We start from the raw sequence: 72089 nt of genomic DNA, 5'->3' as shown, positions 1-72089 counted from the left end.
CTTTTAGAGATTTATTTTGGATCTCATGACATTTTTCACGTTTTACATTGTATCTCTACAGCATGAGTCTCTAAACTCCATGATTGGGGGTGAGGAGCTTGCTGTGTCTCGATGAATTAATGCAATTACTTCTATTTTCTATTCAACACGCTTGTTTCTGTTATAAGATATTCACTCGTACCTAACCGTGAAGAATGTGATGATCCGTGACACTCATCATCATTCTCAACCTATGAACGCGTGCCTGACAACCACTTACGTTCTATCTGTAATAGCTTGAGTGTATATCTCTTGGGCTCCTGGTTTAGGAGTTTGATTGCCTCTCCTGACAACAGAGCGTTCAAATCCCTTAATCCAGAGTCTTCGTGGTAAAAGCTAGAATCAATTGGCAGCATCCCTGAGATTCAGAATGTCTAAACCTTGTATGTGGTATTCTGAGTAGGATCCGGGAAGGGATGACTGTGACGAGCTTCAAACTCACAAGTATTGGGCGTAGTGACAGACGCAAAAGGATCAATGGATCTTATTCCAACACAAGTGAGAACTGACAGATGATTAGCCATGTACATGGACCCTTTTCACTGAGAGGACGGATAGTAGCCATTGACAACGGTGATCCACCAACATACAGCTTGCTATGGAAGGAGCCTTGCGTGTGTGAAGAAGAAGATGGGAGGAAAGCAGAGATCCAGAAGATGAAGCATCTCCAAAACCTCAATCTGTTCTCAATTACTGCATAACAAGTATTTATTTGATGCTCTTTTACTTTTTACTATTGAAATTAAGAATTATCATTGATATCCTGACTAAGAATTACAAGATAACCATAGCTTGCTTCAAGCCGGCAATCTCCGTGGGATCGACCCTTACTCACGTAAGGTATTACTTGGATGACCCAGTGCATTTGCTGGTTAGTGGTACGAGTTGTGAAAAGTGTGATTTACAATTCGTGCACCAAGTTTTTGGCGCCGTTGCTAGGGATTGTTCAAGTTTGGACAACTGACGATTTATTTTGTTGCTTAGATTAGGAAAAATTTATCTTTTTTGTTTAAAGTCACTAAAATTGCGTCTTCTATTATTGTTTTTGGTTGAAACTTTTTTCTCAGAATCCTTATTTTCTTTTTCATTTTTTTTCGAAAAATTTTATAAACTAATAATTGAGTTTTTCTGTTTGAGTTTAATTTCATATTTTAAGTTTGGTTGCCTTTGTGTTTCTGTTTCTTAAAAGTTTTTCAAAAGTTGTTCTTAGCGTTCATCGTGATATTCAAAGTTTTCCTGTTTGTTTCCTTTGTTTTGATCTAAAAATTTAAGTTTGGTGTCATTTTTACTGTTTTTCTCTTTTTTCATTAAATTCAAAAATGTCTTTTCTCTTTATTTTAATTAATTTTTGAATTTTCCTTTAAAAATTCATATTTTTATTTTAAAACTTTCTATTCTATCTTATCTTAGTTTTGAAATTTCAAAATTCAAAATCTTTTTCAAAAATCATATCCAAAGTTTTTCAAATCTTCTTAATTAAGTAATTATTTTCGTTTTCAAATCTATTTTTCTCTTAGTTTTCAAAATTTACATTTTAATTTCTAATTATTTTATTTTATCTTATTATTTTTATTTATTCTTAATAATTCGGTTTGTCTCTACTTAAATAAAATAAAAACAAAAATATATCTTGTTTGCAATTCATATCAATTCCATTTTATCCATCATGGACCTAAATAGAAATGAACAGTCCAGAAGGACTCTGGGGTCATATGCTAACTCCATTACTGCTGCATATGGGAGTAGCATCTGTATACCTCCCATCAAAGCAAGCAGTTTTGAGCTAAATCCTCAGCTCATTGTCATGGTGCAGCAAAATTGCCAGTATTTCGATCTTCCACAGGAAGAACCTACTGAGTTTCTGGCGTAGTTCTTGCAAATTACTGACACAGTGCACGACAGGGAGGTAGATCAGGATGTATACATGCTGTTACTGTTTCCGTTTGCTGTAAAAGATCAAGCTAAGAGGTGGTTAAATAACCAACCCACAGCAAGCATAAGAACATGGAAACAGTTATCAGACAAATTCCTGAATCAATATTTTCCTCTAAAAAGGATGACACAGCTAAGACTGGACATCCAAGGCTTTAAACAAAAGGATGATGAATCCCTTTATAACGCCTGGGAGAGGTACAGAGGGATGCTAAGGAAATGCCCCTCTGAAATGTTTTTAGAGTGGGTGCAATTAGACATCTTCTACTATGAGCTTACAGAAAAAGCTCAGATATCTCTAGACCACTCAGCTGGTGGATCTATACACATGAGAAAGACTATTGAAGAAGCTCAAGAGCTTATTGATATAGTTGCTAGAAATTAGCATCTATACATAAATAATGAGTCCTCCATGAAAGAAGAAGCTAAGGCAGTATCAACTGACTTTAGTCCTCAGGAACAAGTTGCTGAACTCAATCAGCAACTATCTTCTATAACAAGGCAGTTAGCAAAATTTAAGGAGATGCTACAAGAAACCAAAATTGCTAACAAGGATATGGAATCACAATTGAATCAGACAAAACAGCAGTTATCAAAACAGATAAAAGAGGAGTGCCAAGAAGTTCAATTAAGAAGTGGAAAAATGTTAAATACCTCAACTCAAAGCAGCAGAAAGCCAAGAAAAGAACAGCTGACAGAGGATGAGCAACCTGCTACCCAAAATTCCTCTGAGGATAGTAAGAGCCCAGAGAGGAACAAGTCTGGCGTTCAAACGCCAGAAAAGGGTGAAAAATTAGCGTGAAACGCCCAATCCATGTCCAGATCTAGCGTTCAAACGCCAGAAAAGGATAGGAATCTGGCATTCAAACACCAGTGAGGGATCAGACACCTGCAACTGCTGATAATAACTCCCTCAAGAAGGCCTCTCAACCTGCCTCTGTAGGAAATAAACCTGCAGCAACTAAGGTTGAAGAATACAAAGCCAAAATGCCTTATCCTCAGAAACTCTGCCAAGCGGAACAGGATAAACAATTTGCCCACTTTGTAGACTACCTCAGGACTCTTAAAATAAATATTCCGTTTGCAGAGGCACTTGAGCAAATACCCTCTTATGCTAAGTTTATGAAAGAAATCTTAAGTCATAAGAAGGATTAGAGAAAAACAGAAAAAGTTTTTCTCATTGAAGAATGCAGTGTAGTCATCCTAACAAGCTTACCAGAAAAGCTTAAGGATCCGGGAAGCTTTATGATACCATGCACATTGGAGGGAACTTGTACCAAGACAGCTCTATGTGATCTTGGGGCAAGTATCAATCTAATCCCTGCATCCACTATCAGAAAGCTTGGCTTGACTGAAGAGGTCAAACTAACCCGAATATATCTTCAACTTGCTGATGGCTCCATTAAATATCCATCAGGCATAATTGAGGACATGATTGTCAAGGTTGGGTCATTTGCCTTTCCCACTGACTTTGTAGTGCTGGAAATGGAGGAGCACAAGAGTGCAACCCTCATTCTAGGAAGACCTTTCCTAGCAACTGGACGAACCCTTATTGATGTCCAAAAAGGGGAAGTAACCTTGAGAGTCAATGAGGATGAGTTCAGGCTGAATGCTGTTGAGGCAATGAAGCATCCAGACACATCAAAAGACTGCATACGTGTTGATATTATTGACTCCCTGGTAGAGGAGATCAACATGGCTGAGAGTCTCGAATCAGAGCTAAAGGACATCTTTAAAGATGTTCAGCCTGATCTGGAGGAATCAGAGGAAATAAAAGAACATCTGAAAATCCCTCAGAAAGAGGAGAAACCTCCTAAACTCGAGCTTAAACCACTACCACCATCCCTGAAATATGCATTTTTGGGAGAAGGTGACACTTTTCCGGTGATCATAAGCTCTGCTTTAAATCCACAGGAAGAGAAAGCACTACTTCAAGTGCTAAGGACACACAAGACAGCTCTTGGGTGGTCCATAAGTGATCTTAAGGGCATAAGTCCAGCTAGATGCATGCACAAGATCCTATTGGAGGATGATGCTAAGCCAGTGGTTCAATCACAGAGGCAGCTGAATCCAGCCATGAAGGAGGTGGTGCAGAAGGAGGTCACTAAGTTACTAGAGGCTGGGATCATTTATCCTATTTCTGATAACCCCTGGGTGAGCCCTGTCCAAGTTGTCCCCAAGAAGGGAGGCATGACAGTGGTTCATAACGAAAAGAATGAACTGGTTCCTACAAGAACAATTACAGGGTGGCGTATGTGTATTGATTACATAAGGCTCAATACAGCCACCAGGAAGGATCACTTTCCTTTACCATTCATAGACCAGATGCTAGAGAGACTAGCAGGTCATGAATATTACTGCTTTTTGGATGGCTATTCAGGTTACAACCAAATTGCAGTAGATCATCAAGACCAAGAGAAAACATTATTCACATGCCCTTCTGGAGTGTTTGCCTACAGAAGGATGCGTTTTAGTCGGTGCAATGCACCTGCAACCTTTCAGAGGTGCATGCTCTCTATCTTCTCTGATATGGTAGAGAAATTTTTGGAAGTCTTCATGGATGACTTTTCAGTATTTGGAGACTCATTCAGCTCCTGCCTTGACCATTTAACACTTGTTCTGAAAAGATGCCAAGAGACCAACGTAGTCTTAAACTAGGAAAAATGTCACTTTATGGTGATTGAAGGAATTGTCCTTGGGCATAAAATTTCAAATAAGGGAATAGAGGTGGATCAAGCTAAAGTGGAAGTAATTAAAAAATTACCACCACCTGCCAATGTTAAGGCAATCAGAAGCTTTCTGGGGCATGCAGGATTCTATAGGAGGTTTATAAAGGATTTTTCAAAAATTGCAAAACCTTTGAGCAATCTGCTAGCTGCTGACACGCCATTTGTGTTTGACACAGAATGTCTGCAGGCGTTTGAAACTCTAAAAGCTAAGCTTGTCATTGCACCAGTTATTTCTGCACCAGACTGGACGTTACCATTCGAGCTAATGTGTGATACCAGTGACCATGCCATTGGTGCAGTACTAGGACAGAGGCATAACAAGCTTCTGCATGTCATTTATTATGCTAGCCATGTTTTAAATGATGCACAGAAAAATTACACAACCACAGAAAAAGAGCTGCTTGTAGTGGTTTATGCCATTGACAAGTTTAGATCATAGTTAGTAGGATCAAAAGTGATTGTGTACACTGACCATGCTGCTCTTAAATATCTACTTAGAAAGCAGGATTCAAAACCCAGGCTCATAAGATGGGTGTTGCTTCTGCAAAAGTTTGATATAGAAGTAAGAGACAAAAAGGACAGAGAACCAAGTGGCTGATCATCTGTCCCGGATAGAACCAGTAGAAGGGGCATCCCCCCCCCCCTCTATTGAGATCTCTGAAACCTTTCTGGATGAGCAATTGTTTGCCATTCAGGAAACACCATAGTTTGCAGACATTACAAACTATAAAGCTGTAAGATTCATACCCAAAGAGTACAGTAGGCAGCAAACAAAAAAATTAATTACTGATACAAAGTACTACTTGTGGGATGAACCATATCTCTTTAAGAGATGTGCAGACGGAATAATTCGTAGGTGTGTGCCCAAGGAAGAGGCACAGAAGATCTTATGGCATTGCCATGGATCACAATATGGAGGCCATTTCGGAGGTGAGCGAACAGCCACCAAGGTTCTCCAATGTGGCTTCTACTGGCCTACTCTCTATAGAGACTCCCGAGAGTTCGTACGTAACTGTGATAGTTGCCAGAGAGATGGTAATCTGCCTCATGGTTACGCCATGCCTCAACAAGGGATCTTAGAGATTGAGTTGTTTGATGTATGGGGTATTGACTTCATGGGGCCTTTCCCACCATCATACTCAAACACGTATATTCTGGTGGCAGTAGACTATGTATCTAAATGGGTAGAGGCAATTGCAACACCCACTAACTATACTAAGACAGTGCTGAAGTTCCTCCAGAAACATATCTTCAGCAGGTTCGGTGTCCCTAGAGTATTAATCAGTGATGGGGGCACTCACTTCTGCAATAAACAGCTTTACTCTGCTATGGTTCGATATGGAATTAGCCACAAAGTAGCAACTCCATATCATCCACAGACAAATGGGCAAGCTGAAGTCTCTAATAGAGAACTAAAAAAAATCCTGGAATGGACTGTAATTACCCGTAGAAGATTGGGCAAGAAGTCTGGATGATGCTCTGTGGGCATACCGAACAGCATTCAAGACTCCCATAGGGACCTCTCCATACCATCTTGTGTATGGGAAAGCGTGCCATTTGCTAGTGGAACTGGAACACAAGGCCTACTGGGCAACCAGATTCCTAAATCTTGATGCCAAGTTAGCTGGAGAGAAAAGATTGCTCCAGTTGAATGAGCTAAAGGAATTCAGACTCAATGCTTTTGAAAATGCAAAAATTTACAAGGAGAAAGCAAAAAGGTGGCATGACAAGAAACTGTCACCCAGAGTCTTTGAGTCAGGACAGAAAGTTCTGCTGTTCAACTCTAGGCTCAGATTGTTCCCAAGGAAATTGAAATCTCGGTGGAAGGGACCATATGTGATTACGAGTGTGTCACCATATGGGTATGTAGAGTTTCAAGATATTGACTCTAATAAGAAGTTCATTGTTAATGGACAGAGAATCAAGCATTATCTTGAAGGCAATGTCGAGCAAGAATGCTCAAAGTTGAGGCTAGATTAAAAGCTCAGCAAGGTCCAGCTAAAGACAATAAAGAAGCGCTTGCTGGGAGGCAACCCAGCCATTAGCAAAGCTTATTTGTTATTTAAATAATAATTATACAAGTTTAATATAAATAATCTTCAAGGTAAAGTATCAATTGCATAAGTTTACAGAGCTACAGAAGGATTCAGAGCACAAAACAGGGAAAAGGAGCTCACTGGCAAGAAAACGCTAGTAAGAGGTATATTTGGGCGTTAAACGCCCACAAGAAGCTCCTACTGGGCGTTTAACGCCAGTAAAGATACCTTTTGGGGCGTTAAACGCCAGAATGGGTGCCATTCTGGGCGTTTAACGCCAAACTTGCAGCATCCTGGGCGTTCAGAAAAATGCCCAGTGACAAAAGATTTCTGGCGTTTAACGCCAGCCAGAAGCTACAGCTGGGCGTTAAATACCCAAAAGAAGCTACAGATGGGCGTTAAACGCCCAAAACAAGCAGCAGTTGGGAGTTTAACGCCAAGATGGTGGAGGAGAGGAAGTTTTGTTTTCCAACTCAATTTTTTTCAAATTTTCATGATTTCATCCATAATTTCTTGCATAAACATGTTACAAATTATCATCTTTCAATTTCAATTTCAAAAAAAAAAAATATATCTTTCTTCATTCTTCTTCAAATTCTTTTCAAATCTTTTTCAAATCATCATACTATCTTTTCAAAAATTAGATTTATCTTTTTCAAATCTCTCTCTTATCTTTTCAATTTTAAAACCACATCTTTTGCATATCATAATTATTGTTTTACAAATCATATCTTCTAGCATATATTTTTCAAAATTTTCAAACCCACCCCCTCCTCTTTAAATTCACATTCAGCCACCCCCTCTCCTCCACAATTCGAATTTGTCTCTCCTTCTATTCCTCTCCTTTCCTTTCTTTTGCTTGAGGACAAGCAACCCTCTAAGTTTGGTGTGCTTTTCGTGATCACTGAGCTAAGATTCACTAAGATCATGGCTCCTAAAGGAAAACAAACCACTTCAAGAGGCAAGAAAGAGAATATTCCAAAACCACTTTGGAATCAAGAGAGGTTCTTAACCAAAGAACATGCAGACCATTACTACAAAATAATGGGTCTAAGATCAGTGATCCCAGAAGTTAAATTCGATCTGAAAGAAGACGAATATCCGGAGATCCAAGAGCAGATTCGAAACAGAGGCTGGAAAATTCTGGCTAATCTTGAGACAAAGGTGGGTAGAAACATGGTTCAGGAATTCTACGCAAATCTGTGGCAAACAGATAAGCAGAGATTAACTGGAGCCGCCTTCTATACCTTTCGAACCTTGGTCAGAGGGAAGATTATGTACTTCCACCAAGACAAAATAAGAGAGGTCTTCAAGCTGCCTCAACTACAAGATGATCCAGAATCCTTTAATAGGAGAATGGTGAGATTTGATAAGCGCTTAGACCAAGTTCTAGAGGACATATGCATCCCTGGAACCAAGTGGATAACCAATGCAAAGGGTGTCCCAAATCAACTCAAAAGAGGAGATCTCAAACCAATTGCTAGGGGCTGGCTGGACTTCATTGGGGGTTCTATACTGCCCACCAGCAACCGCTCTAAAGTCACTGTCAAAAGAGCAGTGATGATCCACTGCATTATGCTGGGAAACGAAGTGGAGATTCATCATCTAATTTCTTGTGAGCTCTACACAATTGCAAACAAGAACTCCACTAACGCCAAATTAGCTTACCCAAACTTAATCTCGCTACTATGCAAAGATGCTGGGGTAAAAATGGGAGTGGATGAGTATATCTCAGTCGAGCAACCAATCACCAAAAAGTTAATGGAGGGACAACAAGTGCAGGATAACTCCATGAAAAGGAGGGCACAGGAGTTCCTCCCAGAAATCCCTCAAATTGACTACTGGACCCGCCTAGAAGCATCTGTCACCAAGTTGCAAGAAGCTATGGATCAACTGAAAGAAGAACAGCAAGTTCAAAATAGCATGCTTTGTAAACTGTTGAAGGAACAAGAGGAGTAGGGGTGTGAGCTACAAGAGCTGAAGCGCCAGAAGCTGTCTCTTGAAGGGCCAAGCACTCCACAGACTAAAGGAGCATCCATCTTCCAAAATAAAGGTTGTTGAGTCCTAATCTTAGTCTTAACTCTGTGATCATTTTTACTATTAGAAATCTACCTTAGAAGTTATATGAGTAGTAGTAATTAGTATCTTTATTTTTATTCTTATTCCCCAAATAAGTTATAATTTATCTTTTTTTTTATCATCATCAAACATGAATAAAATAGCAGATTTTTAGAATAAGAAAGCAATTTTATTTTCGAGTTTTTAATAAGAAAAATTCAAACTATTTATATGTGGTGGCAATACTTTTTATTTTCTGAATGAATACTTGAACAGTGCATAGGTCTTTTGAATTTGTTGTTTATGAATGTTAAAATTGTTGGCTCTTGAAGAATGATGAAAAAGAGAAATGTTATTGATAATCTGAAAAATCATGAAATTGATTCTTGAAGCAAGAAAAAGCAGTGAAAAAAAAAAGCCAGTAACCCTTTAAACCAAAAGGCAAGGGTAATAACAAAGGGGATCCAAGGCTTTGAGCATTAATGGATAGGAGAGTCCAAAGGAATAAAATCATGGCCTAAGCGGCTAAACCAAGCTGTCCCTAACCATGTGCTTGTGGCGTGAAGGTGTCAAGTGAAAAGCTTGAGACTGAGCGGTTAAAGTCGTGATCTAAAGCAAAAAGAGTGTGCTTAAGAACCCTGGACACCTCTAATTGGGGATTTTAGCAAAGCTAAGTCACAATCTAAAAAGGTTCACCCAGTTATGTATCTGTGGCATTTATGTATCCGGTGGTAATACTGGAAAACAAAGTGCTTAGGGCCACGGCCAAGACTCATAAAGTAGCTGTGTTCAAGAATCAACATACTAAACTAGGAGAATCAATAACACTATCTGAATTCTGAGTTCTAATATATGTCAATCATTCTGAACTTCAAAGGATAAATGGAGGTGCCAAAACTATTCGAAAGCAAAAAGCTACTAGCCCCGCTCATCTAATGAGAATTTGAGCTTCATATAAAACTTTGAGATGTTATTGCCTCTTGATTTTCTTTCTATCCTATTTTATTTATCTAGTTGCTTGAGGACAAGCAACAGTTTAAGTCTGGTGTTGTGATGAGCGGATATTTTATATGCTTTTTGGGGGTATTTTCATATAGTTTTTAGTAGGATCTAACTACTTTTTAGTATGTTTTTGTTAGTTTTTATGCAAAAATCATATTTCTGGACTTTACTATGAGTTTGTGTGTTTTTCTATGATTTCAGGTATTTTCTGGCTGAAATTGAGGGACTTGAGCAAAAATATGATTCAGAGGCTGAAAAAGGACTGCATATACTATTGGATTCTGACCTCCCTGCACTCGAAATGGATTTTCTGGAAGAAGCCCAATTGGCGCGCTCTCAATTGCATTGGAAAGTAGACATCCAGGGATTTCCAGCAATATATAATAGTCCATACTTTGCCCAAGTCTTTACCTTATTCTGGCGTTAAACGCCAGAAACAGGTTGCAAACCAGAGTTAAACGCCAGAAACAGGCTACAACCTGGCGTTTAACTCCAAAAAAAAGCTTCTACACATGGAAGCTTCAATGCTCAGCCCAAGCACACACCAAGTGGGCCCCGAAAGTGGATTTCTGCGCTATCTATCTTAGTCTACTTAATTTCTGTAAACCTAGGTCACTAGCATAGTATAAAAACTACTTTTAGAGATTTATTTTGGATCTCATGACATTTTTCACGTTTTACATTGTATCTCTACAGCATAAGTCTCTAAACTCCATGATTGGAGGTGAGAAACTCTGCTGTGTCTCGATAAATTAATGTAATTACTTCTATTTTCTATTCAACACGCTTGTTTCTATTCTAAGATATTAACTCGTACCTAACCGTGAAGAATGTGATGATCCGTGACACTCATCATCATTCTCAACCTATGAACGTGTGCCTGACAATCACTTACGTTCTATCTGTAATAGTTTGAGTGTATATCTCTTGGGCTCCTGTTTCAGGAGTTTGATTGCCTCTCCTGACAACAGAGCGTTCAAATCCCTTAATCCAGAGTCTTCGTGGTAAAAGCTAGAATCAATTGGCAGCATCCCTAAGATCCGGAATGTCTAAACCTTGTCTGTGGTATTCTGAGTAGGATCTGGGAAGGGATGACTGTGACGAGTTTCAAACTCACAAGTATTGGGCGTAGTGACAGACGCAAAAGGATCAATGGATCTTATTCCAACACAAGTAAGAACCGACAGATGATTAGCCATGTACATGGACCCTTTTCACTGAGAGGACGGATGGTAGCCATTGACAACGGTGATCCACCAACATACAGCTTGTTATGGAAGAAGCCTTGCGTGTGTGAAGAAGAAAATGGGAGGAAAGCAGAGATCCAGAAGACGAAGCATCTCCAAAACCTCAATCTGTTCTCCATTACTGCATAACAAGTATTTATTTAATGATCTTTTACTTTTTACTATTGAAATTAAGAATTATCATTGATATACAGACTAAGAATTACAAGATAACCATAGCTTGCTTCAAGCCAACAATTTTCGTGGGATCGACCCTTACTCACGTAAGGTATTACTTGAACGACCTAGTGCACTTGCTGATTAGTAGTACGAGTTGTGAAAAATGTGATTTACAATTCGTGCACCAGTACTCATGCTAAAGATCTATATCTAGATAGTAGTAAGGTAATACACAAAACGAAGTTTTTCCAGGTTGTCCTAAAGGGGTGCCACACATACACACATGCCATGCATGTCTGACAAAGTGACACTTCACAACTTTGTCATGAAAAATCTACCAGTCGGTGGGTAACAAAAAGTATTATCATTTTCAAAGCTTTATTGATTTGCCATTAACATTAACCTCCCTCTCTATTTCTATAAATACCACTCTTCTCTCTACGTTACAAGTTGTTCTTTGTGCAGCTACACGTGCTTTCAATAACTTAGTTTAGCTTTATACCATCTAACATACTCCTACCCCTTCCTTGTAATATAAAACTTCTTCTTTGTAGCTGTTAGCCCTCTTCATCTCTTTTATTTTTAGGCCCCTCAGAACTACTGCAATTTCATTTCCCGTTTCCCATTGATAAAGCAAATGAGTGAGGAAGGAAAACAGGTTAGCCTTCTTTCTTGGCATTCTGGTTTCTTAGGCTATGTTTGAATCTTGAAAAAAGAATTGTGCTTTTTGTTTATATATACTTCTCTAGGTGGATAAAAAATCAAGCCAATTACGTTTATATATACTGCTTATTTGTCGTTTTAGCCATCAAATTAATCAATATGTATTTATTTCTAAATGTTTTTGTATTTCAACATTTATTTTATATGATAGTTAATTTAGTAGCTGATTTTTGGTATAAATGTAGAATGTATTTCTTTTTAATAGATTTTTGGACTAGTACTGACTGGTTTTTATTCTCTCTTTATTTGGCCTTGGGTAGGAACAACCACCTAAGGGTGAGTCTAAGCCAAAGGAAAACCCAGCAGAGGAGAAGAAAGAAGAGAAGCAAGAGGCGAAACCACCATCTCCATGTGTATTGTTTGTGGACTTGCATTGTATAGGATGTGTCAAGAAGATTGAGAGATATGTTATGAAAATGAAAGGTTAGTTAGCTCATCTTTCTGTCACTCTTTCTCTTTGCATTTGATTCCAGATACATACATACCATGCATATGCTTGTCCACTCCTCATGGTTTTCATGTGTTTATCTTCTAATAGGTGTTGAGGGAGTGGTGATTGATATGGCTAAAAATGAAGTGACCATAAAGGGAATAGTGGAGCCTCAAGCAATTTGCAACATAATTACTAAGAAAGCAAAGAGAAGAGCCAATGTTATATCTCCATTTCCTCTAGCAGAAGGAGAGGCAGCACCAGAAGTTGTTACTTCTCAGGTAAATTGTTATTTGTTAGTCCGTCTATTCTCTTTATCTGTCATAAAAATTTGATACATTGCTTCGAGGATATACCAAACTTTTATGTCAATAAATTAATAATTTGTAACTGGTTGCCGTTTCAGGTTAGTGCTCCAGTTTCTGTGGAACTTAATGTGAACATGCACTGTGAGGCCTGTGCTGAGCAGCTCAAGAAAAAGATACTCAAAATGAAAGGTATACCACTTATGTGTGTGCCTCTTCATTTCAATGCGTGGGATATCTTGTTTGTAGTACTTGTAAGTTGTAACTGAGAAAGGACAGATACATAGGAAGGAAAAGAAATTGATACTTGTTTGTTAGTGATTAAAATTTGGTGGAGCCAATGTAGTTCCGCTATTGGTGGAGCCACTTAAAGGCGAGAATATGAATCATCAATTTTGGATTTTTGATTGTCAATTCTTTCATACACTGCTTTTAGGCCAGAGTACCGAGTCAGCAATTATTTAGTACCCATGTTTCAATGTCTGGCCATTCCCAAAAAGATAAAGGATGAAATTTACATCACTACCTATCCATTCATAAGTGATCTAACCTTGTTGCTTCACTAGAATTTCTATGCCATAGCGGTGACAAGACTTTATCTGCATCTAAGTCACTCAGATGGAATATAATAAACTATTCATGGGATCCATGATCTACCTAACAAATTTCAATTTTGTACCCTTCTTTTCATGAACAATGTTATCTGTAATATGTGGCCTAACAAATTAATAATCATGCATTATATGTGATATACAATAATCGTTGTTGCATATCTTATTCAGTACTCATTAAATAAGTGGGTGAAATCATTCTCTTGTCTTGTGAATGAATATTGATTATGGTTATAAACATGTACTTGTCATTATTGAATAACTGTGTTTGTCTAAATAGGAGTTCAAAAGGCAGTGACAGAATTTAGCACTGGGAAGATTACAGTGACTGGGACAATGGACGCGAACAAGCTAGTGGATTATGTCTATAGATGCACCAAGAAGCAAGCCAAGATAGTTCCCCAGCCAGAACTTGAACCAGAGAAGAAGAAAGAAGAAAGTAAAGAAGCCGAAAAACCCGCAGAAGAAGAGGCTAAACTTGAAGAAGAGAAGCCAGCAGCAGAGGAAGCCAAGAAAGAAGAGAATGGTTGTGAAGACAAGAATAATAATAGTGATAATAAAGAAGCAGAAAAGGGGGGTGGTGGTGGTAATGAAGTGCAAGAAGAAGAAGAAGAATCCAAGAAAGGAGATGAGATTATTGACGTTGACGAGGAAGAAGGTATGAAGAAGATGATGCACTATTATCAGCCATTTTATGTCATTGAACGGATTCCACCCCCTCAACTCTTCAGTGATGAGAACCCAAATGCATGCTGCATTTCATAAACAAGAGAGCAATATATATACACACATAGTATAATTGGTTAAAACTTCAAACTCATTTTTGTAAGTACTAAGTACCACCCATTTGTATGAGGAATTTTAGTGTTGAGTTGGTTGATGGAAGGTGTCAAATGGAATAATATATCGTTCTCTTTTTTATGCTGTACAATATATTTATTATTACTAATTACATATAATAATATTGTACAAATGCTTCTTAGTTCTTTTCAGCTTGATTGATTAATGTATTTCCTAATCACTTGTATAGATAATTGATTAATGATCATGACTATGCAAAAATGGGAAGGATGTCACAGATAAGCATACAAAATTCTATAAGTTGCATGTCCCACTTCTGTTCATATAATTATATATATTCTATTAAGAGACAACACAAAAAAAAACGTGAACCTACCATAACAGAGGAATGGGATAATAGAGTTTGAACATCCATTTTCGCTCTATTTGTTTAATGAATTTCTCCGTAAACGGAAAAAGAATAGTAACATATATTCCTTCACGAAAATGAACGTGGCTTCACATAGTAGATAGAGGACCGACCCACTGAATATAAGGTTTGAATAATCTCTAAATGGTGTAGTCTAAGAAGAAGCAAATCTACGCATCTAATCAAATGTGACCCATATTCTAACGCGGTAGAGGTTTTGGCCATGGTTAAATTAAACCACGCCATGTGAATTGTCTCTAATTTGTCTCTGTCATCGAAATACATCATTTGGTTACACTTGTCATTAATTGGCTAATTGCCTTCCTTGCATTGGATTCTGGAAAATGGAAGACACTGTATGGTAAAAGCTACCTAAGTCGAGAAAAACAATCAAAATTAGAAATTATTCAGATCCCCACAGTCATAGAACTTTTTGGATGCGTCCAAAGCAAGAAAAGAAAAGGAATTGAATAAAGATGTAATTTGAGAGCTATGAGACACGCACTTACTATAAAATATAACAAAAAATTGTTATTCACGCCCAGAATCAGCTATCAAATCGACCACTTTGTATTTTTGTATAAATATAGGTATTATTTCATTTATCAATATATTGTGTTTTAATATATATTTTATGCGGATGGTTAATTTTTAGTGTACGTATAGCTGTTGAAAAAGTCTAAAACTCAGACAAGAATTTATCTCATAAAAGTATCAAAATAATTTTTTTACAACTTGTGCAATTAATTAGGTAACACTAAAAATACTCCAAGCAAATATGACAGAAATTAAACAATCAAACACCATAATTTTTATCGTGAAAAACTCTCAAAAAAGGGACAAAAAAAACCTATAGGACCTAGTCTAGTAAAATTTTTCACTATTAAAATAATGGGTACACAATCAGCCTTCCTAGTATTACTATAGAATTTTAAAAATCAACATAATACATTATCAAAACTGATGGAATCAACCATTGTTGTCAAACTCTCGAGTTAACTCGTAAACTTGTACAAGTTTAGGAGTTTAGATATGAAATCGAGTTGACTCGGTTAGACTCGGTCAAACTCGGACAAACTCGTGAGTTTAGGACCGAGTTAGCGAGTTTGTGTTTTTCTTCATTTTTGCTTAAAAAAGCGTCATTTTGAAACCAGAAAAATACTTTTTTTATTAGGGTTACAATAACACTTCCAAAGAATGAAAGAAAACTCACTCACAACTCACTCATTTGCATTGTTTCTCTCAAGTCTCACTTTCTCCATGTTCTGCCGCAGTTGCCGTTCCCCGTCGAGCTGCCGTTGTTCACCTATGTCTGCTACCTCTGCTCTGATTTGCGCCATTATCTTTGTGAAATTTACCTATGTTGCCCTCTGCTTTGTATTTCTTCACATCTCCACTATCCGCAACTCCATCGTGCTATCACCGTTCACGAGTTCGACTACTTCTCCTACAGTTCTATCTTTGCTCTAGTTTGCACCGTCGTGAAATCTATGACTATTTGTCGCCGTCGTTTCGTGCTGCTGCTGCACCCTCACCATCGCTGCCTGCTGCACCCTTGTCTACGATATGCTATTGCTGGAACTTTGTCCCTTCTTTTCTTCTATATCCTTTATATTTTTTGTATGCCTTTTTCTCTTTCTTTGAGCCTTTGCTTCTTGATTTAGTTTTTTTTTTTTTTTTTTTGCTTTTTAAATTCTATAGCTTTTAATTTTAGCCTATTGCTTATCGTTTATTTTAGATGGCCAGATGGTTCATCCATTCATGACTGATTTGTAATTAATTATTTTTATTAGAGTTAATTTGATTATTTGATATTGTTCAATGTTCAATTAAAGATTTAGTATTACAGATTTAGAACTTTTAATTTTATATGTTCTATGTTGTATTTGTATAAGAATAATTATAGAGGATTTGAATGTGTATTTTAAAGTATTTGTTATAATGTATGCTATTATTTTAATTTTATTATGTATGCTCCACGAGTTTACTTAGACTCGCGAGTTTGACAACGTTGAAAATTAACATAAACCTTCCATAAAGTGAGTATCTCAAATAAAAAAAGAGAGAAAGCAATATAACTAGCAAATTATATCCTAACGTTAATCTCTAAATTAGGAATAACATATTAAAATTTCCTAAGATTGGAACAAGTTTACCAATTCAATGAGTTCAAAATGCATTGTCCATTTTTCCCAATTTCTTTTTCTCCTCGTTGTGAAAGCTCTTTTCTCTCCTCTGTGTATTCCTTTTTCTTTGATTGGATGCTCTCTCTCTCTCTCTCTCTCTCTCTCTCTCTCTCTCTCTCTCTCTCTCTCTCTAAGTCCGCCTTCTCTTTTCAAGAATCAAACTTCACTGCAGGTAAACTCTTAGTCATCATATTTGAATCATTATCAGCAGTGTGGATCTTCTCAAGTACATATGACTTCATCTCAAACATTTGACATATCCAATGATACTTCACCTCTATATACTTCGATCTAGAATGAAACGTCGAATTCTTGCTGAGATAGATAGTAGTTTGACTGTCACAAAATAACACAAACTTTTCTTGATTGATGCCCAACTCTTGTAGAAATTTCTTCATCCATAAGATTTCCTTAGAAACTTCAACAACAACAATGTATTCTACCTTTGTAGTAGATAAAGCAACACATTTCTGAAATCAGAATTTTCGTGACACAGCTCCGCCTACAAAAGTCATCATATAACTAGAAGTAGATTTCTTGAATCAAGATCCCTAGCCATATCTGCATCTATGTAATCATCCAACACAGGTTGACCACTCCCAAAGCATAAACAAATTCTGGAAGTACCATTAAGGTATTTGAGAATCGACTTCACTACTTGTTAGTGTTCTTTGCCAGGATTAGAGAGAAACCTACTAACAACTCCAATAGCATGAGCAATATCTGACCTAGTGCAAACGATAGCATACATAAAACTGCCAACCGCAAATGCATATGGAATTTTCTTCATTTTTTCTTTTTCTTTCTCACTTGTAGGACATTATTAGAAATGACTAGCAAGTGGAATACTAACAGGTTTGGAATTACTCATGCTAAACCTCTCTAAAACTTTCTCAATGTACTTCTGCTGCGATTCTCATTTTTCTTGTCACGAGTAATACTCATGCTAAGAATTTTCTTTGCAGGATCCAAATGCTTCATAGAAAAGGATTTGTTCAAGTCTATCTTAAGACTTTCAATCTTGTTGGTGTCATGACCAACAATCAATATGTTATCAACATAAAACATGAGAATTATAAAGTCACCATCAGAGAATTTCTTGACATACATACAATGTTAAGAAGAAGTCTTACTATACTCATGACCTTTCATGAAGGAATCAAACTTCGTGTACCACAGGCCTAGCTCTTACTTTAGCCCCTATAAAACTCTTCTTTAACTTGCATATAAGATGTTTCTTTTTTTTAACCTCGAAACCCTCTTATTACTCAATATAAATTTCTTTATCTATGTCACCATAAAAGAATGTCGTCTTCACGTAAAAAAGTATGTATATAATTTTAAGAATTGTATTTGGTCTGTATGTACGTATTTATGTTTTTCAACCCAAAAAGTTTGTATTAAAAGATTTCACGTTTTAAGTTTTAAACAGGCTCTTATTTTAGTATTAAATATATTTAGAGTCGTCGTAATATCCAATCTATTAGAGTGGCACAATTAGAAGCGTAGCAGTAGTCTAACAGTGAAAATGTTATATATGATATTGCATACTAACATTTGGGCCTTTCTCTATATAGAAAGGGAGCCCAAACCCAACATTCAGAACGTTACATTTGTTCTGATTTGGTACTAACACATTTTATGTCTGTGATTTTTTTCTTTTCACATTTTTTAACTTTGGTTTATTGTTTGTTTCCGGGTTTTAAAAGAAAAGGGAAACACTGAGAAACATGATGTATGCAATCGATGATTAGATCATATAATTATCCTTTCACAATTGTCACCTACTACGAAGCTAATTAAGGTTATGAATCTTGTTTATTATAATTAACTGGCCAAGTTCCAAACTTAGTCTCAGTTAAGTTCAAATTAATTCTTTGAATAATAATAATATAAAAAAGAATAAAAGAACAACTCACATGGACATAGTTATAAAAATCGAATCAAATCGATTAGTTCGATCGAAAAATTGATAAATCGAATTTTTAATCGGTCCGATTCAATTTTTAGACCGTGTAAGGATAAAAATTGGTATAAATCGATCAAAACCGATAAAAATCGGTCCAACTGAACTGTTTGAGAAAAAATTCTAAAATTAATGTAAATGTGGTTTGAACATAGATCCTCTTTGTTACTGTATAATTCCCTTATCACTAAACTATGTTATTTTTTGATATTTTATATGCTAATTATTAATTATATAATAAAATTGCACAATAACTTTTTAGATATTATTTTAATTTTATATTCACTCATATTTAAATTAATTATATTTTTTATAATTCATAATTATTAATAAAAATATTATTAAACAGTATTAATAAAAAATATCAAATATTTTTATTAATTACAATATAATTACTTTTTTATGATATGATTATATGTTATTGATTAATATTATTTTTTAATAAATACATATAGTATATAACATATAATAAATATAAAAATACTTTAATATAAAAATAAATTAAATATTTTTATTATGAAAAAATATTAGAGTTTTATATACTTATTTAATAATAATCGGATTATAACTTGTTGATTATAATTTATTAAAACTTAATTATTTTTAAAATATTAGTAAAGATATATAGTTTAAATTTTAATTTTAGATTTTTGACTATTTTTTATTTTTTATTTACGTAAAATCGTTTCTACCAGTTCAATTAGTAATTTATTAGTTAAACTAATATATCAATAAACTAGTAATCTAACAAATTCAATCAGCAGTTTGATTTTGACAACTATGCGCATGGGACCCTAACTCCAAAACTATTCGATTCCCAATGAAAAAAGGGAAACATCAAAATATATTGAGAATTCTCTTTTGGTTAAACAACAGAGTTGCTGACACAGTTTTGCACCCATCATATATGCCACCGCCCACGCACCACCCATATTGACCCCATTCAAAGCACAATAACACTATCTTCCAAAGCCTAAACTTAGTTTCATGAAATGCTAAACACTATTTTTAAGGAATACTTATTAAAAGAATTTGTTAAATCAGTATCTCATGCATTCAGAGCTACATATGAATGCATGATCCATCTCCCAAACTTGATTGGAGACAAATCTTGTGAATGCGTTCGGATCGGGAGACAAATATATGTCTGTATGTTTCAGGACATAAATTTGATGCATTATCCATAATAGAGTCTATGTAAATTGTCTGTCTCTCTAATATTTTTCAGTTCAACTAAAAAATTAACTATTTTAACTAATTTAAATTCGTCGAGTGAAATGATTAGTTCATTTATTCGTTTAAGCAAGTGTGTAGACTTAAATTCTGCAGCAATTCATTGGTCAATACTTAAAATAGAATCCAGATCTCTTTTCAACTAATATTTATTAATTTTTTGAAATTATATTTTTGTCATAAATATATACGAGGAAAGGTGGATTATGGTCTGCAAAAGGTCACGGTATGAGGAATTTGCAACTAATCAATATGGTGTTGCTAGCAAGCCTGAGAAGATAACTAAGTAGTAACTATTATTAAATTCTGTCTTTGAATTCTATTCCATTTTGCATATAGCTTTTTTTTTTTTTCTTGGTTAAATCTAATGTTGTGTGTTCCTGAAGTTGGAAAGTGCATTGTACCATGTCTTCATGGGCCTCTAGATTAAGTAGTACTACTATTCATTTTACTCCCATTTCTAATTATTACTATCATGATTATGAATCCTAGCACTTTAGTAATTCCCTTACCGCTAGTGGCACTTAACAGTTACTCATTATCAATGATCCAAAAGCAATGCTAGCACACTTTAAGGCACTAATAAATAATCACCATTTGAAAGTTTGCAACTCTCGGTTCTGCCAAACTCATGGCATACTTCAAAAAGCACTTGGATGAAAACCTCAATCTCCCCACCCCCCCCCCCCCCCCAAAACAACAACAACAAAAAAAGTCAACGCATGGCAAGGATCTACCGAACTTGATCTTTAATTCTTCAAATCCACTCCATGGTATTCAACATATATCAACTATTTTGTCAATATAAAAAAAGACTTTTGTAGGTCATATTTTCATACACTGTCAATACTTATTTTATCATTCTTAACTTTTATTGTTGTCTTATTCTAACATTTAATACTCAACTTTTATATTTAGATAATACTTAAATTGTGTGCAAATAATACTACTAGCTAAGATTAGCTCACAAAATGATGACTTGTTTAAAAATTTAAATCAACTATCATCATGATGATCATGATTACCATTCACAAATTCTACACGGAATTAATTGAGTAAACGGAGCTTGGGAAATCCGTTGTTTGGTATAGTTATTATTTTATATCATCCCTAAAAATTTGCTAATTATTTGTGTCTAATCTCCACCTATACTTTCCAGCAAAAATTCAAATCCCTTCTCCTTGCCTAACCTCCTGTCATTTATTCGTGTGTAGATGTATATATTTATACACACACATGACATAAGTCTCTTAGCAGAAGTCGACACGCAATAACTACTTCACTTACGTATATAAACCCTGAAGAATATTCGACTCTGAGGGAAACAAAGGATGATAATGGTGGCGAGTATGACAGAGATTTTGGGAGAATATACGGCTGTGCTGACAAGGGTGACGGATCGCCTCCTTCCACGGCAGCAGCGTAGCATGAGCTTTAGTGGCGGTCTTAGGATCCTTCGATTTGCTTCCACAACTACCTCTACTTCGGAATCATCTTCTTTTCTGCTTTACTTTTGAGGAGTTTTGCTAAATACCAATATAGCATATCAGTTGTTGAAGCATATTGCTTAAAATTTTCTGTTTTCGTTCTCTTCTCTTTTCTTATTATTTTTTGGGATAGTAGCTCTTTGTGTTAGCAAATCATTATTGCAGAATTTTATTTTGATATGATAAGTAATAATTGATTGATATCATTCATTCATATAGGAGCAATTTTGTTTATTTTGATGAGAGGTATTGTCAATGTGTGACTAGCTCTTGTTAGAAGCTTAGCATTTTGGAAATCTATTTTCAACAAATAGCTTTTAGATCGTTACACAAAATATTGAGTATTTGCACAAGAAATACAACTACAAATACAATTCAGTTTCTCACCGTTTTCATTTTGGTGTCTACACAACAAAAGGAAAAACAAAGCAAAACACCTGTCTTAAATCAGACATAATAATTTGTTGGAAAGCTTCACAAGAATTAGACTAAATAACATGATTGAGATTACTTCTAGCTTCATATCTAGTCATTCAATCTGTAGCATTATTTGTTTTTCTACATATCCAATGAAATTGCACGTACTAGGATTTTGATAACAGCTCCTGAATCTTGTTAAATTAATAACTTTGGATTTACATCCACCAGGAGAATCATGCAAAAGATGAAAAATGTCCAAACAATCTTGATAGTAATCAGTGGCTAAGAGAAGGGGGGAGGGAGAGGGGGTTGAATCTTAACCCTTTTTTCTGCTGAGTAATACTTGCTGCCTTTTAGAATGCTCTAGGAGATTTTTCTGCGTTTTGTCTCATAACCATACACGAGACATTTTCTTTTTGTCTCATACCCAGTCAGGAGATATTTTTCAATTTTGTCTCCTTATCAACAGAAACTAAAATGGAGTAGAAGAGAAAGAGAGAATTACACCAAGAAGTATCCTGGTTCAGCTGCTAGGTGCAATGCAGCCTACATCTAGTCTCCATGACAACAGTGACGGAATTTCACTATAATCATCTGATTACAAATACCAATTCTCCCTAGGAACTACCCTTCCTATTTGGGACAAGTCCAGAATCTATTCCCAACACTGAACTTGACTTGGTCAGCTACCAAGCTTTCAACTGCTAAGTGCTAACCCAACTTGTAAGGGGATTCCCACAGAATCATGATACACAACACATAGATGTACAAAGGACCTCTAGGACACCTATGACTTTTTCTTTAATTTTGTACACTCTGCCTTTTTCCTCTCACTGGTTTTTTCTTACAAACCTCACTCTGTTTGTCTTTTTCACCATGAGACTCAAACAGACAAAACTAAAGAAAATAAAACAAAATATAACACATTGAAGGAGAAGAACTTATGTTAGCTTGGATAGCTATGAGAATTCTGTGCTTACTCTCCTTGTTTCAAGCCTTGGTTATTCACCCTTATTATAGAGGGGGAAGCTTCCAAAGTTGAAACCGGTTGAACCAAGCCACTTTCTTCTTCTTCAATCATCAAAACCGGTTTGGATAGAGAGAAGAGAGAGGGAACCGAAAGCAAAATCAACATGCAATTACCTCTCTCTCATCCCTTCTCATCAAACTTCATCAATCTGAGCCTTCCATCTTGACTTGGTCCCCAAGAAGGATTTCTAACCCTTGATGAACTCTTGATCATTGACAGCTCCATCTGTTCCATTTTTGCTTCTTCCTCCATATAGCTACAGTAGCTACCTTCTGTGATGGATGAACAAAAGTGGAAACGAGCTTCACCTCAGAGATCTTCTTCTCTGACCGAATTGGATTGCTTTTACTTTAGGCATGGAGATCTTGAAGCTTCTTCACCACATCTTGCCTTAAGTGAAAAATATCCTAGCCACGCCATACTGTAGATCTTCTTTTTGCAAGGGCCATCATCACCTTGGCCGCTTGCTTGTTCATAGCTTCTATTTCTTCTTTTGATAACTTGTTTCTACAATTTTCTTCCCTGACAAATAAAGTGACCGAAAGATAGAGAGAGAAGAGAGGGAAGAGAGAGAAGAGAGAAAAGCTTTCAATGGAAGTAAAGAAAGAAATTAAAATGAGTTAAATTTCCACTTTTTCATTCCCCTATGCATAGTAACGTGTGAACTCTTAATTGCCATCAAATCAATCTTGAACTTTCTCTTTCCTGTTACCAATGCAATTAAACCAAGTTAAATAAATTTGGATTCCATCAAAGAGGGAAGTGGGTAACCGAATCAAACATGCTCCACTCCATTCTTTTTTCTTTCAAATTCGGACCAACCAATTGTTGGGTCAAATAGAAGCATTGCTTTTGGGCTTGCTTAATAATTTCCTGGCCCAATTATCTTGCTAACCAATTAAATATTTCAGCCACATATCATATAGAATTTTTGTGCAAGGATGAATATTTCCTTAACATATTTGGGCTTTAAGTTGCTTATGCCCAATAATAAAAAATCTGCACACAATAGAAATTATTAAACAAATAATTTTGAAGCTAAGATCAAATGAATAATTTCTAATTAATATTTTTAACAATGTTTAATCATCATAATTTTGAAATTTTCCAAACTCAACAATCTTCTCCTTGATGACTAACATTATTAAAAATAAAATGAAAAAGGTTAAGGATTAAGAGAACTCCCTTGGAGATTTTGAATCATCCCCCTTTTCATTTGTCACATAGCTCTCCCTTAATATGTGCAATTTTTCGAGTGGAAGCATTACCTGTAACATGCTTAAAACAAGCTTAATATAATTCCAAAATAAAATTTAATGTATTCAACATATGGAATATTGAGAAAATGTTGAACAACTTGATTTTTTTAGCAGAAGTATAATGATAATCAAAACTTAATTTGTTATCTTTTAGATAACTTTCTGCTCACAAAAAATAAAATATGCCTGAGTACTTTCAGAGTACATTGTAGCAAATAACCAAGACTCATCATACTTTATAACATGTTTAAAACAAATAATTTCTGTTAAAAATTTCCTGCCAAATAATTCAATCAAGCAAAAATATCTAGCAGCATAAAGCTCATCCAACATATCAGATAAAAAAAATTGGCAGACAATAATCATCAGAAAACTGAAATCAAAGTATTATTAGATCAGTCCCTTTTTCTACTTTCCTCCCCCTTTTGTCATCAAGAGGGGAACCTGCAAGATAGTTAGAAAACCAGCATGATGAATAGACAGAATATTTGATTAACAAAACACATGAGTTTAAAGTAGCTGAGTACAGTTATCCATCAGTTCACAAGACACTAAAACAAAAGAACAATTAAAAGAATAGAGTTCAAAGGTGTGAGTAGCAAAGAGCACATCAAGCATCAGAAAGATTGATATCTGAGCCAAGGGAATCATCTTCTTCATCCGAATCAGCCATGTCTTTTTCCAGGCTTTTGAACAGCAAATTAATTCTTTCATTGTATTTGGTCCAGGCTTTTTCGTTCTCATAAGCTTGTTTCCTGGCCTCCTTGGAAGATTTGATCATCAGATTGAACATATGAGAGAACTCATTCAACACATCTTTGACAGATTCAGATATTTTGAAGGATTTAGGGGGATGATATTCACTTTCACTATCAGATTCCATTAAGCTTTTTCCTTTTTTCCCTTTCATTGACTCAGGAATCCCGCCTCCCTTTAAAGTAGAAACCCTGTTTTCTACAGGCTCATTGATTAGATCAACATGAAAATATTCAAAAATGCATGTCAGAAAAATGCCATAAGGTAAATTAGCCTTCTTGTCGCTGCGAACACAATCCCACATGTGTCGCACCATGAGATAAGCAAAAGAGATAGATGCAGAATTAAGAATGGCAAATAAAACTAAAGTATCACAGACTGTTACTCTTTGATAGGAACCGCTCTAAGGCATCAAAATGTGGTTGATGATGCGGTGAAGTAGCGCTCTCACAGGGCCGAGAGCCTTGTATGTTAGATTAGTTCCATCAAGAGCCGAAAAATTCTCACAAACCCGAGACAAAGCAGTCTGAAGAGAAATCCCCACCTGGGAGTCCCATTTGCCGGACATATATGCTCTTGCATCTTCATATTCATACCATAAGGCAACACTAATAGTCTCTCTGTTCAAGGTCAGATGCACCTTTTTTACATAAGAATGTATGGCTCCATCAATGTACATCATGTTCGCATAAAACTCGTGAACCAGATTTGGGTAGACCGGCTTACGAATCTTAAACAGAGGAGTCCATTTGAGTTTATCAAAGAGTGTAGAAAAATCAATATCCTTGTCAGACAGATTCTCCAGATTGACAATATATGAGGCACACAAATGGTGGTTCACTAAAACTTGAGAATGGAACTCAAATGCACCACATGATGTGAACCGAACAGGATCAAAGTGAGAATGATTCTTACTAAACTTATTTTTAAAGTCCAGTAAGTCCAAGTTTGGTGGCTCTCGAGTGTTATGGAGGATGTAGCGCTTCGGACGCTGAGAAGAAGCAGTTCGGCCAGAAGGATGGGGAGTTGAGGGCCGTGGAGGTGAGGGTGGTGGAGAGGACAGAGACGCATCTTCTTCTTCGGGCATAGGTCCCTTCTCTTTTCCAGTCTTCTTGCGTGAAGAGGTTCGTTGATGAATCACCTTCTTCCTCATAGTTGCGGTTGAGTGTGAAGATGGGGAGGAGGATAAAGCAGAGTGTATACGAATATGGGTGTAAGTTTGGAGAGTAGAGGAGGATGGAAGATTTTTGGAAGAAAGGGTTCGATTGCTTCTTCTAGTAGCCAACTTCTTTTTCATGATGAAGAGATGAAGAGTGAGAAGATGAAGAGATGGCCGATTAGATTGGAAAGTGGGAAGGGGTTAAACCCGTATTAAATGCTGAGTGGAGAGAGGATTATTTAAAAAATGAGCATTAATGAGGCGGTTATCAATCAAGGAAGATAAAAAGATAACTGAAAGATCTTTTCCTTGAAACATGGGAGAGAATAAGGGAGAAAATTTTGATTTGACATGAACTCCCCCAATAAAGACATGATGTGATAGCCTCTCAAAAATTATTTTAATGACAATATGATAAAAAAAAAAACTGAAAACGGGCCATAGTCATGGAGTGGGTCCAAAAGAGTTTGGTCGGGCTTAAGTTCAATGACATCACTGTTCAGTCTCCCCCTGCTTCATGGCTTGTTTACCACGTACCTAGATTTGTCTCCTTGCTTCCTACGAGATAAAATCAAATAGAATCATTAAAATCACAATTTTTCAACAGAATTCAACTCTAACATTCCTAAACTATTCCTTAACGAACAGAACCTATCTTCACACAAAGGTTTAGTGAATATGTCACCCAGTTGTTCTTCGGATTTCACAAATTGAATATCAATAGTACCTTTTTGCACATGTTCTCTAATAAAATGATATCTAACTTCTATGTGCTTAGTTCTAGAGTGCAGAACAGGATTTTTAGAAATGTTTATTGCACTCATATTATCACAAAATAAAGGTATACTATTAATTTTCAATTTATAATCCTCCAATTGAGTTTTTAACCAAATTAATTGAGAACAACACGCTGCGGCAGATATGTATTCAGCTTCAGCCGTAGATAGTGCAATAGTGACTTGCTTCTTGCTTGACCACATGTTGAGTGAGCTGCCAAGGAAGCAGCACATTCTGGATGTGCTTCTTCTATCCACTCGATCACCCGCATAATCTGCATCACAAAACCTTATTGCACAAAACTCATCAGATTTAGGATACCATAAGCCAAAATCACATGTTCCCTTAATGTATATAATGATTCTCTTAACAGCAGAAATATGTGATTCTTTTGGGTGAGACTGAAATCTTAAACATACATTGACACTTTGAACAATATCCGGTCTAGAGGATGTAAGATACATAAGTGAGCCAATCATTCCTCTATACCATGTTTCATCCACATCTTTCCCACTTTCATCCTTATCAAGTTTAGTGTTTGGATGCATAGGTGTTCCCATAGGTTTGGAATTTTCAAGGCCGAATTTTTTTATTAATTCTTTTGTATATTTACCTTGGTGAATGAAAATACCACTAGGAGTTTGTTTGATTTGAAGACCAAGAAAAAAGGTTAATTCACCCATCAAACTCATTTCAAACTCACTAGTCATAAGTTTTCCAAACTCTTTACACAAGATTTCATTGGCCGAACCAAACACTATATCATCCACATATACTTGAACAAGTAATATCATCATTAGATGCTTTTATAAATAAAGTTGTATTGATGGTTCTCCTTTGAAAATGATTTTCCAATAAGAAGGCACTAAGCCTTTCATACCAAACTCTTGGAGCTTGCCTAAGGCCATAGAGAGCCTTTGAGAGTTTAAAAACATGATTAGGAAATTCTTTGCTTTCAAAACCGGGGGGTTGAGCTACTAATACTTCTCTATCTATAAAGCCATTAAGAAAAGCACATTTAACATCCATTTGGAACATCTTAAAACCCTTATGGGCAGCATAGGCAAGAAACAATCTAATTACTTCTATTCTTGCTACCGGTGCAAATGACTCATCAAAGTCAATCCCTTCTTCTTGATCGTAACTTTGGGCCACTAATCTAGCCTTGTTATGAACAACACTACCCTCTTCACCCAATTTATTTTTGAAAATCCACTTTGTACCGGTTACCTTCTTACCATTGAGATTTGGTTCAAGTGTCCAAACCTCATTCTTTTAAAATTGAGCAAGCTCCTCTTCCATGGCTTTAACCCATGAGGGGTCTTCAAGGACTTGCTTCATATTGAGAGGCTACAATTGGAACAAGAAAGCAACATTGCTTTGTTCGAATTGCTTCTTGCTTGAGGATCTAGTGGTCATGCCTTGGAAAGGATCACCAATGATAAAATCATAGGGGTAACCCTTCAAAAACTTCTATTCTCGTGGCCTTTAAGGGATGGTTCTGCCTTGATGATTTTCAGTTGACTGCTCTATTCTGGGTTCTCTGGCTTGGTCAGGAGACAAAACAAAAATGTCTCCTTCATTCTGACGAGACATTTCCGGACAATCAGGTTCAGCAGCTGGGATGAACTTGGGATCAACTTGACTTGCATCCTCAGTATCACAACCTGCATCATCTTCTATCACAGCACTAGGAATAGAGTTAGAATAAAAAAAGGATATATGTATGGATTCTTCTATTGTTCTATGTTCCTTGAGGTAAATTCGAAATGCTTTGCTAGAGGTAGAGTATCCAACAAACAGTCCTTCATATGACTTTGGATCAAATTTTCCAAGATTTTCTTTATTGTTAAGCACAAAATATTTACACCTAAAAACAGGGAAATACTTAAGATTAGGTGGGGTTCCTTTCCATAGCTCATATGGAGTTTTCTTCAAACCTTTTCGAATGATGGTTCTATTCAAAATATAACAAGCTGTATTTACAGCTTCATCCCACAAATATTTTGGTACATCATTTTCACACAGCATTGCCCTAGTCATTTCTTGAAGGCTTCTATTCCTTCTTTCAACTACCCCATTTTGTTGAGGAGTTCTAGGACATGAGAAGTTATGTGCAATATGATGAGTATTTTGGTGGAAAAATGAATTTCTCCCAAAACACACAAATCTAACCGGCAAGTGTACCGGGTCGCATCAAGTAATAAAAACTCACGGGAGTGAGGTCGATCCCACAGGGATTGAAGGATTGAGCAATTTTAGCTTAGTGGTTAATTTAGTCAAGCGAATCAAGATTTGGTTGAGTGTTTTGTGATTTGCAGAAATTAAATTGCATGGAATTAAAGAGAACAGGAAATAAATTGCTGAATCTTAAAGAACAAGAAATTAAATGGCAGAAACTTAGAATGCAAGAAATATAAATTGCGGAATCTTAAAGTGCAAGAAATGTAAATGACTTGAATTGTAAAGGGGATTGGGACTTGGATTTGCAGAAATTAAACAAGGAAAAGTAAATTTGCATCAAGCAGAGAAGTAGAAGAGGGTTTGGGTTAAATCGGATCTTGAAGCAGAAAAGTAAATGAACATGAAAACAATAAACAGAGAATTAGAAATTGAAAGTTCAGATCTCAGGACCCAGAGACTAGAAAACCAAGTCTAGATCTCAATGCCTTCCTAGATCCAACAAGAACAATTGCAAGGGAAGTGTAAATTGCAAGGAAAGTAGATGAAGAGCAATTAACAGAAACCAATCAAGCAGTAAATAAAGCAGAGAGATCCAAGGATGAGATTGAAACAGAATTTCTTTAATTCTCCAACCCAAGATCCAAGACAATTGCAATTGAAATTGAAAGCAATAAAACTAAGAGGAAGAGAAGTGAATTCTCCTTCCCCAAAACTAAGAAATTAAAGATCACTCAATATCCAAAGCTCTCCGAAAACAATTATGAAAATTTAAAGGGAAAGCTCTCTGAAGAACTTGAATTCTATCCTATTTATACACTTTCTTCAAATGATCTTCAAGCCTTGAGTTGGGCCTTTGCTCTTGGTGGAATTGGGTTGAAAGAGGCCTTGGTTGATTGCTCTTGAAGTTTGAAGAAGAACCAAAGTGAACCAGTTGAACCGTGTTGGAGTTTTGCAAAAGTTGGACCAAAAGTTGGAGCAAAAGTTAGGGTCTAACTTTTGGTCCAACTTTTCATATCAGCCAACATAACTTGCTGATACTCACGTTGGTGCAAAAGTTAGGGGTCTAACTTTTGCACCAACGTTGGCCTTCCTTGGTGCACTTGTGGCGCCAACGTTAGCCCAAAAGTTAGGGGCTAACGTTGGCGCAAACTTTTGCTCCTCCCCTTGTAGTTTTCATGTGCCAACGTTAGCCTCAAAGTTAGGGGCTAACGTTGGCGCAAACTTTTGGTGCCCAGGGAGTGTTTTTCTCATGTCAACGTTAGCCTCAAAGTTAGGGGCTAACGTTGGCGCAAACTTTTGGTGCCCAGGGGTGATTTTCATGTGCCAACGTTAGCCTCAAAGTTAGGGGCTAACGTTGGCGCAAACTTTTGGTACCCAGGGAGTGATTTTCAAGTTCCAACGTTAGCCCAAAAGTTAGGGGCTAACGTTGGGGCTAACTTTTCACCCAAAAGTTTGTGCAAAAGTTTGAGGCTAACTTTAGGTCCAGCTTTTTGCTTCCTGGTTCAATTTCACTTATTCCATTGTCTTCTCTTTACTCCTAGCTATTCCTTCTTGCTTCAACCTTTCTCCAAGCTTTCTTCACCTATCATTAATCAACCAAACACATCAAAGCTATGCTTAAAATCATGAGATATTCATTCTTTCATAATATGTGACAATTATAGTATAAAACCTCATGAAATAGCATGAATTCATACATGGTTGATTCAATCAAAGGAAACATGAAAATCTACCTAATTGGCTTGCTTGTAGCTCAAGAAAGTGCATAATTCTAATGAAAACAAAAGAAAAAGACTAGTTAAAATAGGCTAAGATGACTTGTCATCACGACACCAAACTTAAAGCTTGCTTGTCCCCAAGCAAGAAAAGATTTATTGAGAAGAAAGAATGAAATGGGAGAGGATGTTCATGCTAGCAGAGTATTATTGATAGTTCATGGGATTTTGTGTGGATATGTAAATACTCACTTCTTATTGACTCCTAGGCCTAGAAAGTCTCCTTCAAGCTTCAAGTAACATATTGCTATGACCTCTCATTATTCCTTTATCCTTGGCTATTACTTTGTTTATAAGCTTTATTTGAGTGTCATGTGTAGCAAGTTCATTTCCTTTTCTTTATACTTGACACATTATTCACCATAGACACTTGGCTCACATTCCTTCTTAAAACATTGATGCCCATCACCTCTTTGGGTTACTAAATGCCTTGTAGTTAGGTTGCTCTTGATAGTGGACTTTCAGCTGATGATCTTGGATTAGTTAACCCAAGTCACCGAGTGTTGATGCACTCCTAAGAGCTTACTAATCCAAGCAGATCCTAGTACAAAGACACCACATGCATATATTTTAAAGTTCAAGCTATTGGTGTCCAGCTTTGTTTCTTTTTGTTTCCTTTTGTTCTGCCACTTTTTGGCTATCTCTTTTCTTTCTTTCTTTTTGTTTTTCTTTCTAACCAAGGAATTTTTTTATTTAATTGAGATTCATAGACAGTAGGCCACTCTTTACTTAGAAGGAGATATCCTGGCTCTTTATTCACTAAAAGTGAGCTATCAAATAATCACACACATACCACCAATTACTTTTATTCTACTTCTATCTAACAGAGACTATCTTGCTTCACATTCAAACATTTCTTTTATTGAACTTAAAGATGCAGGGGACAAAACATGCTTCTTGTCAAGTGAAAGTAAACACACAAGCACACACATAAACTAGCCTACTTATTTTAAAAGAAACAAACATAATGCAAAGACTATTAATTAAAAAGAACTACTTAAAGATGCAAAGACAACTTAGAACAGACAGAATGCATGTTTTTTTCTTTGTAGTGATGAACAAGGAGCAAGTCCACCTTTCATTTGTCATGCTTTTTCTTTCTCCTTTCATACACTTGGTTGCTAGTGTTCCCACCATCCGTGTTTGTTGCCTGTTGACCTCGCCAAAATCCAGCCTTATTCATAGCCTCCTCTACTCTATCTTCAAGTCTCATAGCATTGCTTACCTCTACCCCACTTCTCTTTTTGAAGAATTCATCAAAAGTTGGAAAAGCCGGATCCATGTTGTGCAAATGTTCTCCAATATAGTTCAGTTTGATTTGGCTATTGATGTTGTAATCGGCTTGTACTTCATACCTTGCATCTTGGAGTGTTGTGAACTCTTTGAGAGCCCTCAAATTTTCAGCTTGCATTTGTTCCAACTTTCCAAAAGATTCATGAGATTGAAAAGCATGTTCTTCTTGAATCACAAGGAATCTTGACTCGAATTCACTTTGTTTGTTAATTATTCTTAGCTCCCTTTCTTCTTGTGCTTGTTGGTTTTTCATGTATAGAGAATGGTATTCCTCTTGCCTTTCTTGAATTCTCATGTACTGTTGTGACAATCTTCCTATTGCTTCTTGCATTTGAGTCATATCCATATTGCCATGTGGGAAAAAGTGTGACTGTTCCTCCTCCTCTTGTGGCTCTTCTTCTATGTGTGGCTCATCTTCTTCCATTGGTTCTTCTCTTTCCCTTCTTCCATGTGGTCTTCGGCCTTGATGTGCTTCAAGGGGCATCATCATTCGTTCAATGGTTATGGGCATGCCTTGGCTTAACCACATTGGATTCTCCTCTTCCATTGGAACTTTGGCCTTTGCACACAACCTCCAAATGGTACTCGGATAGTACAACCAAGATCCAGCCGAATTCTTCTCAGCCAGCTTTTGAATGTCTTTTGCAAGGATTTCATGAACTCTTATCTCTCCTCCCACAATGATGCAATGCAGCATCACGGCTCTCTCCTTGTTAACTTCTGAGGTGTTCACTGTGCCCAGAATTGATCTTTTCATCAACTCATACCATCCTTTTGCTTCCGGGGTGAGGTTACATCTCTTCAGATACTTATATTTGTTCTTGTCATCTCCTTCCCACTCTGAGTTCTCCATACAAATGTCTCTTGCAATCTCATCATAATCCTGATCCTCATTCAATCTTTGTTGGTATCCCGGTTCACTAAAGCGGACTGACTTTAGTTTCAAGACTTTCTTGATTGCATCCGGGCTAAAGTCTACTTCCACCCCCCGCACATAGCTCTTGTACGTTGGGGGCTCACGCATGTCAAGCCTTGAGACATTTGCATAGAACTCTCTTATGATATTGGCATTGATTCGGGTGGCTGGTGATGCAAGTTCCTCCCACCTCCTCTTTCGAATTTTGTCCTTCATTTCTTGGCATCCATCATCTGGCAACAAGAGTGGAATTTCAGGATAGATCCTTTTCTCGTTCATCCATTCAATTTGCATTTGATGGTACCGAGACTTGAATCTCCATTGGTCATATCCATGTGTGTCTTCCTCCACCATGGGGTCTTTCCCTTTTCTTCGTTTGGTTCTTGAGGAAGAGGCCATGATTACTTGATTGGCTGAGTTTTGTGAGGTTAGAGAAAGTGTGAAGAATGTTGGAGAATTTGATGTGTGTTTGGAGCAAGAAGAAATTGAGACCGAACTTGTTATGACAAGAAATGATGAAGGGAAGTTTAAATGGTTGGAGTTTAAAGCAAGAGAAATGTTGAACAGAGCTTGTTATGTTGAGGAGTGATGAAGGGAATGAAGTTTCCAAGGTTGGAGTGATTCGGTCATGTGCATAGCTTTAGGTGGTACGTTTGAGTAATGAAAGGCTAAGATGCAACTAGACACTATGGGGATCAAAGGTGTGCATGTAAGGATGAATGAAGACAAGGCTTGCTTCTTCACTTGCCTTTGCCGTGATCATTCTCAAGGAGTGGCAGATTTCTTTTTCGAAGCATGTGATGAGATTTTGTCCTCATGCTATGCTTTCCTTTGTCTTGTCTCTCTCATTGAAGATTCTTTGACCACCTAGTCATCACAACATACATTAGTTTTGTCCAACTATGGCAAGAGTATTCCTTTTATATGAATCATCAATTCTTATATCCAAATGAACTGTGACTCATCTTTGGAGGACACCAAACTTAATGTTTGGTCATGCATGAAGAAATTGTGTCTCTTCCTCCAATTAGTGAAATCCCAATGTCACTCTTAGTTAAATGTTTATAAGAATTGCTTTCATCCTAATTTTCTTTTTCTCTCTTTTTTTCATGAAGGGTCAATTGTGTCCCTAAATCGGTTCATCAAGTTTTGATGAACACCAAACTTGTTTCTTGTCAAAGGGTACATCACAATTGATGCCTTCATTACCGAATAAGAATTTTTTCATTTATAAGATTTTGGAAAACAACAATTGTATGATTATTGATGCATGAATTTCAAATTTTCATGAAGCTATGTGGACACCAAACTTTAGTGTTTGGCCATATGCTTTTAAGCTTGCAAAACGGAATTATTTGTAACATTGGTTTAGTGTGCTTGAAAGCACACCAAACTTAGAATTCTCAGCATATGTTTCAAAACAGTGCATGCGGGCAATGGACATGTTCATGAAAAGAGAAAAGAATTCATGCTCAAATGATCATAACTTATTGAATTTAAAATGACATGAATCTTAAAGCATGGGTTGCCTCCCATGGAGCGCTCTTTTATTGTCATTAGCTTGACATTGAGGCTTTCTTTTATGGTGGTTGGTGCTTGTAGAGCCTCAATTTGTCTCCTCTGACCGTGATCTTCTTCTTTGTTCTCTGGTGTTCAATTTCAGCATGCTCTAATGAGAGTATGTTGCTGACAGTGTAGTAGTCCTCAGTTTGTTGATTTGCCCCCAGCTGTTGATATATCAGTTGCACTTTGTCACCTTTGGAAAGCCCCTCTGTTGGGATCTTTCTGTTCTTCCAACCCCTTTTTGCTTTGTTTCTTCGTTTCATCTTTCCTTTTGTTGATCCTTCTTTTCTGGCCGTAGGCTTTCCTTGGGGACCTCTCTTTTCAGTGGCTAGTACTCTAATATCCTCTTGGGCTTCTTCATCAATCTGCACAATCCTTAGCATTGGGATGTTGCTGTGACCTTCCTGGTCATTTTTCATATAGTCTTTCTTCTCCTTGCTAAATTGTGCCTCTGGTAGTACCTTCAGAGTGACACTCTGGTCATGCATCCTGAGAGTTAATTTCCCTTCCTCTACGTCTATGATAGCTCTAGCAGTGGCCAAGAATGGCCTTCCCAGTATAACAGAGTCACCATCATCATCGTTTGATTCTAGAACCACAAAATCAGCAGGGTATATAAAACTGTCCACCTTGACCAAAAGATTTTCAATTACGCCCCTGGGGTATACCATTGACTTATCTACCAGCTCCAGAGACATTTGTACTGGTTTGACCTCCTCTATATGCAGCTTTTTCACCAGGGAGGATGGTATTAAGTTAATACTTGCTCCGAGATCGCACATTGCTTTAGTGATGGTCAATCCCCCAATGGTGCAAGGCAACAGGAAGCTCCTTGGGTCCTCAAGCTTGGGAGGAAGCCCCTTTTGAATCAAGGCCCTGCATTCCTCAGTAATCATTATGGTTTCTTTCTCATCCCATCTTCTTTTCTTGTTGACAAGCTCCTTCATTAATTTGGCATACAGAGGCATTTGCTCAAGTACTTCAACCAAGGGAATATTGATTTCCAGCTTCTTAAAAATCTCAAGGAATTTGTGAAAATGCTGGTTTTTAACCTCTTTGTTGAACCTCTGGGGATATGGCAGTGGAGGTGTGATGCTCTCTCCTATTTGCTGCTGTCCTTGAGCCACTTTCTTTGAGCCATGTAGCTGGTTGTCCTTCTCTTTAAGTTTCTCAGTGCTTTTGTTTGGCATCACAACTTGCTCCTTAGCTTCATCGTCCTTTGCTTGCTTCTCATCCTCTGTTGGTTCTTTGATGTTCTCTGCTTGTTTCTTTGTAGTGTCATTGTTGCTTATCAATGTTCTCCCACTCCTTAATTGTATTGCCTTGCATCCTCCTTGGGATTTGGGATTGTGTCACTGGGCAGTGAGTTTGAAGGTCTCTCAACAGATACTTGCTTGGAGAGTTGCCCAATCTGCCTCTCTAGGCTCTTTAATGATGCTTCATGGTTTCTGTTTGTTATTTCCTGGTGTTTCATCATTTTCTCTATCAAGGTCTCTAAGTTGGTGAGTCTTTGAGGTTCAGGTGGTGCTTGTGGTGGGTTGTGAGATGTGGGTTGTGGGTGGTAAACATTTTGGTTGGTGGAATGGTTGTTGGATTGGTACTGGTTGAGATTAGGGTAGTTGTTTTGAGGTTTTCTGTATGTGTTTTGGTTAGTCTGCTGCTGGTTGTAGTTTTGGTTGTTTCTTGGGTTGTTTTGGTTTGAGTTCCTCTGCCATGGTTGTTGGTTTTGGTTGTGAGTGTCTCCCCATCTGAGGTTGGGGTGATTTTTCCATGAGGGGTTGTAGGTATCACCATAGAATTCATTTGGACTTGAATGCATGTACTGGACTTGTTCCTGCTGTTGCTCCTCTTGGATTTCTTCATTTTGCCCCCATGTGGCTGATGGTTGGCTGGTGTTAACTGCTGCAACTTGGAGGCTATCAATTCTCTTGGTCATTTGCTCAAATTGTTGTTGAATTTGCTGCTGCATTAATTTGTTTTGAGCCAGGATTGAATCCACTCCTTCTAGCTCCATTACTCCTCTCCTTTGTGATGGTTGGCGGCCTCTTTGATGAGCAAAGAAATATTGGTTGTTGGCCACCATATCAATGAGTTCTTGAGCCTCCTCTGCAGTTTTCATGAGTTGCAAGGAACCTCCAGCTGAATGATCCAAAGCTTCCTGGGATTTCAGTGTTAAGCCTTCATAGAAGTTCTGCGGCTTCTCCCACTCATTAAACATGGCAGGGGGACATTTCCTGATTAGAGCCTTGTACCTCTCCCATGCCTCATAGATGGGTTCAACCTCCATTTGTGTAAATGTTTGTACCTCATCCTTCAACCTTATAATCCTCTGAGGTGGGTAAAACTTGGCAAGAAACTTGGTTACCAAATCATCCCAGTTGTTGATGCTGTCCCTTGGAAAAGATTCCAACCATTGAGTGGCCTTGTCCCTGAGAGAAAATGGGAATAGCATCAGCTTGTAACTGTCAGGAGGCACACCATTAGTTTTGACAGTGTTGCATATCCTCAAGAAAGTGGATAAGTGTTGGTGCGGGTCTTCAAGTGGTCCTCCACCAAAAGAGCAATTGTTCTGAACCAAAGTGATGAGTTGTGGCTTGAGTTCAAAATTGTTAGCATTGACATTTGGAGCCAAGATGCTGCTCCCACAATGTCTAGGATTTGCAAAGGTATAGGAAGCCAAAACTCTCCTCTGGGGTGGGTTGTCATTGTTGGTGTCTGCTCCACCTGGTGGATTGGTTGAATGTTCCTCCATCTCTTGGAATTCTTCGTCTGATTCCTCTTCTCCAACAATATTTTTCCCTCTTTCAGCTCTTCTTAACCTCCTGAGAGTTCTTTCGTCTTGTTCATGAAAATTGGGTGTGGTTCTTCTTGTACCTGACATACAAGCAGAGCAGGAGAAATGCACAAAACCAGTGACACCTCAATCTACTGCTAGATTGAAGTGTTAGTTAGTTTAAGCAAAAAATCAAACAGTTAGTGGGTTAATCAAAATTAAAGAAAAAGTGCTTGATCTAGATTACCACCTCACTTAATCATTGTCAATCTAATCAATCCCCGGCAACAGCGCCAAAAACTTGATGAGTATTCTGGTGGAAAAATGAATTTCTCCCAAAACACACAAATCTAACCGGCAAGTGTACCGGGTCGCATCAAGTAATAAAAACTCACGGGAGTGAGGTCGATTCCACAGGGATTGAAGGATTGAGCAATTTTAGCTTAGTGGTTAATTTAGTCAAGCGAATCAAGATTTGGTTGAGTGTTTTGTGATTTGCAGAAATTAAATTGCATGGAATTAAAGAGAACAGGAAATAAATTGCTGAATCTTAAAGAACAAGAAATTAAATGGCAGAAACTTAGAATGCAAGAAATATAAATTGCGGAATCTTAAAGTGCAAGAAATGTAAATGACTTGAATTGTAAAGGGGATTGGGACTTGGATTTGCAGAAATTAAACAAGGAAAAGTAAATTTGCATCAAGCAGAGAAGTAGAAGAGGGTTTGGGTTAAATCGGATCTTGAAGCAGAAAAGTAAATGAACATGAAAACAGTAAACAGAGAATTAGAAATTGAAAGTTCAGATCTCAGGACCCAGAGACTAGAAAACCGAGTCTAGATCTCAATGCCTTCCTAGATCCAACAAGAACAATTGCAAGGGAAGTGTAAATTGCAAGGAAAGTAGATGAAGAGCAATTAACAGAAATCAATCAAGCAGTAAATAAAGCAGAGAGATCCAAGGATGAGACTGAAACAGAATTTCTTTAATTCTCCAACCCAAGATCCAAGACAATTGCAATTGAAATTGAAATTGAAAGCAATAAAACTAAGAGGAAGAGAAGTGAATTCTCCTTCCCCAAAACTAAGAAATTAAAGATCACTCAATATCCAAAGCTCTCCGAAAACAATTATGAAAATTTAAAGGGAAAGCTCTCTGAAGAACTTGAATTCTATCCTATTTATACACTTTCTTCAAATGATCTTCAAGCCTTGAGTTGGGCCTTTGCTCTTGGTGGAATTGGGTTGAAAGAGGCCTTGGTTGATTACTCTTGAAGTTTGGAGAAGAACCAAAGTGAACCAATTGAACCGTGTTGGAGTTTTGCAAAAGTTGGACCAAAAGTTGGAGCAAAAGTTAGGGTCTAACTTTTGGTCCAACTTTTCATATCAGCCAACATAACTTGCTGATACTCACGTTGGTGCAAAAGTTAGGGGTCTAACTTTTGCACCAACGTTGGCCTTCCTTGGTGCACTTGTGGCGCCAACGTTAGCCCAAAAGTTAGGGGCTAACGTTGGCGCAAACTTTTGCTCCTCCCCTTGTAGTTTTCATGTGCCAACGTTAGCCTCAAAGTTAGGGGCTAACGTTGGCGCAAACTTTTGGTGCCCAGGGAGTGTTTTTCTCATGTCAACGTTAGCCTCAAAGTTAGGGGCTAACGTTGGCGCAAACTTTTGGTGCCCAGGGGTGATTTTCATATGCCAACGTTAGCCTCAAAGTTAGGGGCTAACGTTGGCGCAAACTTTTGGTACCCAGGGAGTGATTTTCAAGTTCCAACGTTAGCCCAAAAGTTAGGGGCTAACGTTGGGGCTAACTTTTCACCCAAAAGTTTGTGCAAAAGTTTGAGGCTAACTTTAGGTCCAGCTTTTTGCTTCCTGGTTCAATTTCACTTATTCCATTGTCTTCTCTTTACTCCTAGCTATTCCTTCTTGCTTTAACCTTTCTCCAAGCTTTCTTCACCTATCATTAATCAACCAAACACATCAAAGCTATGCTTAAAATCATGAGATATTCATTCTTTCATAATATGTGACAATTATAGTATAAAACCTCATGAAATAGCATGAATTCATACATGGTTGATTCAATCAAAGGAAACATGAAAATCTACCTAATTGGCTTGCTTGTAGCTCAAGAAAGTGCATAATTCTAATGAAAACAAAAGAAAAAGACTAGTTAAAATAGGCTAAGATGACTTGTCATCACAATACCAAAATTATCATAGAATTTTTCAAATCTTGATTTTTAAATTCTTTTTTGTGATCACTTCTCAAATGGCTATTTTCAAATCCTTTTCATTTTGAATATTTTTGCAAAAGGTGAAAAAAGCATGAAACGCATCATTCTTATGAGCTAGGAAGAGAACCCAACCAAATCTCGAGTAGTCATTATTCATACTCGGGGTCGAGCTATCCGACCCGGGTTGATCAAAGACAAGTCAGACATGATAGCTCCGGCCACCATCATAGATCTCGACCGAGATCGACCTACAGTTTCAGGTAACCCTTGGAACATTGGCGCCGTTGCCGGGGACCTGGAAGCCATCCCATCATCATGGCAGACAACCTTGACAACGACCATAATTCTGATATGGAAAATAGTATGCCGCATAAGAACGCGGACATTACACCAAAAGATACACCTCAACCAAACGGAGACATGCATTTGCCAAATACAGAAATCTTAGAGGCCCTACAAGCTCAACAGGATCGTCTCACACAGCTCGAAAAAGAGGCTGAGTGGTGCGGTTTTTATAGTCCACAAACTAACCAGCAAGTGCACCGGGTCGTACCAAGTAATACCTCAGGTGAGTGAGGGTCGATCCCACGAGGATTGAAGGACTAATCAACAATGGTTACTTGATTTAATTAGTTAGGCGAATAGAAAATAGTGTTTGAGAGTCCAAAAAGCATTAAATATTAAATTCAGAGTTTGAAGACAGGCAAGTAAATAGGTTGGGAATAAAGTATGGAGAAGGCAGTTAAGGTTTCAGAGTTATCTAATTTTCTGGATTAACTTTTCTTACTAACTATTTTAATCATGTAGGATTTAATTTATGGCAAACTATATATATGTGACTAGACCCTAATTCCTTAAACCTTTCTAGTCTCCTATAAAATTCATCAACAGCCAATTCCTTGGTCAATTAATTCCAATTAGAGGGTGATGATCAAATTCCAGTTTGTATGCCACAAAAACTCTAATTATCCAAAAATAAAAGGATTATATGTCACGTATCCTGTTAAATCCAGATAATTAAAATTTAGGAGAATATGTTTTCAAGTAAAGAGCTTTTCCAAGTTATACAAGAACGCAATTAGAAAGAGGGTCATACTTCCGTTCCACCCAAATTCATAAAATAAAGAACGAAAACAATTCTTAAATATAAATAAAGACATGAATTAAAATAGAAAAAGCAATAAAATCAATCCATACAAATAGACAGAGCTCCTAACCTTAACAATGGGGGTTTAGTTGCTCATGGTTCAGAGAGAAAAACTAGGATTGTAAATTGGAATGGAATAATGTTGTGTTGGAATCACCCTGTTGGAATTCCATTTTATATCTAATCCTAATTAATTTAAAATCTATCTTTCTAAAACTAAAATAATATCTTTTTCTAAAAATAATATTTGAATTTAAATTAGAATTAATTAACAAGTCTTCAGTTGATGGGTGGGGGCCACTCGTTTTGTCCATTCTGCAGCTTCTAATATGTGTTTTCTGGGCTGAAAACTGAGTCAAAACAGCCCAGAAATCGCCCCCAGCGTTTTTCTACGTTTTCTGCACGTGGCGCATGTCACGCGTACGCGTCGATGGTCTTTTTCGCGTGTCACGCGCACTCGTCAGTCACGCGTACGGGTCGCTGAGCAAATCTTCAAATCATGCGTACGCGTCAGTCACGCGCACGCATCGCCATGGAAAGCTCCAAATCACGCGCACGCGTCAGTCACGTGTACGCGTCGCTCCTTGCTGCCATCTTCTTTGGTTCTTATGCTGTAGAAACTCCATTAAATCCAGCCGAATGCTACCTAAAATAAACAAAAATGCACAAGACTCAAAGTAGCATCCATAGTAGCTAAAAGGTAATTAATTCTTGATTAAACTCAACAAATTACATGCAAATTCACTAGAAAAAGATAGAAAAGATGCTCACGCATCACCGAGCATCAACGAGAAGCTGAGAGGAATCTCCGGAGAGAAACTAGGCGACGTCGAGAGCTAGAGGACAAGCTCCTAAAGCTCGAGGCTGATCTCAAAACTAAAACCGTTCAGTCCAGTCACGATGACAGCTCCCACAAGGTTCAAGATCCCTTCACCAAAGAGATCATGAAAGCTAAAGTTCCAAAGGATTTTAAAGCTCCCGACATGACCTCATACGACGGTACCTCGGATCCAAGCCATCATCTCAGCAATTTCAGAAGCAGGATGTATCTCACTGACGCCTCGAACGCCGTTCGATGCAAAGCCTTCCCGACTACCTTGACAAAGACAGCAATAAAGTGGTTCGACAATTTGCCTCCTAGATCCATCACAAGTTTTGACGACTTAGCCAAAAAATTCCTTGCCCGATTCTCCATCCAGAAGGATAAAGCCAAACACTCCCCGAGCCTGTTAGGGATCAAGCAAGGAGATCGGGAAAGTTTTCGGAATTACATGGAAAGATTCAACAAAGCATGTCTAGACATACAAAGTCTACCAACAGAAGCAGCCATCATAGGTCTCATCAATGGCCTACGAAAAGGACCTTTTAGTCATTCCATATTAAAAAAAGTATCCAACATCTGTAAATGAGGTACAAGAAAGGGCAGAAAAGTATATTAACATAGAGGAGAACTCTCGATTAGGAGAAACCTCGAAACCTGGATTCTCCTACCCCTATCGGGACAAGGATAAAGAGTCCAAGAAAAAAGAAGATCAACCCAATGAGAAGCCTAGAAAATACCACAATTACACCCCTCTTTTGCCTTAGAAAATAATACAGTTACCTCATGAGGAGTTAGCTGCACCCACAAATGATATAAATACTACTGTTGCATTAGGTTTACTTACATCAGTAGCATATTTCTATGCGGGTCTTTCGAAAAAGGGATTAGCTTATTTTGGTAAATACATCCAACCAACTCCAATCCTTCTACCAATTAACATCTTAGAAGATTTCACAAAACCCATGTCGCTTAGCTTTCGACTTTTCGGAAATATATTAGCTGATGAATTAGTAGTTGTTGTTCTTGTTTCTTTAGTACCCTTAGTAGTTCCTATACCTGTCATGTTCCTTGGATTATTTACAAGCGGTATTCAAGCCCTTATTTTTGCTACTTTAGCTGCGGCTTATATAGGTGAATCCATGGAAGGCCATCATTAACTTAACAAATTTAGGAAATAGTCTTTTTTTTTTAGTTTCTAGTTTAGTTTGACTCGCCACAATATATGTGCGGCTAAAGATAGTATACTTAGGTAACAAAAATACATAAAAGAGAAACAAATAAGTTTTAAATTCTGATTCTATTAATTGAATATTCAAAAATACGAGATTAGATTAAATGCAATCAAAGTATAAATAAATATATGATTTGGTAAAAAAATAGAAAAGATTACTTGAGAGCTATAAAAAAAATAGTAAAAAATCTTTTAAATAATGAATCTTTTTCCTATTTTTTTTACTAAACTAAAAAGAATCTTTGTTTTCGATTTTTTTCAATACCTTTTTGGTATTATTTTTGTTATATTTTATTTTGTTAATTCAATCTATAACATAAATATTTTTTTTACATTATAATATAGATCTAATTTGAATATTATTTAATTAGAGTCTATTAATTTGTAAATGTAAATATTAAGAACTTTAACTTTGAATATTATAACACTTTTTTCAAAATTTTGCCAAACATAGATATTTGTTTAATGTAAAAAAAGAAATTATTTCAAAAAAACTAATACTTTTGAAATAAAAGACAAAAATTCTTATTTATTCGATTGGGTTATGTCATATGAATTAAATTTTACTGCATATCAAATAAAATAAACGAATGTTTTTATTTGATTTGACAAATTTCGTTTTTATGAAAATTTTTTACTAAAATACAAATATTAAAAAAAGTGTATTAGTATTAAAAAAAGTGTATTAGGAATTTTAATTTGTTTATTCGACCTTTTTTAGTACTTTGAAATATTCGGAAATATTAGAAGTATTGTGCAAAGACTCAGAAAAATAAATAATTCTATTTATATGTTCACTCTTTTTTTTTATTAACTGAAGCCTTTACAAAAGAGATAAAACCGACGAATAAGAAACAAAACTCATTAGGAAAAAAAATATTTTATCTTTTATTCATTTTTTTTATGGAATATACGCATAAAAAAAATATATATATATATATATGAGAATACCATTTTTTTATTGAAAAAGAGATATGCACTTTGATCGACAAATGCAATAATGGATGGATAAAACAGAACCGTTAACTATACAATTCCTGAACAATTCTTGAAATCGAAATGAGAAGATGGTTTTGTCATTATGAGATAAAAAAAATAAAATTTGATACATAATTTATCAATATTACTTTTTTTTATTCAAAAAACCTTCTACATTTTAATTATAACAGTAACTGTCAGTATATGTAAACCCTAGAATATAACTAGAAATTGTTACAGAGATAATATCTATCGGGTATCTTATCCGTATTCCGCATATGATACGTATATACCAGAATTTGAAATAAGATTCTCGTGCTTCCATAATTGAAAGAAGTTTTCCTTGAAAAAATAAATTCAATAGAAATTGAAAAATTGACTATGACATGCTTTGTACCGAATAAATAGGACTGCTATAAAAGGAAGAGACATGTATCTAATATGGATACTAGATATATGGCTAGCTATAGCAACGGAAGTTAGATTTGTGCAGGTTTAATAAATATACTAGCTTTATTACATATTCCAATTGTATTCTCAAATAAGAAGGGGTGGTGTGTAAACTCTCCCACCTTTGTAAATTAGAATTCTCTCTATTAATATAATAGAAATATATATATAATTTTGATAATTTGGAATTTGGAAAAAAATTCAAAAGGGAGGGATTAAGTATTCTAAAATGAATTCTATGATTTCTATTATATTGTTCTATATTATATTGTTTAGGACTGAAAATCCTCTCTCTTCTGATGCCTCAGCCATCGTCTTCACTCTCTCCTCTTGGACTAGCATTACGTACACACAATTCAGTGATGGCAAAGGATTTGTTGCCAGGATATTTGACCACACAGTTCCGTAACTCGCATCATCTAGGCCCATCAAAAATTGGTGGACTCTCTCTTCTTCCCTTCGCTTCTCAAGTTGAGATCCAATCTCGTACTTACATCCACCACACGTGCATTTGGGAATTTACTTGCACTGTGCTTATTCATCCTACAGTACTTTCAATTTCCCATAATACGCCGTCATGGCTATTCTTTCCTGCTTGCATCTCGTCAAATCTGACTTTAGTTGTTGTATTCGTGGTCCGTTCACATCGAAAAATCGCTCTTTGATATCCACAGTGTCCGCGCGTTCTCAACATATGCAAAGGTTGACCGTAGGCTTGGTTCGATCCTGTTCAAGATCCATGATACAATCATGTATTGTACTGTCCACCAATCTTCAAGATCAGATGCACTTTGTTCTAGTTCGTGAGAGTTCCATCCCGATTTTCTTCGAGTCTGAAGTGATATTTTCACAGCTCTGGCCCATTTCTCATAATTTTCTCCATGCAGCTGCACTTGCGTGATTACATTTCCTGGGTTGTCACTCGCATTGAGGTCATATGGCGAGTAAATTTTCTTAGTTCTTTTTCCTGAAACCTCTGTTACATTTACAGAGTTCTTTCCTAGTTCTGCTACCATGGTTATGCAACACAAGTTCTTTTTGTGTTTGTCGGTATTAGAATATGCTCTGATACCATGTAAAAAATAAGTTGTTTTAACCTGCTTTTTCATTAGTCATAAACACGTATATATACATCTTTTGATATGAAATTATACCAAATCTTTCCTATTTTTAAAGGCATAATTTACGATCATAATAAATTAGAATGCATAATTTTCTATTCTAATAATAAATATACATAGAAGTACTCTATTTATACTTAATTATAGATATATTATTAATATAATATTTCTATTAATAGCATTGTTATGTCAACATTCTACAAAATAATAAAAAGTAGACTAAATCACCAAAAGTAACCATGAAAGATTGATTCGCTCACAAAAGTAACCATGGAAGATCAAAACTCCTCAGATACCCACAATTGATTTGCTCCGTTTGTCAAATGTGACCAAATGTTAATAAAATATTGTTAAATTATACAATATGTCCACATCCATTGCAACGTGGCAAAAGAATACCTTAAGTGGATTAATTTTTTTTGTTAAAATTGCATTTATTTAGTTTATTAAAAAAGAAAATGTTACTCTTTCAAACATTGAAATTAGAAAACCAATGAGTAATAGCTCAAATGGCATAATCTCTCCATACTCATCTTAGAGGTTGCGGGTTCTTCGTATCTTTGGTAAAAAAAAAGCATTGAAATTAGAAAAATAGAAAGAGGTGTTACCCCTCCCTTTTGAGCGTAACATCAATCATGCCCTAACAGAGCAATTTTTCATCTTCTTCTTCTCTAGCGTACTCCCATTGTACTCTGATTCCATTCCTGTAACGACATTAGAGAAGGAGGTTGCTGCTTCTCCAACGGACCGTTTAGAGGCGTACTCTGTCACACTTAAAGGCTCTATGAAGTAATACTTTTATGAACTAAGTCATTCAATGATTGTAACCTCTAAGTTATAAGAGTTGTTCGTTCAATGTGAAAAAATTAGTTCTATTGTTGTGGTTATTTCTGATAGGGTTTGGATTTGTGGTAACTTTATCATATTCTTGTTCCTCTATTTAAGCTGTATAATTTTTTATAGTTCAAATATTGTGGTAATTATTATTCTTGAAACCAAATTGACAGTGAAGTTAGGTACCATGATGGTTAGGATTTGAGTAACTTGGAATTTGTAAGATTGCCACTAATGGTGGATTTTATTGGAGGCATCTCTGGGTGTCAGAACCCAACCACAGGTAAAATATAAATTTGTTAAATTGTTTAAACATTTTTTAAGCTACTAAGTTTACTTACATTAATGTCTAATTTAAATTATAAGCCACTACCACATTGAATTTATCTCCTAATATGCCGCATACACCGCGCAAGTGCCACCACCAATTAGGCCACCAACCACAAAAATAAAGAGAACAAAGAGATCCACCAAAAGGCCTCCTCCATCACAAGTTCATACCCCTGTGCCTCAGGCTCCAACTTTAAACACTCTTTAGCAGCCATCCAATGCATCTGTTAGGCCACCCACGGTGTCCCCACATACAATGCAAGGAGCCAATGCAGGCGCAACTTCTAGGTTCTCACAGTTTATGCCAATACCAAGATTGCACCTTACACCAACATGGCCAGTTCTTGGATTCTGACCACCCAAACCATTTATTACTATGCAAGGCACAGCCTATGGATTATCCAATGGGAGCAGCAACTCAACACCAAATTAAAAAAAATTAACAGTCTTTATATTTTTTGGAATCTATATGTATATAATTTAGCTCAAAACTTTACTGCTAAGGATCAGTTATGTTTACTATTTTTATTTTGGATTATTATGTCATGTTCGTATGCTATATACACTACTTAAACAGTTATTGATGTTCCTTTTTAGAACCTTATGAATGCTTGAGTGCTTAAATTGACCCTAAATGGTACTGAGTACACGTATGCCTACCAATACATGTAATCGTCAATGTAAACAGTCGACGTATGTCACTCTGCTAAGGTTGCATCAGACTTGGCTATTTTTGACAAACGGAACAAATTAATTGTGGGTATCTGAGGAGTTTTGATCTTCCATTATTATTTTTGTTAGCGAATCAATCTTTCATGGTTATTTTTGGTGGCTTTTTCTTTTTTGATAATAAAAAACATGAGTTTTTTTTTGTTATTTTTGCGAAACAAAAAATGAAAGATATATTCACAACAAGCATCCAAAAATATAATAAGCCGAAATAAAAAAATGTGTATGTCAAAAGAGCAAAACATGCATGAATAACAAAAAAACCCCAATACCATAATTATCATCCTTCACAACACAGTAATCCATGCAATTAAACCACATGCTTGCTACAAAATTTGCATTCTCTACGTTTTCGCAGATATCCCAGCAAATACTATCCACACGTACCCAAATAACTTTAACACACGTCAAACTCTAATTACACCACGTCTCTTCAGCACCAGCTGAAAAAAAAGGTCTTAGGCACCGTAGGACTGCCCTTAAATTAAAAGTTAAACAATTGTGTCGTATGTGAGAAATATATTCGAATTGAAAAAACTAAAAAGCACAGGCCATAGCCCATAAGCAGTGAGACCCACCAGTGGTAGTTTCAGACTTTCAGTCGTCTCCGTTATCTCATGCTGTTTATCCTCCGAGTCCCGCTACCCATTCTGTTAGGTCACTCCTTTCTCTCTTTTCCCAATTTCTCCGTTGAATTCTCAAATTTCTAATCTCTCTCTCTCAGGCGATGAAGGGCGTTGGTTCGCACAGCAACGATTGGGCATACTATCCCTCACCCTCTTCAAATCTATCTGCTTTTGCGGCCCCCTTTAGCGTCAATCGATTCTCTCCAAACGACGTCGTTTCGGCCCTGCCGTTTCCCGATTCTGCTGAATCCGCTCTTCAACCCCGATCCTACGGCTACGATTTCTTCTCCAACCCTATCAGAGAATTGGATTCCGCGCCTCCTCCTTCAAAACCTTATGGCTATTCCGTTGTTGATTCCTCTTCCAGTGTTCGATTGCCTCAATTTAAGTCTCTAGGTCTGGCTACTATGGACTCATTCTCTTATGATCAGTGTTCTTCCAATAATGGTGGAGAACCGAGCCATGTTGATTCTCAATTTTACTATTCTTCGTATGTTCCATCCCCAATTCATGATCCAGCTCCTTCTGTTGTACCTAATCATTGGCCTGCGTTATCATCCGGGTTTGCTTCCTTGGATGGCTCCACTATTGCTGATTTTGCTAAGAATTCACCTGAAGTAGGGTTTATTGGTCCAAGTGCTGGACTGTGGAATCAGTTTGCAGAGTTAAACCATGGTAAGGGAATGCATGTGGGTGTTGGGACCAGTTTCTCCGCAAATCAAACAAACGTTGCTGGTTCTGCTGTTGAAGAAAGGATGAACCAAGGTTTTCTTTTTTTTTTTTTGGCCTTATATATTGTTGGTGTTGTCCAAGTTGTTATGCTCATTGTAGTTGTGTTCTATTGCTTACTTAAATGGTTGTGTGAGAAACTTTATGCAGGATAAGAACGAAATTAACGTTCCGAATTTCAAATGAAGATTTTTTTTCCCCCAATGTTTGAAATTTGTGTGGTGCCCTGTGAGGAATTATTTGTTTTAATGCAGGATGTCAAGATTATCGTGAAAACAAATTATTTATTTTAATGCAGGAGGTCAAGAAGGGACAGACTCTGTTAATGGCAAAGTTGCACAAACTACTGGTTGGGAAAAACAGAGCTTTCCTGCTGCAAGTGCTGATCATTTGGGTGGTAAATCTTGTTTGTGGGGAAGCTTCAAACCCATGCCAGTTGAGGTTTCAGGTACATCTGTTATGGGATCCACTTCATTACCTCTAGAAACACATGGTGAGGCTCCTGTGAAAGCTGGTGATTCAGGGAACTTGTCACGTGTTAGTTCTTATGACAAATTTTCCAGGCAGCGTTGTGATAGGCCATTACGAGTTGATACAACATCTTCGTCACCTATACCAGGGCTGGTCATGGATTTGAAAATGAACAATGATCCTACAGATGGAGACCTTGGAAACAATAATTTATATAAGGTAATGGAGGCTGATCAAGGACTTAGTTCTGGAACTTCAGGTGGCTTTGATTTAAGTCATCTCCGCCTGCATCTAGAAAGAAATGAACCATTCTCATCAAACAATGCTATGGACAAGATCGATCCAAGGAATGTTGTGGACTATATATTTAAAGAGACAAATGGAGTTCAAGATTCTCATGTGGATTTGGATAAATTGAGCTTGAGACTCAGTGCTAATCGGGATGTCAATTCCATTGAGAAATCTTTTGGCAGTGCAGATCGATGCAATCCTGCTGTAGACTCACCTTGCTGGAAGGGCGCCCCTTCCGGTTACTTTTCTTGTTATGAAACTTCTGAGACCAAGCCTTTGGAATATGTGCAGAAAACTGAGAAGTTCTCTGGTTATGTTATTCAAGAGCCTCAGAATTGTTTGCTTGACACCGACAATAATGTGAAAAGATCAAGTAAAATTTCAAACAACAATCATGATCTAAATGATTTTGTCCATCAAGAAGATATAGATCTAAGGAAAATTCCGGCATTCAATTTTAAATATCCAAATTGCAATTCTTATAATGCAACGCGTAATACCTCTCTTCAGTCTGAGCCAAGCTGTAATTCTGAGGTTAAATACCTGAATGGCGTTACTGAAGTGAAGGAAAAAAATGTCCCACCAGTCAAGCCAATTCATCATCGTGATTCTAGAACCTCTTGGATAGATCATTCTCTTGTAGATGAAAACAAACTGCTGTATCATAAACCAGAGACTGATGGTGCTAATGCTGGAAACAATATGAATGAAACTGATGTGAGTGCTGGGAGCAATGTGAATGATGATTTGAAATGTGGTATATTTCAGATCCCAGAAAATACCTTGTCATCTACTACTGTAGTAGATGCATCTAAATCACTTGAAAAGTCTGCTGAGAAAGTATCAAGTCCAAAATTAAATGTCCAAACGCTGGTTGATACGATGCACAATATGTCAGAATTGCTTCTTTTTCATTGCTTGAATGATGCCTGTGAATTGAAAGAACAAGATTTCAGCGTACTAAAAGTTGTGATCAGTAATCTCAATGCATGTTCTTTAAAGAATGCTGAAAAAATTACCCCTTTGCAAGAATTTCCTTCACCACATCCCGGAACTTCCAGGCATGCCAGAGAATCATGCAAGATTCAACAGGTATATTCTTATCTCTTCAATTTATTCAATATATATAGCATCTCTCAGGAAAGGTTAATACAACATATGTCTAGCTATTGCTGATATGCTGTTTGTTTTAATTGGTTTTGAGTTCCATGAGGCAGTGTTGTACGCCAGTTAAATTAGTACTATATTACATAACTTGTATGTTTTCCATCTGTATTCTTAGAATGCAAGTTTTGTGAAGCACCAAGTAACCCAATTAGTACCAGAGATTCCTAAGGTTGAGCTTGAGAATCCACTTGTTGAAGAGGCAAAAAACCTGCATATCAAATCTGGAAAATTAGTCCAACAACTTTCAAGGTCCATTTCTCCAAGGGGTGATGCAGAAATGAAAAAAGAAGATGAAATGACTAAGGTGCTTTAATATCTCATTTATTCTTCCTGTTTATCCTTTCAGATGTCCTTACGACTAAAGGGGTGAAAATTAATTGTTGCATACTTTTGCTTTATAGGCTTTAAAGAAGATTCTTAGCGAGAATCTGCATGATGATGATGATGATGATGAAGTGGAGTCTCAAACTGCAGTGCTATATAAGAATCTATGGCTTGAAGCTGAAGCTTCGTTGTGTTCCATTCATTATAAAGCTCGCTACAATCAAATGAAGAATGAAATCAAGAGGCTCAAGCAAAAAGGTTGACTGTGTTGTTTTTGGTATATCAAATGGGTCATTTGTTACTATACAGTACTAGATAAAATAGTATTTCAACAAATGATATGTTCCTTTATTTTTTTATTTTTATAAAAATTTACATCATGTTTTTGTATCCCTTTTTATGTTGCAGACGTGGGAGATCAATCTAATATAAGCCAAAGTTTTGCAACACACATTGATGCAGATGCAAATGCAAAGAATATGCCTGCTTCAAAATCTTCTATTGACATGAACAAGCCTAATCCATTGACACCTGAGGGAAATACTAGTCAAAACCTGGATAGTCTTGTCCAGAATTCTAATCTTTCTAGCACAAAGAAAGATGTTGGGAATGGTGAAGCTTCTGTTTTGGCTAGATTTCACATTCTGAGAACTCGAGGCGACAATTCTCCATCCAAAGGAAAAGATGTTCAAACCCATATTAATTTTAGCCAAGAATCTCCTCTTCTAAGCAAAATGAAGGTGGATGATCATGAGGCATCTGTCATGGCAAGATTTCATATTCTTAAATCCCGTGTCGAAGATTTGAGTTCATCTTCAAAAGACACACTGTTAGATGGATTTGCTGACAAAGGAATGGATAACACAATACTTGACGCAAAGGCATCAGGAGTTAAGAGTTTAGATGTCCATGTAAATCCTTCCATTGTGTATCTCAGTTCTTACAGTGCTGTTGACAAGTCAATTCCAAAGGAGCTTCAACTCGATTTGGAGGACAGTGAAGAAATTCAGCCTTGCGAGAACCACAAGTTTGACTACAACAATCAGCATCCTGCCGATGGCTTAGCATCGGAATGGGAACATGTTTCTAGACTGGAAGGATGTTGAGGGGAGGAGCTTGTAATAATAACGTTTTCAAGAAATGGATTCATCAGTGAATGACCGAATTTAATTTCTGTATTAGTTATGTTTGAGACATACATTTGCAGAATTTGATCTTATTTATGTTTTTTTCATGTATGTATATAAGTTTGGTTTCTTATGTGTCTGTTCTACGTTCATGGAACAGGTTGGGTGACCGTATTGTCAATGTGTTCACTCAACATTTCATGCCTTGTTCTCACATTTGTTAATTTGTCCATGTGATGCCAGTAGATTCAATAGAGATTATTCAAGTCAAGGTGTTTGAAACCTTAAAATTGATAGAAGTTAATTATTCTTACTAATGAACAAGATTAATTAAAGAAAAAGACAAAAAGTACATAAGGTAGACTTTTCTTTCTTTTTTTTTGTTTTTTTGTTTTTTTGTTTTTTTTGTTTTTTGGGTCATAAGGGAGACGTAAGACGTGAGTATATTTTAACAAAACTAGTACGCGTTCACTCAATTATTTAATTCACTTGCGTGATTCCTTTGAAGTCCTATTGTTAGCAATAGCAGTTGATCCTTAATATCATCTGAATAAAAGATATACTTGTGCAATTGTCTTTTTAATCTAACTAAAACTAAACGAACATATAACTATATTTAGATACAGGATAAAATAGACTAAAACATAAAATACTATTAACATATTAAAGGTTGGAGGTCCAGATTAATTCTCATTTGTTTCTTGTTCAAGGTCATCTAAATTTAGGTCTAATAGATCCTATGCATACCAATCCAAAAAAATTACATGTTTCGTATCAAAAAGGAGGTTAAACTTATAGTTCTTATTTAATTTTATTAGTAAAATAATATTATAAAGGTATGTGCATTTCATTCACTACAGTCTAACTCACACGTAAATATAGTTGCAGAAAAATAGAATAAACTCAAGTTAAGCATCTTGACTTTTTTGCATTTATGTTAAATTCATGTCTGACTCAAAAAGAAAATGTAAATATGTAGAGTTTGTTTGAGTGTTATTAAGTTATTAGAAAAAGATATTTTTTTATTAAAAAAATATCTTTTTTAAATTTTTTTAGTGTTTCGTAAAATTGATAAAAATTAGTGTGCTTCAAAAAAAATAATCCTAAAAAATTAACCTGTTATCAAAGATTATCCGGTAAATAAAGTTTTAGATTTTTAGGTAACCCATTTGTAAATACAAAAAAAAAAAAATTAGGTAGCGCATTTGTAAATAAAAAAATAGTCAATTTAGAAAACAACTTACAAAAATTGAGATCCAAAAAAAAATTAGTGAAATTCAAAATCATAAAATCAAAACAGAAAGAAATGTTCTTATTAATAGTAGCAGGGGATATCATTCTGAGTCAAAAAGATACAGAAGACAGGGTCAAGGCCAGAGAGATGAAGACTGCTAGAAGCCACCGTTGGGAGGTTGTTGAGGAGCGTGAGGCTTAAAAGGCCAATTATGATCTAGTTTTCTTTTATTAAGTCACTGGCTCCGAAGCAACTTCCTCTCTCACCTGAGAAACCAAAACCAAAACCACCAAAAGCTTTCGCGCCCGTCTCTCTGTATGTGTGAAAGCATGCAATGCACGGTAGCAGTGCAGTTAGAGTGAAAAGAGTGTTCATCGGAAAAGAATAAAGCAGAATATTCAACCACCTTTCATTAGGTCATTAGGGATTATAACTGATATTTCTATGTATTTTTTTAATTATTAAAAATGAGCCTAATAAATAATTATTCTATTTAATCTTTGATTTTATGATGAGAAAAAATAAGAATATATATCCAAAATGGCATTTTATCCACTTATTATAATTTTCTAAGATTAAATTATTTAATTATTTTTTCTTAATATTAGTTATTTTATATGCAATTTCTATTTAACCTTTGATTTTATGATGAGAAAAAATAAGAAATATATATATACAAAATGTGTTTTATCCACTTATTATAATTTATTAGGATTAAATTATTCCATTACTTTTTCTCAATATTAGTTATTTATTTTACATGCAATACAAAAATAAAGAGTAAAGTATTGTTTTTGTCTACAACGTTCGGAGTAAGTCCAAATAGATCATATTGTATTTTTTAATTATTCTCACATGAATGTATTCATTCTCAATTAAGTCTTACTTGAATATGTTCGATTTTAATATTGTACCCAAAATTTGTGTTCAAATTTTCCTAAAAAAGTAAAATATGTAAATGTTTTAGGGATTAGTTTCAACTTTTAATGAGCTATTATTATCTAGAGTGGATAATCAGTTTTGATTCTAATATTTGTATTCTAACTTCAAGAAGAGATTTTTAGAACTCAAACTAAAATCATGATGTGTAATCGATGGCAGTATAACATTGAATCACTTTTACAAATGTTAGGGATACAAATAAGACAATTTAAACGTTAGAGACACAAATAGGATTCAACCCAAACGTAGAGGACAAAACGATACTTTACTCTAAAAATAAATGAATATAATATTTATTTAATTAACTTAACCGATATATCATTATGTTGTTCAATGAAAAGAAAAATTATAAATATAACAAAAAAGAATTTATGTTTGTAGAAAAATAAAATATACAAAAAATAATTAAATATTTTTATTTAATTAAAAAATAAATTTGATACAAATATTTTTCATAACATTTTAATATATGTACTAACATGAAACTAAATTATCCAAAATACTATTAAAAATATTTAAAGTATCAATAGAAAAATATAGTTACATTAAGTACATGAATAATTAAACATATATCAAATTCTAAATATACTTAATAACTGAATTAATAAATTATTATATATATTGTGTGTGAGAGGCATACATCAAGTTCTAAATATACTTAATAGCTGAATTAATAAATTATGTGTGTATGAACAACATATACTTAATATCAAGTTCTAATATATATATATATATATATATATATATATATAATCTGTGTGTGTGTTTTTCAAGTTCTAAATATACAATAACTGAGAATTAATAAATTATTATTATTATTATTATTATTATTATTATTATTATTATTATTATTATTACTACGTATGTGCGGGTGTATCAAGTTCTAAATATATTTAATAGCTGAATTAATAAATTATTATACATGTATGTATTCTATAATATTGTGTTTACATTCAATAATATTGTATAAGAACCGACTTAACCGCTTTAATAAAAAAATAATTTAATCACTCGAAATAGGTTTGAAAATTTAGAAATGATATTTTGAAAATAAAAAGGTAAAATTTGATTTCAATAAATTTTTTTGAGTTGGAAAATGTATTTTTTGCGAAAGATTTTTATAAAAATGTGTACCGGTGCTTAAGCCGGTAGTACCGGTTCTAGACTGTTCGATATCGTGTTTTAAGAAAATAATATTTCGAAAATTTAATTTATTGTTTTAAAAAGATAAAAATAATTTGAAATTGAAAATCGGACATTAATTCTAAAAATTTTGGCCCAAAGGGGGTCAAATAAACCTAAACCACTAATCGTGCGTATGCACAAGCTGGGAAACCTCTTCTGGGTGTGCGTACGCACAACTCTATGCATACGCACACTGCCCTGTTTTTCAATGAAAACCTTGTTTTTAACTGTTTTACCTTCCCGGCAAGCTTGCAAACTTTCGTAACACTTGTTTAAAACCTTTTTGCCAGTTTTAGGGTCTTGAATTAAGGAAGAAATAATAAGTGAATAAAAAGGGATATTTTAGTTATGAGTTTAGAGCCAGTGACATAGGTTTGGAAGATTTGTGTAATTTCTAGCTTGATTGGGTGAATGTTGAGTTGTGAAGTTTATGGTTGAAGATATTACTGAGAAATGGGAATGATTATGATGAATTTGAAAAGTTGAAAACCGGTGATGGGATGGTTATGATGAGTTGAGAACTCGGAAAGGATTAATGAAATTGTTAGATTATACGGGAGTGTGCGGAGCCTATATCTCCGACGTGGCAGTTTTTCTGCTGCAAGAGTTTGCCCAGCACTATATCTTTGGAATGATTTATGATGAGACAGTTGTTGTTGTTTCCTTCCTTGCTGCATGAGTGTGTGGAACCTATATCTCTGGCGTGGCAGATTTTTCTACTGCATGAATATGCATAGTCTATATCTCTGGGCGTGGCAGAAAGGCTACATCCGGAAGGATGTGTCGGGTTGGCATTTATAGACCGATAAGTGATATCACGAGCCAATAGAAAAGACATTCATCATATGCATCTTCTACCTATTTGATTGCTTTGCTTAATTTCTGTTATGCCTAAATGAATCACATGTTTACTTGCTAATTGTTCTATTTGTTGTATACGTATCTACTTGTGCTTTACTTGTCTGCATTACTTGTATTTTCTTTTGGGATTGAGAAGGCTCGGTAGGCGGTGGCGATGGGATCGCATAGAGGTTAGGTTGGTGAAGGATGTGGGATATAGCGGTGTGATTTGATATTAGTTAAAAATCCTCCTAAAGATTAGATAACCTTGTTTATGGTGTTTGGTTTAAGTTATGTGTTTTTAGAGTTAAGCTTGAATATCGGTATCGATGTGAAGTTCTAGGATTGCCTTTGGCGTCCCAGAACCTTACATCTTATATATTGGGCACTGTTACCATACTGAGAACATTCGGTTCTCATACCATATGTTGTTGTTACTTTTCAGATGCAGGTCGTAACCCACCTTGGTGAGTTGCGAGATGGTGACAGAGCAGAGGATCTTATGCTCTCTTTTGGTATTTTGATTATTTTGGTTGTAGTATTTTCTCTCACTCTTTCTGTTTTAGACTTTATGGCCTTAGAGGCTTGATTTGAGAGATAAGTTGTATAAGCTGTTTTAAAATTTCAAATTCCGTTGTATTCAGTTTGACTAGCTGGCCTAAACTCCGCAGGCTGTGACTAGTCCTCTTTTTGTATATCATATTTATATATATGTCTTATTTAATTTAAGTGTTACCTTGTGTATCCTAGAGCTATCTATAAGGTTTTACATATATTATGTTTTGTTCTGTTTGTATCTCTGCGTTTATTTTTCGTGTGTGAACGCTTCACGTTTCGTAATTCTGCTTTATGCAATTTGAGCCTTTATTCCTTCATCAGACTTCTAGTATTACTATTTTCTTCTACATATATAATATTATATGAGCCTTAGAACGTCGTGGCACTTTGTTATCCTTCGCTTTACAACGTGATGTAAGGCTTAGGGTGACGGAGTGTTACATATTGTATTTACAAATGATTTGTATGCTTACAAATAATAATAATAATAATAATAATAATAATAATAATAATAATAATAATAATAATAATAAGCTATTCATATATTTTTTAATATATATTAAAATTGGGCTTAAAGCCCGCCATTCAAATATTTTGGTCATTTTAATATTAATGTCTTTTTTTGGATGTCGACCAAATATCTAATACCAGCAAAAAAAAATTTTCAAAATTTATAAAAAAAGTGATTAACCTAATTAGCAAGTTATTTTTTTTTAAATTCAAACTAGTCACATAAAATATAATAAATAAAGAGTTAAGATTTGTTAAATTAATAAGGAATGCAATACTTTCTACTTAATAAAGAGCGTTTAAGAATGATCCATATTTTTTTAGTAAAATAAAAAATTGATCTATTTAAGAAAAATCAATCGAGTTAAAAGGTTATTTCATTTTTATTTTTTTAATAGACAAATTTTTACTAAAAAAACAAATAAAAATAATAAAGTTTTGGATACATATAAAATTTGGGTTAAATATTTGAGATACTTTGATTAAAACTTGAGATATTTAAGTTAGGTTATTAAAAAGTTATAAAAAAACATTAAAAATAAAATTAAAAATAATAAAAAAATAAACAGGTTAAATAGACCAACTTATTTGTTTTGTAGGTGTAGGACAATATATTTAATTCATAGATTAACCAAATTTATTAATTCTCTTTATCCATATCTACTCATTTGAAATAATTAAATGGGTCAAATCATTAAATTCAGGTCATTTTAAACGGCACAACTTGTATGTCCAAGTATTCTCCTTTATTCAAATAAATCTTATCGTTGAAAGTGTCAATGATTTAGATGATTTTTTATGTTTATATAAGGTAACAGAAAGAAATTGAATAAAATCTCTCCAGGTGTAACTTGTGTGTATTTTACAAATTTATGAATTTGAATACACCATGATAATATTCGTGGAGAAAAGAAGAGAATATTTTCTACGACATTTGTGACTTCAAAGAAACTCTATCTTCTTAATATTGCTTATTTTGATAAACCAGAAAGTCTGGTGTAATCGGATAAAAAAAATAATTTTGGAGTAAGTATGAAAATTTCATTTTTTCTCTGATTATACAGTGTTAAGGATATCTTCCCTGCTGAAGAGTGCGTGTCACAGTTTAGGGTGGAACGCGTGTCCATTGGATATTATTTTCTGTACACAGCTGTTGCTGTTGTTACAGAATTTGTAGTTGTGGGCCCATTCTTTTTTTAGGATATGTCTCTGAACAACCACTGTAATACATGTTAAGTGGTTAATAATACAATACAAATGGAATGCTAATTAAATCACACTAAAATATTAATTTATGATGCAAAGTATTATTTTGTTATGTTGTTATTGGAGCTCCATTACTTATGCAATGGGGCTTAGAAGGTCAGTTTGCTGTGGGCCGGGTATGAGAATGTGGCGAGGTTGTAGATATTTATGCAAGTAATAATGGCAGAATTGTAGGTATTTATGCAAGCAAGAATCAAATCCAGTTCAATGGGCCTGATAATGAAAAAAATATTATAATAATTTTGACGTGGTAGCACATACCCAAAAAAAAAAAATTAATGTGAATAGCTAAAATGGTTTGATCGTGGGTTGATTTAATTATGTTATTTTTGTGGTTTACCAAGAATCTGTTTTCAATGGAGATTATATAGAAGTTTAGTTTTTGAGGATTAGAGTGTTATAGTTATGGTGATTACATTAGCTTTTAGTGATTGTGGAAGAGAAAGATTGAAAGGTAGATCATGTGTTGAAGAGTTTGGTTATTATATTTTTCATAGTGATTAATTTGTAGTTATTGATTTTACAAATTGTCATGAAAAATATATTAATGTTTGTTAATGTGGATGAGAGGCAATAGTTATGGTTTTACCTATGAAGATTTATGGTTTAAGTATTGAGTGATTTTGTTTTATGGGCAAGGACTTAGGATTTATGAGCAAGTAACTAGGTTTTAGGTTTAGGGTTTAAAGTTTAGGATATATTATAATTATGTTGGTAATATGGAATAACAAATATGATAGTTAATTAGGGATAAGAGTGTGTATTGTAGTTTAAAAGTATGCGTTTGGCTGTTGTATATGTGTGGGTTTGGCCGTTGTATATGCGTGTGTAATTTGTATGTGGATGTTTGATTCTAAAAAAATGTGACTTTGGATTGTTAGATTATTAGATGTATTTTTGTGAGGACTAAGTTAAGAGTAAAAAATATTACATTGTTCAATTTAATATCAGAGATCAAGGTACTCTAACCCTAAATGCTTAATTATAAATCCTGATTGGTACGTAATATTGTAGTAATTAAGTGATAACATAGCTCCACCATAGAAAAAATGGTGACAACGTAGTTATGTAAGGTTAGACGAGATAGATTTAGTTTATCCTAGTAGAATTTACGATAGATGTATTAGGTAGATACACTAATAAGTTAGCTAATTATAAAGAGATTAAAATGATATGTAAATTGATTAATTAACAAATGTTTGAACAATTGAAAGATTTAGTGCTATGAAATTAGAGACAGGCTTAATCCTGGTGCCTAACCATAAAAAGAGAGCGAGAATTTAAGAAACTCTAATGAACAAAAATAACTTGCGAAAACCCTACGATGAAAATCCTATACACAAAGTTTAAATATTTTAGTTAAAATATATAATTGCATGAAAACATTAATAAAAGATTATAAAATGCTAGTATGTTTACTACTTGTCTGAGTATTACATTAAGATAAAATAAAAATGGTTTATCTCATGTAAATTTTAAATTTTATTCAAAAGAATAAAATGGTATTAATAATTTGATTTTCACTTATTCAAAAAAAAAATTTGTATATTTTGTTGCTGCTTAGATTGATTTTAATTAATTGATATCTTATTTATATTTTAAATTTTAAATTAATAATTTTCTCATATTTGTTTGTACTGAATTCTTAAAAATGGATACAAATAATAGAGGAGATAAGCGGTTTTAACTCATCAATTAGTAGGCGTACAATAATTTCTAGAAAAAACAGTAATGATCATGTCATGTAATTTAAAACTTCTTATTTAAAATCAACATATTATTTTTCTTAAAAACTAACACATTTATATTAGTATTAAAAAAGAATAAAAAATTAAAAAATTTTATAAACAAGATTTCGACGACATATAATTTAAATTTAAAATTTGTAATATAACAAAATTTTTAAAATTTTTCATGTACTCTTCTTGAGTACTAATTCAAATGTATTAGTTTCTATAAGAATAATATACTCGTTTTAAATAGACAGTTTTAAATCACTGTTTTTATGTGAATTCACCCATTCTAGAAATTAGTGATTTTTTTACGTGAACTGTATGCCCGCTAATCTAGAATGAGTAAGTTAAAACCGTCCATCTCCCCCATTGTTTGAAACCGTTTTAAAAAGTTTAGTACAAACAACATGAAAAATTTATTAATTTAAATTTAAAATATAGATAAAATATAAATTAATTAGAGTCGATCTAAATAGTAACAAAATATATCAATTTTTATTTTTTAAATTGGTCAAAATTAAATTATTAATACTATTTTATTATTTTAAAAAATTATATTTTTATACCTATAAAAATTATATTTTTATACCTGCAAATACTCATATCTCGTAAACAAATTAATTACTGATAAGTAATAAGACACAAACATGTAAATTGTGTTCAAATTATTGATACCGGTGAATAAAATATTTATTTTAAAAAAATCCCAAAAGTTAGACATTGTCACGTGTTATTCTTAGATTAGGAAAAACCTATATTTAACCACCTTTCCATATGCCAAATTTGTGACATCTACCATACTTGCTGTAAAATTCACAAGCACCATCTATGCTCTTCCAACTCTTCCTAAGTATATCATCCACGCTCAACCCCAAAACATCTTCATACTTGCTGTAAAATTCACAAGCACCATCTATGCTCTTCCAACTCTTCCTAAGTATATCATCCACGCTCAACCCCAAAACATCTTCATACTCACCTATTTGCTCGTACCCTACATTCCCACCACTTAAATACTCATGTGTTTCATCCTCAACCGCATCGGTTTAGGTTCCTGCACATTCGCATGCACCCTCACTCGGGTTTCCTTCCATTTACAGAAATAATATCAAAGATTAATCACCCACCACAAATTAAAACTCCAATTATCATATCTCTATATGTACGCATATCTTTAGAGCTATAGTTATATTATAGCTACACATGTTTGGACAAACATCAACTCCTTGAAAAACTCCTACGTACCTAAATTGGATGCCAATAATCTCCTCGTACTTAGAAATAAACTCCAAATCAAAGAAACATAAGCTCCTATCGCAATATCCTACAATAGGTCAGGTTTTCCTTAGCCAACAAATGAGACTCCACCAACTCAAATTTATAACGTATTCTACTTCCCTTTGACTAAACAAAATCAACAACACAAAACCGCACATACACATATGCAGAATACGAAAATCTACCTCACACGACATTTTCGGCTCACCCTCAAATTCATCTCCATCGAAGCCTGACAGAGTATCTATTCCGTGAACCATCTACCCACGTTAGTGAAAAATAACCAACTCGTCCTCAATCAATACCAGGATGGCTTGATCTAGATTTTTCTTCTCGATGTAAACCAATGCCTTCTACGGTGTCTCACAATCCATCAGGAGGGCTCTTCCTAGAATAGCAATCTTTCTTTTACTTGACTTCGTTTTTTTGTTATTTTTTTAAATACAATGGGGCCATCAGCCTTAAAACAATACAATAAGACCAAAATAACCTATAATAGAATATTAGCAATTTCATCGTATTACACTACCATAGGTTTGAATCCATCACTACGTTTACCCCATTCACACGGCCCACCTCACTATCACGCTCTTAGGCCCATCGAATAGACCACTAACTTTATATTAAAATAATATATTCTTATCGTACTTAATATTTACAAAAGAAATATTTACCTACTCTTAATAAGCCTCTAATAATCTCTCGTCACAATTATTCACAAGATAAATTCTCTGAACCATGGGGCCCTTTCTGCAAACTTCTAGTCCTATATGCAACATCTTACAAGATGCACTAAGATTCCAAGACACATGTTACCTTCTACGATGTGACACAATGCATCAGCAGGTAAGGAAGAATCTTTCCATCACCACGGTAGAATTATCCGTCCTTCATGTTTATAGGAGGTAACATAAAGAAATTGACTAAAATCTCTCCAGCGGTAATTGATGAATCCATATTTGATGATAAATTTTGGTGTGATTTGAGTGAATTTCATCATATAAACTCACATTTATTCATGTAAATATCATGTTTTTGTGTTTTCTCTCTAAATTATGCCTAATTGTGAAAATATGCATTTTCGTGCTTAAATTAGTGATTTTATTCCCACTTTGATGCCATTCGATGCCATGACATGTTTGTTGAGTGATTTTAGGTCCTAGAGACAAGTTTGGCAAGGCGAAAGTGGAAGGAAGCATGTACAAAGGGAGAACACATGAAGAAAACAAAAGAGAAGTACACAGCCATGTGTGCGTATGCACAACTCCCTATGCGTACGCACAGGTACCAGCGCGTGACTCCATTAAAAAGTCACATGGCTCGCGATTTTGGGACTCTTTTGGCCCATTTCTGAAGGCTTGGATGCAGAAATCAAAGGCTATATGAAGGAGCAACAACACATTAGCTGGGGAGCTCAATTTTAGATAGGAAAACACATAGTAGGAGTAGGAGTAGCGTAGCATTGACGGAGGAAAAATGTCGGTAAATATTTTCACAAAAATTTTCGCGTTGCAAGTATAGTCTAAACCGACAATTAAACCTCAATCAATATTTAAATTGTTTGTCACTTAAGTAAAACCAATAAAATTAACCAAAGTATTAAACCTCGGGTCGTCTCTCAAGGAATTGCAGGGAAGTGTAGTTATTATTGGTTATGAGAAAGTATATTTTTAGATTTTTAAAATAAGGAACAAGTAATGTAAAATAACAAGGAAATAAAATAACAACTAAGAAAAGTCCTAGCAAGGATTGAGAATAGGAATTCCTATCCTCATTATCAATGTCAATTGTGACGGCAATTGCAAATTGCACTCACTTAGTTAACCTCTAACAGTTGAAGGAAAGTCAAGTGAGTAAATCAACTTGAGTTCACAAGTCCTAATCAAAGACTAGAGTTAGTGAAGCTCAAGCTAACTAGCAACTTTCAAACACCAATCAACAAAAGACTTTTGATAATTCAAGAGTCTCCAAATTACTCAATCTAAACTAAGAATACAAAAAAGCTAATTTAAAAATCCAACCAAGCATTTTATCAAACACTTGGAAGGCACAAAATAAAAGCATAGAAAATTAATAAGGGATAATAAAATCTAAACAACCAATTGCAAGGAATCAATAACAACAAATGAAGAAGAAGCAATAAACATGAAATACTTTAAATTGCATTAAAAAGGAAATTGAATCTAACATGAAGAGTTCATAACTAAATTGGAGAATAAATAAATCAACAAGAGAAGATAGATAAACTAAAGTACTAGAACAAATAAAAGTATAAGAAAACTAAATTAAAGTGAAGTAAAAATCTGAATTTGATGAAAGCTAAACCTAAAATCCCTAAAACCTAGAGAGAGGAGAGAGCCTCTCTCTCTAGAATTCTATGTCTAAAACCTAACTAATGTGAATGATTGTTGAATGATTCCTTGAATCCCCCCTTCTAGCTCCATTCTGCAGCCTCTAATCAGTAATTTCGGGCCTAAAACTGGGTCCAAAGTAGCCCAGAAATCGCCCCCAGCGTTTTCTGTAAATTGCAGCACGTGATGCTCGTCACGCATACGCGTCAGCCACGCGTACGCATCGTTAAACAAATTCCTGGTCACGTGTACGCGTCATCGACGCGTGCGCGTCGCTGCCAGCTTCTCAAAACTTCAATTTCTTGTGTTCCTTCCACTTTTGCATGCTTCCTTTCCATCCTCTAAGCCATTCCTGCCCTGGAAAACCTGAAAACACTTAACACACATATCACGGCATCGAATGGTAATAAGAGAGGATTAAAAATTAGTAATTTAAGGCTAAAGAAGCATGTTTTCAATCATGGCACAAAATTAGGAAGGAAAATGTAAAACATGCAAATTAAATGAATAAGTGTGAGAATAATGGATAAAATCCGCACAATTCAAGACAAAATAAACCGTAAAATAGCGGTTTATCAATCTCTCCACACTTAAATATTAGCATGCCCTCATGTTAAGCTCAAGAGAAGCTATAAAGGAGGTGAGGAGGAATGGTAGAATTTATGAAATGTAAACTATTTATATGAATGCAACTAAATGCAAAATGTTTCTACCTACTTGGTTAGAAGTAAACAAATTTTCCAAGAACAAATATGAACTGGATTCCACTAATTCAAATAATGAAATGAAGTACAAATAGACTTGCAAAAGAAGAAAGCTCGTGAAAGCCGGGAATAAAAAATCGAGCATCGAACCCTCACCGGAAGTGTATACACTCTAATCACTTAAGTGTTTAAGGTTCGATTTTCTCAATTCTCTACTAACCTTGCTTTCTAAGGCTTGCTCTTCTTCTACCAATCAACAAAAATTTAATGCATAAATACACATATCAAGAGGTCTTTTAAGGGTTGTAATGGGATAAGGGTCAAGTTAGGATTGTATTTGGTCAAGTGGACTAAACTCTGAATCCTTAATTAACCTAAACTCTCCACCTAACTTAAGACAATCCATGTAATCAGAATATAAAGTTTAACTATCCATTAACCATGCTTCCGAACTTGAGTACAACTCATATGCATTGCTATCACCATTTACTTTGGGGCATTTTATCCCCTTTTATTATTTGCTCTTTTTCTCTTCTTTTCTTTTCTTTTCTCTTTTTTTTCTTTTTATTTTTTTTCTTTTTATTTTTCTCAATGCATACGATTAAGGTATTGAATGCATAAACATATCCTCAACATTTTTTCACATTTTCATAAAATACATGATGCGCATAAACTAGTTATGCCACGATTTAGGAAATTGCACGATCGGCAAAATTCCTTCCGGCAAGTGCACCGGTTATCGTCAAGTAAAAACTCACAATAGAGTGAGGTCGAATCCCACAAGGATTGGTTGAATGAGCAATTCGGATTAGAAGTGTGTCTAGTTGAGCGGAATCAAGAATTAGATGAGAATTGCGGAATGTAAAATTGGCGGGAAACGTAAATGGCAAGAAATTGAAATGGCGGAATCTTAAATTGCATGAATTAAAGAGCAGAAGCCAAATTGCTGAAATTAAAAGGGAATGGGGGGTGATTGCATGAATTGAGTTGCAGAATGTAAAGAGAAAGTGGAAATCGGAGATGGGGAATTCATTGGGTGTTAGGAGATATTGAGATCTCCGAATCAAAACAACTTTTATCCCTTCCTCAACCAATGCATTCATTGAATTTTGCTTGGCAATCTTATATGATTGGATCCCAATCCCTTGGCTCACCAATTCTCTCTAAAAACAAACAAATTCCCAATCCCTTGGTTTAAATGTTCATAAGAAGAGATGATGCTCGATTACTGATTATACCACACAGTTTCATGAACCACAATTTGGTAGGATTACATGTCACAATATCCATCCAAACCCCAATCCAATTCACTGTGAGAAAGCTTCTCTAGCATGAATCCTCCATTCCTTTCCCAAGGTTCCGAAGGATTCCAATTATGGGCAGTTTCTTTCCCAAGACAACTACCCAATGGAATTAGATCGAGAAGCTTTTTAACAAAATTCAAGAGAAAAGATTGAAGAAGAAGATAAAACTATTATTGATTCATTGAATTACAATAGAGCTCCCTAACCCAATGAAAGGGTTTAGTGAGTCATAGCTCTGAATTCAATTACAAAACTAAAAGAAAATGATCCAAAGTTCCCCCCTCTCAAAAAGTTTGTAAAAGTCCCCCTCAGGGGCTGGATTCCCCTTCAATCCCCCCGTGTCTCAAATGCAGAAACTAAGGCCTTTAAATAGGCTCCCTAAATTACAAAATGAAAATGAAATTCAAAGCAAATTACAATCAAATGAAAATAAACTATTCTAGATGATTCTTGTGGCCTTGATTTGGTGTTGTTGATGGGCCTTGCTTGCTTGAAGGGTAGAGTGACATAATTGATCCAAAAAGGATAATGATCCATTAAACTACACTCAAACGTTGCACCCCCCTTTCTTGAGTCGTCACTTTGTTCTCTTGTCAACCTTGCCAATTTGATGCCAAATATAGACTATTATACCTCGTTGGAAAGCTATGGATGTCAGCTTTCTAACGCAACTGGAAGTACCTCATTTGGAGTTCTACAACTCGAGTTATACTCCATGGAAGGTGAAGAGGTCAGCTGGCCTGATTGCATGTTGGTACTATGCTCTTCTATGCACATTACGGGGCTGTTTTCTCCCTCAATTTTTAGTATCCACCATGCATGCCATATATGCTTAGAAAGCTCTAGATGTCTTCTTTCCAATGCATTTTGAATCACTTCATTTGGAGTTTTGTAGCTCAAGTTATTTATGTTTGAAGAAGGCATGGTCAAGCTGTTCCATATAACACGTTTAAGCTCCAGTTTAAGCTTAAACTGGAGCTTAAACGCTGGCACTCCCTGGAGGCACTAGCTCGAGCACGTTTAAGCTTTAGTTTAAGGTTAAACTGAAGCTTAAACGTGGAAATGGAAGAAGGCAACCCTGGAGTGTGGAATTGTCGAACACGTTTAAGCTTCAGTTTAAGGTTAAACTGAAGCTTAAACGTGGGAATGGAAGAAGGCCATCCTGGTTCATTTCTCAATTCTGGCGTTTAACTTCCAGTTTAAGGTTAAACTGGAAGTTAAACGCCACTTTCAGCTTTCATGATTTTGGCGTTTAAGCTCCAGTTTAAGCTTAAACTGGAGCTTAAACTCCACATGTGATATTCAAGCTTCCTTTATTGATTTTGTTGCTTCCTTGCCTAGCCTCTTCTTCCCTGAAATCATCCAAACAACTGCATCAAAGTCTTGCTAAAATTCATGAGAATTCTTCCATTCATAGCATTCAAGGAATATAACTAAAAACTCATGGAATTTGCATCAAAATCTTCATGTTTGAATGATTTAAGACAAGCATGACTATTTGGCCCAAATGATTACTTAAGGCTCAAGAAAATGCATAAAACAACTAAAAATAAAAGAAAAAAGGCTAGTGAAACTAGCCTAAGATGCCTTGGCATCAATACACAACACCCAATTCTCAAACCAAATGTTTCCAAACCCAATTTCTCCACACTTAAATCATGAGCACCCTCACTAGTCTAAGCTAACCAAGGATTCAAATTAAGGACAATATTATTTTCTGCTTAGAGTTAATGATGAGCTAAAGTAAAGAATAAATGGGGTTAAAAAGGCTCAACATTGGTTTGCAAAGGATAATGAAAGGGTAAGTGGTGCACGGAATTGTGATCACACTTTTCACAACTCCGCACAACTAACCAGCAAGTGAACTGGGTCGTCCAAGTAATAAAACCTTACGTGAGTAAGGGTCGATCGCACAGAGATTGTCGGCTTGAAGCAAGATATGGTCATCCTGTAAATCTTAGTCAGGCAGATTCAAATGGTTATGGGGTTTTGATAATTAAAAGATAAATAAAACATAAAATAAAATAAAGATACTTATGTAATTCATTGGTGGGAATTTCAGATAAGCGTTTGGAGATGCTTTGTTGCTTCTGAACCTCTGCTTTCCTACTGTCTTCATCCAACCATGCGTGCTCCCTTCCATGGCAAGCTGTAGGATCCTCTCGGATTAAAAATACCAGGTACGGTTTCTGCACGGCTAATCAACTGTCGGATTTCTCGTCTCGGATGAAAAATACCAGGTACAGCTACCGCACGGCTAATCATCTATCGGTTCTCACTAGCGTCGGAATAGGATCTCTCTATCCTTTTTCACACTGTCACTATGCCCAACATTCGCGAGTTTGAAGCTCGTCATAGTCATCCCTTCCCAGATCCTACTCGGAATACCACAGACAAGGTTTAGACTTTTCAGATCTCAATAATGATGCCAATTGGTTCTAGCCTATATCACGAAGGTTCTAATCTCACGGATTTGGATGCTCTGTTGTCAGGAGAGGCGATGCAAATCGTGGATTAGAGAAAATAAGTAACTAAGTGCAGATAGTGCAGAAATCCACTTCCAGGACCCACTTGGTGTGTGCTTGGGCTGAGCATTGAGCTTTACACATGCATAGGCTATTTCTAGAGTTAAACACCAGCTTGGATGCCACTTTGGGCATTTAACTCCAGTTCTGGTGCCAGTTCTGGTGTTTTCCGCCAGAAAAGGGTCTCTGGTGGGCGTTTGAATGCCAGTTTGGGCCATCAAATCTCAGGAAAAGTCTGAACTATTATATATTTATGAAAAGCCCAAGATGTCTACTTTCCAACGCAATTGAGATTGCACCAATTGGGCTTCTGTAGCTCCAGAAAATCCACTTCGAGTGCAGGAGGGTCAGAATCCAACAGCATTTGCAATCATTTCTCAGCCTCTGAATCAGATTTTTGCTCAGGTCCCTCAATTTCAGCCATAAAATACCTAAAATTATAGAAAAACACACAAACTCATATTAAAGTTCAGAAATATGATTTTTTCATAAAAAACTAATAAAAATATAATAAAAAATAACTAAAACATACTAAAAACTATGTAAAAATAATGCCAAAAAGGGTATAAATTATCCGCTCATCACAACACTAAACTTAAATTGTTGCTTGTCCCCAAGCAACTAAAAACAAAATAGGATAAAAAGAAGAAAAAATACACTAAATTCCAGAATTATCAATGAAGATTAGTTTTAATTAGATGAGCGGGGCTAGTAGCCTTTTACTTCTGAACAGTTTTGGCATCTCACTTTATCCTCTGAAGTTCAGAATGATTGGCATCCATAGGAACTCAGAATTCAGATAGTGTTATTGATTTTCTTAGTTCAGTATGTTGATTCTTGAACACAGCTACTTTATGAGTCTTGGCCGTGACCTTAAGCATTTTGTTTTCCAATATTACCACCGGATACATAAATGCCACAGACATATAACTGGGTGAACCTTTTCAGATTGTGACTCAGCTTTGCTAGAGTCCCCAGTTAGAGGTGTCCAGAGCTTTTAAGCACACTCTTTTTTTGCTTTGGACCACGACTTTAATCGCTCAGTCTCAAGCTTTTCACTTGACACCTTCACGCCACAAGCACATGGTTAGGGACAGCTTGATTTAGCCGCTTAGACCATGATTTTATTCCTTTGGGCCCTCCTATCCATTAATGCTCAAAGCCTTGGATCCTTTTTACCCTTGCCTTTTAGTTTAAAGGGTTATTGGCTTTTTCTGCTTGCTTTTTCTTTTTCCTTCTTTTTTTTTCGCCATTTTTTCTCGCAAGCTTTGTGTTTTTCACTGCTTTTTCTTGCTTCAAGAATCAATTTTATGATTTTTCAGATTATCAATAATATTTCTCCTTTTTCATTATTCTTTCAAGAGCCAACAATTTTAACATTCATAAACTTCACTATAAAAAATATGCACTGTTCAAGCATTCATTCAGACAACAAAAAGTATTGCCATCACATCAAAATAATTAAACTATTTTCAAGATAGAATTCGAAATTCATGTACTTCTTTTTCTTTTTCAGAAAATATTTTTCATTTAAGAAAGGTGAAAGATTCATGGAATCATTCATAGCTTTAAGACATAGACACTAAACACTAATGATCATGTAATAAAGACAAAAAACATAGACAGAACATAAGGCATAGAAACTGAAAAACTGAAAAATAAGAACAAGGAAATTAAAGAATGGGTCCACCTTAGTGATGGCGGCTAGTTCCTCCTCTTGAAGATTCTATAGAGTGCTTGAGCTCCTCAATATCTCTTCCTTGCCTTTGTTGCTCTTCCCTCATGGCTCTTGTTGAGGTCCATGAGTGGGCTCTCTTATTTGCTCTATCCTCTTTCTAGTGATGGGCTTTTGAGATGAATCTCTCCATCTCCCATGACTCGGAGTTGGAAGCAACTGCCTTCCCTTTCCTCTTCCTAGAGGTTTCTCCGGCCTTAGGTGCCATTAATGGGTATGGAAAAATAAAAAGCAGAGCTTTTTTCCACACCAAACTTAAAAGGTTTGCTCATCCTCAAGCAAAAATAAGATAGAAGGGAGTAGAAGAAGAATGATGCAATTAATTTTGAAAACTTATTACTGTATACAAGAAAAATTAAAAAGAGTTGAAAAGAATTTGAAGAGATATGTAAGTTTTAAAAACGTTTTGGAAGGAGTTGAAAAGAAGTGAAAAAAGAAGAATTTAAAAGATTTGGAAAGGTTATTAATATTTGAAAATAGAAATTAAAAGATGAACGTTTAAAATATGTTTGATGCAAAAAATTATGAATTAAAACATGAAAAATAAAAAAAATCAAATTGGAAACAAAATTACCTCCCTTGTGTCATCCTGGTGTTAAACGCCCAGAATGCTATCCATTCTGGCGTTTAACGCCCACTTGACTGCCTCTTTGGGCGTTTAACGCTAGCCAGATACCCTGGCTGGCGTTAAACGCCAGGAATCCTTCTTTACTGGGCATTTTGCTGAACGCCCAGAATGCTGTCATTTCTGGCGTTAAACGCCCAGAATGCTGCCCATTCTGGCGTTTAACGCCCAGAATGCTGCCTGCATGGGCGTTAAACGCCCATTCTGCTATCCTTACTGGTGTTTAAATGCCAGTAAGCCTGTCCTCCAGGGTGTGCTATTTTTGATGCTATTTTTTGATTCCGCTTTAATTCTGCAGCTGTTTTTGTGACTCCACATGATCATCAACCTAAAGAAAACATAACATGACAATGGAAAACAAATGTCTATAATAAAAAAATAAATATAATTAAATAACATTGGGTTGCCTCCCAATAAGCGCTTCTTTAATGTCAATAGCTTGACAGTGAGCTCTTATAGAGCTTCGCAGACACTCAGAGCATGATGGTGGCCTCCCAACACCAAACTTAGAGTTTGAATGTGGGGGCTCTGTTTGACTTTGTATTGAGAGAAGCTTTTCATGCTTCTTCTCCATGGTTACAGAGGAAGATCCTTGAGCTTTAAAGACAAGGTAGTCCTCATACAATTGCAGGACCAACTCTCCTCTGTCCACATCAATCACAGCTCTTGCTGTGGCTAGGAAGGGCCTTCCAAAGATGATGTATTCATCCTCATCCTTCCCAGTGTCTAGGATTATGAAGTCAGCAGGGATGTAAAGGCCTTCAACCTTCACTAAGACATCCTCTACAAGTCCATAAGCCTTTTCATTGATTTGTCTGCCATCTCTAGTGAGATTTTTGCAGCTTGTACCTTAGAGATCCCTAGTTTCTCCATTACAGAGAGTGGCATGAGGTTTATTCCTAACCCTAGGTCACACAGAGCCTTCTCAAAGGTCATGGTGCCTATGGTACAAGGTATTAAGAACTTTCCGGGATCTGGTTTCTTCTGAGGTAATTTCTGTTGAACCAAGGCATTCAGTTTCATGATTGCTCCTAGATACCGAGCTACTTGCTCTTCAACAATATCTTCATTCTCATCAGAGGAAGAATCTTCATCAGAGCTCATGAACTGCAACATTAAGTTCTATGGAATCTCAATGGTCTCTATATGAGCCTCAGATTCCTTTAGTTCCTCAATGGGGAACTCCTTATTGGTCAGTGGACGTCCAGCATGGTCTTCCTCACTGGAAATCACTGTCTTTTTGCTCTCTCCAGGTTCGGCCACTTTGGATATAATTATGGCCTTGCACTCTCTTTTGGGATTCCCTTCTGTATTGCTTGGGAGAGTATTAGGAGGAGTTTCAGTAACTCTTTTACTCAGCTGACCCACTTGTGCCTCCAAATTTCTGATGGAGGACCTTGTTTCAGTCATGAAACTGAGAGTGGTCTTAGAT

The 72089-nt window shown here is 35.7% G+C and overlaps 2 protein-coding genes across 2 annotated transcripts; both read left to right on the top strand.

Annotated features, from left to right (window-relative positions):
- Window positions 1-11646: 11646 nt before the first annotated feature.
- Window positions 11647-14187, top strand: LOC107621734 (heavy metal-associated isoprenylated plant protein 9). Its single transcript, XM_016323747.3, has 5 exons — window positions 11647-11860; window positions 12186-12348; window positions 12464-12636; window positions 12762-12852; window positions 13552-14187. The coding sequence occupies exons 1-5, from the start codon at window positions 11840-11842 to the stop codon at window positions 14034-14036; spliced, it is 933 nt and encodes a 310-aa protein (XP_016179233.1). The 5' UTR covers window positions 11647-11839; the 3' UTR covers window positions 14037-14187.
- A 33432-nt stretch (window positions 14188-47619) lies between these two features.
- On the top strand, window positions 47620-52000 carry LOC107622773 (uncharacterized). Its single transcript, XM_016324795.3, has 6 exons — window positions 47620-47784; window positions 47857-48523; window positions 48786-50341; window positions 50532-50720; window positions 50818-50998; window positions 51149-52000. Exons 2-6 carry the CDS (start codon window positions 47860-47862, stop codon window positions 51844-51846), a joined length of 3288 nt encoding a protein of 1095 aa, XP_016180281.1. The 5' UTR covers window positions 47620-47784; window positions 47857-47859; the 3' UTR covers window positions 51847-52000.
- The last annotated feature ends 20089 nt before the right edge of the window (window positions 52001-72089 follow it).

The sequence above is a fragment of the Arachis ipaensis genome, chromosome B10 (assembly GCF_059453495.1).
Source record: "Arachis ipaensis isolate K30076 ecotype BB chromosome B10, ASM5945349v1, whole genome shotgun sequence".
Taxonomy (NCBI): Eukaryota; Viridiplantae; Streptophyta; class Magnoliopsida; order Fabales; family Fabaceae; genus Arachis; species Arachis ipaensis.
The sequence above is the reverse complement of the archived record's forward strand: the minus strand, read 5'-3'. Positions and strand labels throughout refer to the sequence as shown.

Coding starts and splice junctions, on each gene's coding strand:
- LOC107621734 (XM_016323747.3), top strand. CDS start 11,840: ATGAGTGAGGAAGGAAAACAG. Junction 11,861..12,185: donor TGAGTGAGGAAGGAAAACAG/GTTAGCCTTCTT, acceptor GGCCTTGGGTAG/GAACAACCACCTAAGGGTGA. Junction 12,637..12,761: donor CAGAAGTTGTTACTTCTCAG/GTAAATTGTTAT, acceptor TTGCCGTTTCAG/GTTAGTGCTCCAGTTTCTGT.
- LOC107622773 (XM_016324795.3), top strand. CDS start 47,860: ATGAAGGGCGTTGGTTCGCACAGCAACGATTGGGCATACTATCCCTCA. Junction 48,524..48,785: donor TGAAGAAAGGATGAACCAAG/GTTTTCTTTTTT, acceptor ATTTTAATGCAG/GAGGTCAAGAAGGGACAGAC. Junction 50,999..51,148: donor CAAGAGGCTCAAGCAAAAAG/GTTGACTGTGTT, acceptor TTTATGTTGCAG/ACGTGGGAGATCAATCTAAT.